The sequence below is a fragment of the Scyliorhinus canicula genome, chromosome 7, assembly GCF_902713615.1.
Source record: "Scyliorhinus canicula chromosome 7, sScyCan1.1, whole genome shotgun sequence".
NCBI classification, from domain to species: Eukaryota; Metazoa; Chordata; class Chondrichthyes; order Carcharhiniformes; family Scyliorhinidae; genus Scyliorhinus; species Scyliorhinus canicula.
In genome coordinates, this window is record NC_052152.1 from 51585756 (window position 1) to 51648325 (window position 62570).

Genomic DNA, 62570 nt, shown 5'->3' on the forward strand with positions numbered 1-62570 from the left:
CTAGCCCGGGGTCCAGCACTGTGTTAAAGTCCCCCCCCATGATCAAGCCCCCTGCCTCCAGTCCCGGAATGAGGCCCAATAGGCGCCTCATAAAACCCGCGTCATCCCAGTTCGGGGCATATACGTTGACCATCACCACTTTCTCCCCCTGCAGCTTACCCTTCACCATCACATACCTACCCTCCTTATCCGCCACCACCTCCTCCGCCACGAACGACACCCTCTTTCCCACCAGAATCGCCACCCCCCCGGTTCTTTGCGTCCAATCCAGAGTGGAACACCTGTCCCACCCACCCCCTTCTCAGGCGAACCTGGTCCACTACCTTCAAATGGGTCTCCTGTAACATTGCTACATCAGCCTTCAGTCCCTTCAGGTGTGAGAATACCCTTGATCTCTTGACCGGCCCATTCAGCCCCCTCACGTTCCAAGTGATCAGCCGGGTCGCGGGACGACCCGCCCCCTTCCCCTGCCGATTAGCCATGTCCTGTTCCCTGCTCGCCCCGGGTCGACCCTCCCCTTCTGACCCGCTCCCCATGGCGATGGCCCCCTCCCCCCACCTCTCCAGTCCTCCACTTCCCGTTTCTGGTCTTTCCAGCAGCAACCCGGTGTCCCTCCCTAACCCCCCCCCCCCCCAGGCTAGGACCCCTCCTAGCCGCGATGTACCCTCCATCGTACTCCTGTAAGTCAGCTGGTTCACGCTGACCCGGCTGCTCCTGCCACACTCCGACTCCCCCCGGCTCGGGGGGGGGGCCTCCCCCCCCTTGCCACTCCTCCCTGGCCCCGCTCCAACGCGGGAAAGTTCGCCATTGCTAGCCACGCCCCGCACTCCTCCCCTCCCCCCTCCTCTGCCCCGCGCGCGGGAAAATAGAGGAAAGCCCGCGCTTTCGCCCTGCCACACCCCACCCCGCCATCTTCAGTTCCACCCCCGTCCCCGTCCATGCCTGTAAAGAACCCCCCCTAGGAGCCCATATCCCCGATCTGCTCTCCCCCCCGTCCCGCCTCCCCAACTTAACATTATAAATAACAGATAGATAACAAATAACAATGTACTTAACAGTCGCCCTCTACCAAACAGCATAAATAACCATAAATAACCATGAATAACCACAATAACAATAACTAAGGGAAGTTGGCAAAGGGGGGAAAAAACATCAGAAGAAAACCCCAAAGCAAGAGTTCAAGATCCAAACAAAGAAAGAAGAAAAAAAAAGGAAACCGTTCCAATAAGAGTTGCACAGTTCCGACCCAGCCGAAAAAAAAACCGCTTGTTCAGCTGAAAGTACCCGAGCGGCTACGGCCGCCAAGGTCTAATTCGAGTCCTGTTTCTCTTCCTGTACAAAGGCCCACGCCTCCTCTGGGGACTCAAAATAGTGGTGTTGGTTCCTGTAGGTGACCCACAAGCGCGCTGGCTGCAGCATTCCGAACCTGATCCGTTTTGCATGTAGCACCGCCTTCGTCCGGTTGTACCGGGCCCGCCGCTTAGCCACCTCCGCACTCCAGTCCTGGTAGACCCTCACCGTCGAATTCTCCCACTTGCTGCTCCTTTCCCTCTTGGCCCACTCCAGCACTCTCTCACGATCGCTGAGTCGCTGGAACCGCACCAGCACCGCCCTCGGGGGCTCATTTGCTCTTGGCTTCCTACCCATGACCCTGTAGGCCTCTTCCAGCTCCAGGGGCGAAGGGACGGCCCCTGCCCCCATCAGGGAGCTCAGCATTTCTGCTACGTATCCCGGGAGGTCTGATCCCTCCAGGCCTTCTGCCAGGCCCAAGATCCTCAGGTTCTTCCGCCTCATTCGGGTATCCAGCTCCTCAAAACGGCTCTGCCATTTCAGGTGGAGTGCCTCGTGCACCTCTACCTTTCCCATGAGGACCGTGGCCTCCTCCTCCCTCACAGTCATCTCCTGCTGCAGCTCCCGAATCGACGCCTCTTGGGTCGCCTGGGCTCCCATCAGCCTGGTGGTCGTCGCATTCATTGACTCCAAGAGCTCCATTTTCAGCTCCGTAAAGAAGCGCAGGAGAGCGGCCTGCTGCTCCTCCGCCCATTTCCTCCATTCCTCGGGTGCGCCACCGGCCACCATTTTGGTCTTCTTCCCCCGCTTTTTTTGGGGAGCTGCTGTTGCTTTCTTTACCACCCCACTCCGGGTACCGACCATAAAGTTGGTCTGGTTCTCCTCAGGGAGCCTTCCCCCACCGGGATTTGTCCTTACAGCGCCGTTGGGGCCCTCCAATCGGCCCGAAAACACCTTTGTAGCAGGAGCCGCCAAACGTGCGACTTAGCTGGTCATAGCCGCAACCGGAAGTCCCTCGACTTCATCCTTACCCATGTAGCCTCCGGATCCCCACATCACCCCAACACCTTCTCGGCATTCACTACCCAGTTATAATAAATCAAACTCAGCAACACCAAGCCCCTGATTGTTGATCCCTAAGAAGGACTGTCCTTCGAATCTTTGCCACTTTGCCCTGCCAAATAAAGGATGAAATAAATTTATGGATTCCCCCAAAAAAGGACTTTGCTAAAGGGAAATTGGCAAACACAGGAACAGGAACAGAATTCTTAATAGAATATTCATCTTGACCAACTGAATTCTGCCTGGCAAGGAAGGACAGAGGGAGACTATCCCACCTCTGCAAGTTGGTCCTGGTCCTTCCCACCAAGCTCATACAGCCCAGTCCCGAGCTACCTAAACCCTCAGCTACCTGAAATGAGAACCCGCAAAGCAGAATGGCAACACCCCCAGATTAGCTCCCCTCCCTGAGGGAGTGACCAGGAAACATTCATTTTTCTCCAGGTTCAGTTTGTACCCTGAATAAGTGCCAGAATGCTTCAACAGCACCATTGTATCACCCAGGGTGGGGATTAGGTCTGTCACCTACAGAAGATCATTAGTGTACAGGGACACCCTGGGCGAGATTCTCCGCTCCGACGGCAGAGTGTCGGCGCCGGCGTCAAAACGGGAGTGTTTCACTCCGCGGTCGGCGCCTGGTCCGGGACCCCATTCTGCGGCGTACACAGGGGTTAGCAGGAGCCCGGCGGAAAGCGCGGCCTCAGAACAGCGCCGGAGATGTGGCGCCACGCAATCAACGCTACGCCATCTCGCTCATAAGGTGACGCGAGCGCACAGGCCGCCGATGGAGCAAGATGGCGCCATACCGAGTAGCGCCCCGGTTCACCGTCCACGACCTGGAGACACTCCTGGACGCCCTCGAGGAGAGGAGGGGGCGTCTGTACCCTGGACCCGGCCAGAGGGTCCCACCGAACGTGGCCCGGCGTCTGTGGAGAGAGGTGGGCGCGGCCATCAGTGCCATCGCGTTGATACCCAGGACTGGCGACCAGTGTCGCAAAAAGCTCAACGACCTACTGAGGGCAGCCAGGGTGAGTACCCAGCAATGTGCCCATGGCACCAATACCCCTACCCCCCACATGTGTGACACCCACCCCCTCCCCAGGGGGACGGTACAACTACAGCCGTGACCCGCTTGGCTGCAGCCACCCATGTAAGCCGTGTTGGCCGTGTGCCCTGTGCACCCTGCCAACATAGATCCAACCGCATGCATCGGACCGCCTAACAATGCTGCTATCTCCCCCCCTCCCCCCCAGAGAAGAGCGTCCATAACCAACGGGGGCATGCCCAAACCAGAGGGAGTGAACATGACTTGCGGCCCCTCACCGTGCACAAGCAGAGGGCACTGGGCATAGCTGGTGCACCCGAGGACTGGGAGATTGCCCATGCCGAGATCAGAGGTGGGCCACCAAGTGAGATCCCCCCTATGCGTGGCCCCTTTCCCCTCAGCCCTTTCCCCTCAGCACTCTCCCCTCAGCCCTTTCCCCTCAGCCCTCTCCCCTCAGCACACTCCCCTCAGCCCTCTCCCCTCAGCCCTTTCCCCTCAGCCCTCTCCCCTCAGCACACTCCCCTCAGCCCTTTCCCCTCAGCCCTCTCCCCTCAGCCCTCTCCCCTCAGCCCTCTCCCCTCAGCCCTCTCCCCTCAGCCCTCTCCCCTCAGCCCTCTCCCCTCAGCCCTCTCCCCTCAGCACTCTCCCCTCAGCCCTCTCCCCTCAGCACTCTCCCCTCAGCACTCTCCCCTCAGCCCCTTCCCCTCAGCACTCTCCCCTCAGCCCTTTCCCCTCAGCCCTCTCCCCTCAGCCCTCTCCCCTCAGCCCTTTCCCCTCAGCCCTTTCCCCTTAGCCCTCTCCCCTCAGCCCTCTCCCCTCAGCCCTCTCCCCTCAGCCCTCTCCCCTCAGCCCTCTCCCCTCAGCCCTCTCCCCTCAGCCCTCTCCCCTCAGCACTCTCCCCTCAGCATACTCCCCTCAGCACACTCCCCTCAACCCTTTCCCCTCAGCCCTCTCCCCTCAGCCCTCTCCCCTCAGCCCTTTCCCCTGAGCCCACTCCCCTCAGCCCTTTCCCCTCAGCCCTCTCCCCTCAGCCCTCTCCCCTCAGCCCTTTCCCCTTAGCCCACTCCCCTCAGCCCTCTCTCCTCAGCCCTCTCCCCTCTCCCCTCAACCCTCTCCCCTCAGCCCGTACCGCGACCCACACCCCTGCACCTGCCTAACCATGATGGTGTATTGTGTGTTGCAGGACCATGCAGTGACCGACCCAGAGCACCTGGCAGACACCACCTGCAGCCAGCGCCAGCCGACACAGATCAACCTGGCGCATCAGGCTTACATGCCCCTGGCCAGCACCTGGGCGGCCAGCCCACAGGGACTCTAGCAGCGATGAGGACGGCAGCTCCAACAACAGCCCCCCGGCCCAGTCCAGTGACGACACGACGACCCAGGACACCAGCACACAGGGGACAGACAGGCACGACGCGACAACACAGGACACAAGCACACAGGGGACAGACAGACATGAAAGAACACAACACAACACCACCACGGAGGGGACAGACATACAGGACATGGCATCCCAGGGGACCCCCGACCGCAGATCCAATGAAGACACTGAGGTTGCTGTGGTGATATGATTTGCATAGCTGTCTGCCATTGGGGCAGAACACCGGCTTACCATTGGCCCTGGTCGGTCATGTGCCTCTTGACCGATTGGTCGAGAGGCTGAGTTAACCACGCCTCCTTGCCGAGGTATAAATAGTCAAACGCCCGGCGGTCGTCCATTTTATTGTAGACAACCGCAGGGCTAAGTTCTAGTTTATTAAAGCCTAACTTTTGTAAAGCAACTCGTCTCTCGTGCAATTGATGGCTCATCAGTTGCGTCACAGCTATCTCCTCTACCCCCCGCCATCACAGATACTCTCACCTCGATCGGCCATTTTAGTGATGAGGATTCTGGGACACTAACTGATGCGCACCACACAGCCGCTCTGGTACAGCAGGTGAAGGTAGGAGCAGCCGAGGGGACAGACAGTGGGAGGGCAGCCCAGCCCGGCAAACACCTGCCGGCCGGACGGATCCTGGGTTTCTGGAGTTCTCCCGTCCACCCATAAACCTGATGCAATCAGGGACCCAGGGGCGTGAGTATGCGACGGAAAGTTTCCAGCACCTGCAGACGTAAGTGCAGGAGAGCATCTGCGTCCAGGAGCAGGAAATGGTTCCGGTCATGAGTACCACACAGGCCAACAGCGCACGGGTGGTGTCCGTGGTGGAGACAATGGTGGCGACGGTGTTGGGTATGGGACTGAGTTTGCAAGGCCTGGGGCTATCTGTGCAAGCGGCCTCCGCGGCCCAGGACAGGGCTGCCGTCTCACAGGCAACTATGAGCCAGGGCTAGCTGAACATCGTAGAGGCGCTCAACAACCTGGCGCAGTCTCAGCAGTCCATGGCCCAGTCCTAGCAGGCCATCGCTGACAGCTTCAGTGTCATTGCCCGAGTGATGTACAGAGCCAGACAGGGATGGCGAACTCCCTGAGATCCATGGATGTGAACGTCCAGACCCTGGTCGATAGCTGTGCGGGCCTCCAGGACTTGGCAGTGCCAGGTGATGGCGGTGCCCCGGGTACTGGATCCGCTCACACCCCCATCCCGGTGGTGGGGGAGGTGCCGAACTCTGCTGTCTGTGCCCATGCCCATCACTACTGACCCACACCGTGGTCGCTGAAACGTGCAACTACCAGCGACACCTGTGCTTTCTGACCCAGCTGGCGGCGGCGGGCAGCATCCCGTTGCCGTCCATCCCCCATGTCCCGTGCATCTGCTTCCCCCTCACCATCTCCCTCATCTGGGGAGGGGTTCCCCTCATCCTGATCGTCCTCCTCCTCCAACACATCGCCCCTCTGCTGGGCTATGTTGTGCAGGACGCAACAGACCACGATGATGCGGCCTCTCCGACGGGTACTGGAGGGTCCCCCAGAGCTGTCCAGGCACCTGAAGCGCATCTTCAGCAGCCCAAAGCATCTCTTGACCACACTCCTGGTCGCTGCATGGGCATCATTGTAGTGGCGCTCTGCTTCATTCTGTGGCCTCCGTATGGGCGTCATCAGCCACAACCACAACAGATAATCCCTGTCGCCCAGCAACCAGCCCCGCAGCCAGGTGGGGGGGGGGAGGGTGTCCCTCCTACATGCCAGGGATCAATGATTGGGACATTATAAAGGAGTCATGCACACTGCCAGGGTACCTGGCGCAGACGCGCAGGATTGTCATCCTGTGGTCACAGACCACCTGCCTGTTCATTGAGTACGTACCCTTCCTGTTCAGGCACATGGCCCTTTCCTCCGAGGTGGGCCTCATGGCGATGTGCACTCCATCGGTCGCCCCCTGCACCATGGATATCCGGGCAACGAATCCAGCCGCGTGGACATCCTGGTGGGCGGGGTCGACAGGGAACTGTATGTACCGGTCCGCCATGTCGTACAGTGTGTCGGTGACAGCCCGGATGCACCTGTGCACCGATGGCTGGGAGATGCCGGACAGGTCCCCACTCGGCTGGAACGACCCCGTCGCGAAGAAGTTGAAGCCAACTGTCACCTTGATGGCCAGCAGGAGGGCAAGTCCACCCCCGGTCCCACGTGGTGCCAGCTGTGCCATCAGGTGACAGATATGAGCGACGGTCTCTCGGCTCATCTGGAGTCTCCTCCTGCACGCCCTGTCCGGGAGATCCTCGAAGGACATGTCGGGCCGATACACACGTTGTCGCATCGGATGCCACCGTGACTGTGGAACACCCTCCTCCTCATTATCCTCGTGTTGTGGCTACCGTACGGCATGGTGCTCCTCCTGCGCCTCTCTGGCGTGTGGCCCTGCGGCCTGTGCAGCTTGCACGTGCCTCACTGCAGCCCGCTGTTCTACTGCAGGCTCCGCCACATCACTGTCACACCCCTGCTCCAGCTCCCACTGGGCCTCATGCAGGGCAGCAGCCCTCACCACGGCAGCCAACAACGCTGGAAGATGGCTAAACATTGTGCGATCTGTAGGGGATGGGTGTAAACAGGGTTTGAGCATTGGTATACACCCCTCCACAGCCAGGTGCCATGGGCTACATGGCCAGCCCGGTTGCCAGCATGCGTCCCACCCCTGCCCCTTCGATGCCCTGAGACCTGTCAGCCGTCCCCCCTGCCAGGGCCACCGTCTGGTGGCAGTGCCCGCACCGGGAGGCTACTGTGTCTGCCGCCCTGGACCTACCGACTGCTGGGTGTCGCCAGTTTGGTGGGGGGGGGGGGGGGGGGGGGGGGAAGTGGGGGGTCTGGCACACGTCAGGACGGCTGGGCCGTCTGCGCCGCGACAGCGAACGGGCTGGGTGAACAGCCGCATGTCCACCGTCATGGGGTCTGGCCGTTGGATCCACCCTGCCATGGCGGGCCATGGCCGCCCACAGCCTTGGTCGGCCCCACCGCTCCTCCACCACCCCCACCCCCGGCAGCGGATGTGTGGCTCCCCTGCCCCCACACCCGGCAGCCTCCCCCACACAGCCCGCAGACATGGCTGTGCCGCTCCCCCTCCCAGGTGCCCCACCCCCAACGCCGTCAACCCCCCACCCCCCCCCGCCCGAGGGCTGCTCCACGCCGTCACCCACCTCCTCCCGTAGCAGCAGCCAGCACAACTGGCTGACGCTGTTTGATAGCATGTTAGAATGGCACTGGCGTGACATCCGGTCACGCTGGTGGGACTTCGGCCCATCCGGCCCGGAGAATCCCTGCTCCAGTGGAGAATCGCCGCTACGGCCATTTTCGGCGATTCTCCGTTTGGCCAGGCGTCATGCCGTGTGCCCGTTTTGCAATTCATGCGGCGACGTGGTAATTCTCCGACCCGGCGGAGGTCAGAGAATCCCGCCCCCTATGTTTCATAACTGCCTACCCCCCAACATGTTTCATCACTGCTCCACCATCCCCGCTGCCCTCCCCTCCCCCCCACGCCCGCCATTATTTCCCCCTCCACCTATTGAAACCCTCAGGGCAGTGGCCAACTGTCCTGTCACCAAAGGAAACAAGAGGGAGGTACAGGACACCCCTGTATCGTTCCCCTGTTGAACTGAAAATACCCAAACTCACATAGTGTTTGTGCGGACACTGGCATTCTGTACTTTAAACAACAAACATACACACAATACATTTTAGGCCCTATCCCAAGCGTTTCCAGTACCGCAAACAAATGCCCCCATTCTACCCTGTCAAAGGCCTTCTCGACATTCAGTGCAACAATTACCTCCTCTCCCTCCGATGTGGACAAACGCCACATATAACTGTCATATATTAGATGACAATCGCCAGCCCTTAATAAAACCCGTCTTATCCTCCTCAATAACACTGCTCTAACCTTAGTGCTAGTACCTTAACCAATATCTTAGCATCCACATTTCATAGAGAAACCAGGCAGTACGGCCCACACTCCACCAGGTCTTTATCCATTTTTAATAAAAGCAATATGGATGCTTGCATCAATGTCTTCGGCAGGGAACCCTGTTTACTGAGTCCTCAAACTTCTCCACCACTAACGGTGCCAACCATCCTTCTCTAGAGCTGTCAGGAACTCCGCTGCACACAGAACCATAAATTTCAATTGACTATATCTATGTACAAAAAGGAAAAATGCATCATCCCCAAACAGTCCCGTCCCAACCATCATCAACGTCCCATTCCAACCCCATCAGTTCAGTCCAATTCCTTGTGCTTTAATGAAGGCTTCCGCTTCCTCCGCCCTCTCGAAGAAATGATCCTTGGAATTGTGCATGACTCTCAGCCTCGCTGGGTACACCACATCAAAATGCACACTGCTCTTATACAGTGCTGACATCGCCCTGTTGAAGGCTGCGTGCCTCTTTGTCAACTCTGCCGTGACATCTTGGTTATTCGAATACTGCTGCCTTCCCACCGCACCTCTCGATTGTCTTTGGCCTATTTCAGGACCCTGTCCGTTGTCTGATAGTCATCAATAACCAGGGGCTAGAAATGTAAGGTAAGAAGTAGAAGGCTAGAGGCGGGTTGAGAAGAAACTTTTTCACCCAGAGGGTGTTGGGACTATGGAACTCACTGCCTTTCCTCGTAAGATCTTCCCTCCATGGCATCCTTCTGTACTCTAGACATTTACAAATATGGCAGCAGTGGCAAAATTGGAACTTGTGGCAGAGATGGTGATTACTGGTGACAATATACTTATTAAGAGGTTGCAATATCTTTCACATAATCAACAGCGAGCTGCTTTGGGAAGCCTCAGCATCAGAGAGGCTTCTTCTCTCCAAGATCAGTTCTCATCATCTTTTCTCATCCACAAATGCTGGTGTCCACACAAGGAGGCCTTTCCCCTCTCTATCACAGGGTCAAGATGATCAGCAAATACATGATCATGCACGTTCTGACCTTAGAAATGCATTGTCCACCAATGCGGACACAGTCACCTCAGAGTCAAACGGTGAGTATTTAAACTAGCTGCTTAAACAGCAGCCACAGGGTCTTTGGGGATAAATTTAAGAGTGGCATCACAGCAAAGCAGTGACCTGATTGGCTGGTAAGGAAAGTGCTCCAATTAGCAGTAGCTGGGAGAAATTTAACTCTTCGTGTGTTGGTAAGTATTGTGATTGGCAAGTAAAATCTTTATTCCCTTCACTTATTCATTATTTTGATATTATATTTGTAATCAGTGAAGGTAAAGTGTAAAAATGGCAGGAAATCCCAGACCGTGTTATGCTCCACGTGCTCAATGTGGGAGTTCAGGGACGCGGCCGATGCCCCTGACTCCTTCATGTGCGGGAAGTGTGTCCAGCTACAGCTCCTCTTAGACCGCATGAAAGCTCTGGAGCTGCGGATGGACACATTTTGGAGCATCCGCGATGCTGAGGAGGTCGTGGATAGCACATTCAGTGAGTTGGTTACACCACAGATTAGGATTGGTGAGGGAGACAGGGAATGGGTGACCAAAAGGCAGAGAAAGAGCAGGAAGGCAGTGCAGGTGTCCCCTGCAGTCATCTCCCTCCAAAACAGGTATACCGTTTTGAATACTGTTGGGGGAGATGACTCACCAGGGGAAGGCAGTTGTAGCCAGTCTCATGGCATTGTGGCTGGCTCTGCTGCACAGAGGGGCAGGAAAAAGACTGGCAGGGCTATAGTCATAGGGGATTCTATCGTAAGGGGAATAGACAGGTGTTTCTGTGGTCGAAAACGAGCCTCCCGAATGGTATGTTGCCTCCCGGGTGCACGGGTCAGGGATGTCTCAGATCGGCTGCAGGACATACTGAAGGGGGAGGGTGAACAGCCAGTTGTCATGGTGCATATAGGCACCAATGATATAGGTACAAAATGGGATGAGGTCCTACAATCAGAATTGAGGGAGTTAGGAGATAAGTTAAAACGTAGGACCTCTGAGGTAGTAATCTCAGGATTACTACCACTGCCATGAGACAGTCAGAGTAGAAATTCAAGAATATTCAGAATGAATACATGGCTTGAGAGATGGTGCAGGAGGGAGGTGTTCAGATTTTTGGGACATTGGAACCGGTTCTGGGGCGGTGGGACCATTACACATCAGATGACCTACACCTGGGCAGGACTGGAACCAATGACCTAGTGGGTGCTTTTGCTAACACTGTTGGGGTGGTTTTAAACTAATGTGGTAGGGGGATGGGAACCAGATTAGGAAGTTAGAGGTCAGTAAAGAGGCAGCAACTAAAGCCAGTAAGGTACTTGATAATAAACTCATTGTGACTAAGGGGAAGAGTAGACAGGGAAGAGATGATGAACGCAAAGGGACAGGTGGTCTGAGGTGCATTCGTTTTAATGCGAGAAGTGTAGCAGTTAAGGCAGATGAAATTAGGGCTTGGATTAGTACCTAGGAATATGATGTTATTGGTTTTACTGAGACTTGGTTGAGGGAAGGGCAAGATTGGCAACTAAATATCCCAGGGTACAAATGCTTCAAGAGGGATAGAGAGGGAGGTAAAAGGGGTGGAGGAGTTGCATTACTGGTCAGAGATGATTTCACAGCTGTGATTAAGGAGGGCACTATGGAGGATTCGCGCACTGAGGCAATATGAGTAGAGTTAAGAAATAGGAAGGGTGCAGTAACATTGTTGGGACCTTACTACAGGCCTCCCAAAAGTGAGCATGAAGTAGAGGTACAAATATGTAGACAGATTATAGAAAAATGTAGGAGCAATAGGGTGGTCGTAATGGGAGATTTTAATGTCCCCAACATTGAATGGGACTCATGTAGCGTTGGAGGCGTAAATGGAGCAGAGTTTGTAAGGAGCATCCAGGAGGGTTTTCTAGAGCAGTATGTAAATAGTCCAACTCAGGAGGGGGCCATACTGGACCTGGTATTGGGGAATGATCCCGGCCAGGTGGTTGAAATTTCAGCCAGTGATTACTTTGGGACTAGCGATCACAATTCCGTAAGTTTTAGAATACTCATGGACAAAGACGAGAGTGGTCCTAAAGGAAGAGTGCTAAATCGGGGAAAGGCCAAGTATAACAAAATTCGGCAGGAGCTGGGGAATGTGGATTTGGAGCAGTTATTTAAGGGTAAATCCACATTTGAAATGTGGGAGTCTTTTAAGGAAAGGTTAATTAGAGTGCAGGACAGACATGTCCCTGTGAAAATGAAGAATAGAAATGGCAAGATTAGGGAACCATGGATGACGGGTGGAATTGTGAGACTAGCTAAGATGAAAAAGGAAGCATACATAAGATCTAGGCGACTTAAAACTGATGAAGCTTTGGAGAAATATCAGGAAAGTAGGACAAATCTCAAACGCACAATAAAGAGGGCTAAAAGGGGTCATGAAATATCTTTGGCTCACAGGGTTAAGGAAAATCCCAAAGCCTTTTATTCGTACATAAGGAGCAAGGGGGTACCTAGAGAAAGGATTGACTCACTCAAAGACAAAAGAGGGAATTTATGCATGGAGTCAGAGGAAATGGGTGAAATACTTAATGAGTACTTTGCATCGGTATTCACCAAGGAGAGGGACATGACGGATGTTGAGGTTCGGGATGGATGTTTAAATACTCTTGGTCAAGTCGGCATAAGGAAGGAGGAAGTTTTGATTATTTGAAAAGGAATTAAGGTGGACAAGTCCCCAGGTCCGGATCGGATCCGGAAGCGAGGGTTGAAATAGCTGGGGCCTTAACAGATAACTTTGCAGCATCCTTGAGCACGTGTGAGGTCCCGGAGGACTGGAGAATTGCTACATTGTCCCTTTGTTTAAGAAGGGTAGCAGGGATAATCCAGGGAATTATAGACCTGTGAGCTTGATGTCAGTGGTAGGCACACTGTTGGAGACGATACTGAGGGATAGGCTCTATTCATTTGGAAGAAAATAGACATATCAGTGATAGGCAGCATGGTTTTGTGCAGGGAAGGTCATGTCTTACAAATCTAATAGAATTCTTTGAGGAAGTGACAAAGTTAATTGATGAGGGAAGGGCTGTAGATGTCATATACATGGACTTCAGTAAGGCGTTTGATAAAATTTCCCATGGCATGTTGATGGAAAAAGTGAAGTCACATGGGGTTCAGGGTGTACAAGCTAGATGGATAAAGGACTGGCTAGGCAACAGGAGACAGAGAGTAGTGGTGGAAGGGAGTGTCTCAAAATGGAGAAAGGTGACTAGTGGTGTTCCACAGGGATCCGTGCTCGAACCACTGTTGTTTGTGATATACATAAATGATCTGGACGAAGCTATAGGTGGTCTGACTGGCAAATTTGCAGATGATACTAAGATTGGTGGAGTTGCAGATAGCGAGGGGGACTGTCAGAGAATACAGCAAAATATAGATAGATTGGAGAGTTGGGCAGAGAAATGGCAGATGGAGTTCAATCCAGGCAAATGCGAGGTGATGCATTTTGGAAGATCCAATTCAAGAGTGGACTATAAGGTCAATGGAAGAGTCCTGGGGAAAATTGATGTACAGAGAGATCTGGGAGTTCAGGTCCATTGTACCCTGAAGGTGGCAATGCAGGTCGATAGAGTGGTCAAGAAGGCATACAGAATGCTTGCCTTCATTGGACGGGGTATTGAGTACAAGAGTCGGCATGTCATGTTACAGTTGTATAGGACTTTGGTTAGGTCACATTTGGAATACTGTGTGCAGTTCTGGTCGCCACATTACCAGAAGGATGTGGATGCTTTAGAGAGGGTGCAGAGGAGGTTCACCAGGATGTTGCCTGGTATGGAGGGTGCTAGCTGTGAAGAAAGGTTGAGTAGATTAGGATTGTTTTTGTTGGAAAGACGGAGGTTGAGGGGAGACCTGATTGAGGTCTACAAAATTATGAGAGGTATGGACAGGGTGGATAGCAACAAGCTTTTTCCAAGAGTGGGGGTGTCAATTACAAGTGGTCACGATTTCAAGGTGAGAGGGGGAAAGTTTAAGGGAGATGTGCATGGAAAGTTTTTTACGCAGAGGGTGGTGGGTGCCTGGAATGCTTTACCAGCGGAGGTGGTAGAGGCGGGCATGATAGCATCATTTAAGATGCATTTAGACAGATATATGAACGGCCGGGGAACAGAGGGAAGTAGATCCTTGGAAAATAGGCGACAGGTTTAGATAAAGGATCTGGATCGGCGCAGGCTGGGAGAGCCGAAGGGCTTGTTCCTGTGCTGTAATTTTCTTTGTTCAGTGGATTCTCATATGTAGTTGGTCCTCATATGTAGTTGGACAACTGGCACTGGGGTGCTCCCATTGCTAGTTGCAGCCTTCCTTGTACTCAGGTTCCTACCTGTCCAATTATACTTGGCAGGAATTCCCCTGCTCTTATGCCCCTACAATTCCAGGCAGGTGACCATCTATTGCACAGACTCCTATCTGTGCCACAGGAAAGACACGTGCTTTCCAAAGGGTGAGACTGCTTAATGCCATTCACTGTTTTATGGGGTCCAGATAACTCCCTGGGTGGAAATGACTGGCCCCATTGTGTACCTGTCTCCCTTTACCAGGCCTGCTGGCATATGCAGTTCATTTATCCTCAGAAAAATCTCCCCATTAATGAAATCTTAATTAGCTTAAATATTCTGATGACGCAATCAGGTCAATGAAGGTAATGCAGTTGATGTGAAGTACATGAACTTCCAAAGGACATTTCATAGAGTGCCATATAGCAGGCTTGTCTGCAACATTCCAGCCAATGGAATAAACAGGGGGCATGGAGATGAAATTTGCTGGGTGACAGGACACTGTAGTGTTTCATCGTTTGAAAGAGACAATATGAAATAAAGAATTTTGAAAGAGCAGGAGTAGAGCAAATTGAGTGAATGTGCACACAAATCATTGAAATTTGCAGAGCTGGTTCAGGAAGTGGTTCGACAACAGTTGGGATCCTAGATGTTATAAATAGTAGGTGTGTGTCAGGCAAAAAGAAGATTATGACATCACCTTTATAAGACACTGGTTCAACCTTAACTGGTATATTGGCCGAGGTTTTCTGCTCGCGTTCTTTATGGGCACATTTGGAGACAGAAGGGGAAAATCTCACGAGGCCCAAGTTTCTTCTTACATTGGCAGGAAATCCCACCGCGACCGCACCCCCCCCCCCCCCCCCCCCCCCCAACCCCCGCGCCCATCCGCCAGTCAGGTAACAGGAATCCTGATGTTCAACATCAGGGACACCATTATAACAAATCTGAATATCATTTTCAGGCCTCTACACCTGAACCATCCCCCCACCCCGTAATATAATCCATTGACATCGGCATGAGGGCAGACTGGTGTGACTTACAACTGGTCTCTCATGGTGTGCACCTGGTGGGAAGACACTCCAGAAGAGCTCAGGTGAATGCATCACTGGGATGGGGTGGGGGGAACAGAGTGGCCAGGGCCTGTGTTTTCGGGGGGGGGGGGGGGGGGGGGGGGGGGGGTCATTTTAACGTTTACGCACCAGGGTGCCTTTATAAATCATGCTCTGATCTTTAAATTCTAATTTGCTGGCAGGGTGGTCTCTGTAAGCATGAAGTTGTGGGGCCCACCCCTTGGGTATATTTGTTTCCATGTTCCTCACAATATGGCGGAAGTGGTTTCATACACTACTTTTCCCATCCACTGTTGCACTGTGCCAAAATGCAGGTAAAATTCCACCCAATAAGCGCGATTCTCCGGAAAACTATCCACGTTTTGTAACAAGCGGGAATTGCCGCATTTACCCGGCGTTCTGCCCGGCGAGCTGGCACCACTATTCAACATTAATTGGTCCACTTGACGAGGCCTCATGGGCTTCCCGCCCCGAATGCTGGCTCGGCAGCTGATTCGCCGTGACCGTGCTCGCCAGCACCCACTAACAACGTCAAGCAGCACTTAAATAGCACTTGCTCAGCCAACCCCAGCCAGCTCACAACAATGGCATCGAGGAGACTTACCCCAAGATTCACTGATGCTGACATGGAGAGGCTCCTGGACGCGGCGAAGGCCAGGAGGAATGTCCTGTTCCCCCGAGGGTCCCGGAGGATGAGCCACAAGGCAGTCAGTGCTGCCTGGGACGAGGTGGACGCAGCAGTCAGCTTGGATAGTGTGACCAGGAGGACAGGCCTCCAGTGTCGGAATGTCAACGACCTACACCGGGAAGCACGGGTGAGTAGACACCAATGTCCCACCTCCCAACACCCCCAAGGGAGCATCCCCCCAGGCGACCCCCAATCCTCCCTCCATCCCCCTCCCTCTTCAGCACTCCCTCCACCCACCCCTTCAACCCTCCCTCCACCCCAACCCTCCCTACAGCCCCCCCCCCCCCCCCACAACTGTGAACCACGTGTGTGGCTAATGATTGCTCTCTGTCTCCTCAGGAAAAGCTCTCCCATAATCAGCAGGAGAGGGCCCAGAATGCGGTGAGGTGCCGGACTGGAGAATCCTCACCTCCTTCGAGGAGTGGGCCCTGGAGGTGACTGGTGTGGCTGAAGACAGGGCGGTCACCCCTGCGGAGGCTGGCGGACGCCGCAGAGGTGAGGAACCACCATGCCCCACCGGAGGACCTGTCAAACGTGAGTTGTTCTAGCCTTACTGACCCATCCCTCCCACTGACCACATGTCCATTGTCCTGCATGTCTTCCAGCAAACGGCGCGGCCCATCCTGGGCGGCACCCTCTCCTGAGTCCGAGAACACCTCAGCGGAGAGCTCCGAGGATGCAACTGTTATAGTCGCAGCACAGCTGTCATTCCCACCCTCCAACAGCGCAGATACACACACCTCGGAGGGAAATGTTAGTGGTCAGGCTCTTCGGGCACAATCTGGTGAGCATCACACTTCTGATGATGTAGATCTGGTGGAGGGAGGAACCCCCAGGCAAGACAGCATTCGGAGGTCTGCTGGATCCCTGCTCCCAATTGGGTCCCAGCCTGATGCTGCGCCTCTGGAAGAGTTTTCCGGAGCTGGCATGGTAGCAAAGTGGTGAGCACTGTTGTTTCATAGCGCCAGGGTCCCAGGTTCGATTCCCGGCTTAGGTCACTGTCTGAGCGGAGTCTGCACATTCTTCCCATGTCTGTATGGGTTGCCTCCGGGTGCTCCGGTTCCTCCCACAAGTCCCGAAAGACATGCTGTTAGGTGAATTAGTCATTCTGAATTTTCCCTTAGTGTACCCGAACAGGCGCGGGAGAGAAGCGACTAGGTGATTTGCACAGTAACGTCATTGCAGTGTTAATGTAAGCCTACTTGTGACAATACTAAAGATTATTATTATTGTAGACATTGCATCCCAGGCCATTCGTAAGTGAAAATTGCAATCGTGGTCCGACAACATGCATCTCCCCAATGGCTAATTTAATGCCTAACTCAAACAACAGAATTTCATCGAGGTATTTTCCCTTACCTTTAACAATTAGGTGAGTCCCAGCGCCTGTGGTCTTACTTGAAAGCGAACCTTCATGAGTAACAATATTACAATAATACACCCCTGTGTCAGAAACGAGAAGATCTTTAATTCTCAGAACACTGTGGAAATGAGTTGTGTTGACACTGGACACAGTGATACGATCATCTTCCAGCTCGGTACTGATATTTCTCACATGCGTTTCACCAAAGATCATTTTGACGGAATGCCAATAGAAACTGCCTTCATTCTCTAAAATGCAGTTGAAATGGGCAGCCTGGCCTTCCTGCAGCCTGAGTATGGGGGGAGATTGCAGCACCTCCGATCCAGTAGCAGCAGCACCTATTACAATACAACCTCATTAATGTGTTGAAGATAGTTAAACATTTCAGTGTAAATTGTAGTAATTGCCTCCATATTATTTATTTTTAAAAAATAAATTTAGAGTACCCAATTAATTTTTTCCAATTAAGGGGCAATTTAGCATGGCCAATCCACCTACTCTGCACATCTTTGGGTTGTGTGGGCGAAACCCGCAAACACGGGGAGAATGTGCAAACTCCTCACAGACAGTGACCCAGAGCCGGGATCGAACCTGGAACCTCGGCGCCGTGAGGCAACAGGGCCACCGTGCTGCCCAACATGCCTCCATATTAAGAATGAATAATTATATACATTACCTATATCTAGAATCAGTATACTTACAGACTGAAAACAAGAGCAATGCAGCAATCATCATGCGTGATCAGTGACAAAGGCACTGAGTAGATCTTTTTTGCGACAACCGAAGCAGTAATTTCACTTCCTTTTTCTTAAAAGAGACAACTTCCTCAGAGATGTTGCTCACTTTTCTGAAACCAACAACTTGTTTGTATAATCTATTGCAAAATCAATTTTGCCTGTGAATTTCTGAGAGTTGGAAGAACATTTCCAAGTATCCTGAACTATGTTGCTGATAAGAGAGTGAAATCGTTAATTTGTTCTGACAAACTGGCATTCTTACCCTTTCTGGAATTCCAAGATATTAGTTATTAACGAGGAGCTCTTTATCTGACTTGATCCACGGGATGTTACTGGGATTGTTTCCATCGGTTTGAGGTATTTTTCATCTATGTGATTAAGGTGTCAGTGCAGCAAATAGGAAAAGACTGTCACCTCTACTTTGGGGAGTTAATTAATCGAAAATGCCACTAAAATAATGAGGAGAGATTAGGACAGATTAAATAGAGCTACCTTTTATATAGTGGGTTATTAAGAGTAAGGAATGTCTCGTCACGTCTTTTAAAGAAACATTGGATATATTTTTGCAATATAGGACGATGCAAGCTGCAAGAACACTGGAGGAGTGCGATTCATTTTGCAATATAAATAGAAAATGCTGGAAATGCTCAACAGATCAAGCAGCATCTGACGGAGAGAAACACCGGGTATCAAATTTCCTGAATTCATAGAATTTTGCTTTGTCTTAGTTTTGTAATGCTTTTGTTTTGGAATGTGTTAGCCAAGAGATAGCACAGACACTATTGACTGAATGGCTGACTTCTGTGCGAGCAAACCTGTATATGTGGTACTGTACTCCATGAAGGGAGATTGATCTCAGTACAGGCAAGGCAAACCTTTGCATGGACTTAGTCAAAACACTTTCACCTCTAAATCAGAAGATTGTGAGTTAATGTTCTACTCCAGAAACGTTTGCATAAATGAGACTGACAACTGCAGTATTGAACGGGTGCTGCACTGCCAAATATGCTGTCTTTCAGCTGAAAGGTTTATTTTTTAAAAAATAATTTTTATTAAAGTTTTCACAAAATATCAACAACAAAAATATAAAGTACAAAATGCAAAAAATGTAAAGGAAACTCAGTAACAAAAATAATAATTAACACCCGCCCAAACACATAGCAAATATATACACCCAGACAAAACCTCCAATATATAGAAACAAAACAGAAATAAACCCCCCCCCCCCCCCCCCCACCCCGGGTTGCTGCTGCCACTGATCATTGTCTACCGTTCTGCCAGAAAGTCTAGGAATGGTTGCCACCGCTTGAAAAACCCCTGTACCGACCCCTTCAAAGCAAATTTGTACCCAGAGGAAAAGCAGGATAAAATGCATTTAACGCAGGGTCGGAACGGTGGCGCACTGGTTAGCACTGCTGCCTCGCGGCGCAGAGGGCCCGGGTTCAATCCCAGCCCCAGGTCACTGTCCGTGTGGAGTTTGCACGTTCTCCCAGTGTCTGTGTGGGTTTCACCCCCACAATGCAAACAAGTGCAGGGTAGGTGAATAGGCCACGCTAAATTGCCCCTTAATTGGAAAACAAAAGTTGGGTATTCTAAATTTATAACAAAAAAAAAAGTGCATTTAATGCTCTAAATGACTAATGCTTAGAGACATTGGGCAGAATTGTACAGCCCCTCCTGCCAGTGGGATTTTTCAGTCCTGCTGAAGTCAACTGAGTTTTGAACAAGTCTCTCCATTTTACACCCTCAGCCCCTCATGACAGGACCATAAAATCCTACCATTACCATGATTGGTAACATTCAAAATATTTTCCTAAATCCTAAATGAAATGAAATGAAAATTGCTTATTGTCACGAGTAGGCTTCAATGAAGTTACTGTGAAAAGCCCCTAGTCGCCACATTCCGGCGCCTGTCCGGGGAGGCTAGTACCGGAATCGAACCGTGCTGCCGGCCTGCTTGATCTGCTTTAAAAGCCAGCGATTTAGCCCAGTGAGCTAAATCAGCCTCTAAATGAACTAAGCCCTTAAAAAATCTGGATGAATTTGACACATGTAAATTTGTATTTTTTTTTCCTATTTTAGCAATTGAAAAATGTTAATAAAAATACTTTAAAAAAAATTCTGGATGAGTTTGTATATGACTGTTATCAACACTGAAACGTCTGATTGAATGGTGACAGTTCATCGGCTCTCCCAGAGCATGCAAACATCATCATGGGTTATCAGAACATAACTTATCACAATACAATAATGTGGATTGCAATGTTCAATTAATACTTGGCAGTTTCACTAGTTACTGAAATTGAATTCTGTTAAAAGTTTTACTATGCATATATTATATATATGTTAGTTCCCCACCTCTGCAACAGAGTCTCATTGAATAATGTGAAGCACAAATACAACTGATTCATCAAACTCAAATAATTTAACAAGTGGGGATGATTATGGTTTCATGGCTGCCAAATTGATCTGTTATACATTTTTCACACATGGAAAATAAGTATGTCAGGTGTAAGCACAACACAGAAATCAGAAGGATGAAGTTGAATACTTTGAAATAAGTTTTATTAATTCAGCCTTTTAAACATCTGATGAATAGTGTAGGATGAAAGAATCACAAACATGCTTCTAGAGAACAACCCAACAGTCCAACGCTTCTTCAATGTGACACATGAAGTTGCTTCAGGCTTGAAACAGATAATTCTAGGTATTAGCCTATAGCTTTAATTAATCAAAATACTTTGCAGATTTAGAAGATAAACCATTTTAAAATGCACATACCTAAGCAGCATGTTGTATTAATAAGAAAGGCTGACTTAAAAGAAGTGCAGAAGCCAGAGCTCAAGGAAAGGAGGAAGGCTGATATTGTGGCCTTCGCCTCTCTGATTGCATGGCGGCGAATTGTGCAGGAGTGGCGGTCGGCATCGCCACCGGGAGTAGCAGCTTGGTTGGGTGACCTGTACGACTTCCTGCGATTAGGGAAGATAAAGTATGAGTGAAGGGTCTCTACAGGGGAGTTTGAGGAAAGGTGGGGGATGTTTGTGACCGTGTTTGAGGGCCTGCTCATCGCCGGGGGGTGGGGGGGGGGGGGGGGTGAAAAAGGGGATAAATCTGTACAGACTGCACAGGTAGTTGATGGTTGGGAAGTATGTTTCCCAGTGTGTTTATTCGCTATAACCTGTTTTGATATAATAAAATGCATTTAAAAGTGTAAACAATTTCGAGGGTACCTTTCACACAAAAAGGCAGGATTTAATGTGGGAAATGGGAGCTCGATATTACAACACAAAACCTGGTAGAATTCCTGTCGGCCCCATCTCTAGCAGCCCCAAATGTAGAGTTCTGAATTGACAGGGGAAACCCTGCCGCCTGGGTTCCTGGTCTCCACCCGGGGGTCATTTAATTGCTGAGTGCCTGTATCGAGAGAGACAGGCAAGTGAGGCAGATGGGGCATTCAGACATGGGCGGTCTATGTCAAGGGGAAGTCTTCAATACCTGGATTTAATTGGAGGGAGTCAGGAAGGCATCAGGATCTTCAGTTCGCACCCTCCGGCACAAAACCCCGGTTACTCTCTGGCCTTGGAACACACCTCTGGGTGGGGGAGGGGTGAGAAGGCACTGAATTAATTCCAAACAATACTTTTGGTAGTACAAGCAAAAAGTTACTTAATGTAAATAGCATTCCTCATTATTCAATGTCTCATTTAAACTAGTAACATTTACCCTAAAATTACATTAAATCTATAGAGTGAGAGAAAAACCACACAGGAGTTGCAAAGGGGCTCCACAACTTCTTGGCTCAGATGTCAACAACTAAAAAGACAGTAAATTAGATTTGAATTTGAATGAAGGTGACATTTTTAAGAGTTTAAAAATGTGAACATTCAAATGTGAATGCATCACCATACTCTTTTTTTCTTTTTCATTCATGGCGCAGCATTTATTGTTCGTCCTTAATTGCCCCCGAAGTGACTTGTGAGGCCATTTAATGGTCAACCACATTGCTGTGGATCTAGAGTCACATGTAGCCAGACCAGGTAAGGATGGCTAATTCTTTGCTGCAAGGACATTGCTGATGGGTTTCAATGCAATCAACAATGATTTTATGGTCATCATTAGGCTTTTAATTCCAGGTTTTTATTGAATTCAAATTTCACAATTTGCCATGGTGGGATTCAAATCTAGGTCCCCAGAACATTACCCTGGGTCTCTGGATTACTAATCCAGTGACAATACCACTATTCCATAGCCTCCCCTTAAAATCTGCTGCTTAAAACATTCTGTTTCAGATGAAATGCATCAAAATAAGTTTTAATTAATATTTTGAAATTAGCACAAAACTAGTATTTCAAAAACATATTAGGTGAGATTCTCCTGAGTCGGCGCGATGGCCTGACATTGGCGTACGGTGCGAACCACTCCGGCGTTGGGCCGACCAGAAGTAGCTGAATTCTCTGCACTTCCGGGGTCTAGGCCGGCGCGGAGGGGTTGGCGCCATGCTACCCGGCGCCGAAGGGACTGCGCGAGTTAGCGCATGCACAGAACTGCCGGTGTGGTTCTGCACATGCACAGACCGGCTGGCGTATTCTGGCGCATGCGCAGGGGGGTGTCTCCTCCACGCTGGCCATGGCGAAGCCCTACAGGGGCCAGCGCAGAAGGAATAAGTGCCGCCTCGGCACAGGCCCGCCCGCAGATCAGTGGGCCCCGATCGAGGGCCAGGCCACCGTGCCCCCCCCCCCCCCCCCCCCGAAGACCACACCAGCCAACGTACCTGCCAGGTCCCGCCATGTGGGATCTTGTCCAATCCACTCTGGCGGGACTGGCCAAAAATGGGCGGCCGCTCGGCCTACTGGGGCCCGGAGAATTGCTGGGGTGCCCGCTGCCAACGGCCCCCGATCGGCATGGCGTGGTCCCCGCCCCAAAACCGGTGCCGGAGAATATGGCAGCCGGCATCGGAGCGGCGGGGCGGATTCACGCCGCCCCCCCCCCCCCCCCCCCCCCCGGGGATTCTCCGACCCGGCAGAGGGGTCGGAGAATCCCGCCAACTGTATTTTGCACATCATTATTTGAAATTTATAAATTGCTTTCATTTTAATTCTGACTTCAGTGTTGAAGTTGGTCTAAACATCCATTCAATATATTTAATCAAATTGTGAATATATACATTAGACAAGTCTGAAATAAGTTCATATGTAAGATATATGCCAAGAGCTTTGTATATATTCCACAAATAGCATATACAATGTCAACTCTATTTCAAATTATGCTATTCCATATCTTTAGCATCAAGGGCCAAGCACCATTTTAGTAGGAAAATAATCTGAATGGAACTAAGGGAATTATTGATCAATTGGGTCTGCTGTTTGCTTTTACCAAGGTATATTTAGTTCACACATGGTAGGCCACACTAATTTCTCTCATTCTGCAAGATCTTGATCATTCCACCTCCATTAGTTTGGAAATTATTTTTCTATATTGTAAAACTAAAATGCATCATTGCCTCTCGTACAATTTAATGCCACTACACTAGATTCTTTACCATTAGTTTATTACTCTCCATGCCGTAAGAGTGTTCATTTTTGAAAGCTGCAACAAAAATACATTACTATTTCCTTTGCTTTCCTTCCACTGGAGTCGTTTATAGTTGGTTAAGTGAACTTTTATGTTTCTTTTTTTTGATGAGTTTTAACCGGGAAGTTAGTCATTTTGACAAGATCCCCAAAGTAATCGATACTGACCAGATCAGAACATCTCAATTTTTGTCCTCACCCCTGGAATAAGAAAGATTATACCAGTCATTAAACTGGCAAAACATTGAAGTAACCTTGAAGTTTTCCAATTCGGCTGAAAGGTCATTACTTCACTGCAAAAATTTCCATTCATCGATCTTATATATGTGGTTAACTTGCCTTGACTTTTTACAAAGCAACAGTTCTAATCAGGCTCTGATAAGTGTTGCCATTTAGTGTTCCAGAGCATTCTGAATTTTCTGTCAACTTTCCACAACAGGACCAGTGCAGCTGGCCAGGGTGACCTTTATGCCCATGTCCGCAGCCTTGGTACCCACCTGCCAATCAAAGGGCAAAAAGCAAATTTTCACGATACTATACACTCAGTAATATCAGTAAATTTAATGTAATCTCATGTCAGAAACGCATATCACACTAACTGCGTTTTTTAAAACCTTCTTTAAGGTGGCAAACATTAAGATAATCCTGCCCTATATTCTGAGCCCAGTCCTATTTCTGAACTGTATCATTTCCAAGGGTTCTAATTCAGACTGTCAAGAATACATTTAAAAATTAATGACAACTGTAAAGTAAGATACAAACAAAAATGTCTCTGGGACTTTTATTCATCAATGATTAATTGAGTGCATTGTTGCATTTAGATAATATGTATTAACTGGGGCGCCTCTGAATTTGAAGACACTGAAAGTGTGGTTGTTGAATTTGGAGGCGTGTGCTTGTAATTTGTGTCTCTGCAAATAAAGTTTAAAAGTGTGCAAAGCTTAGGCTCCAGTTCCATCCCCCACTTGCTGGCTATCTTAAGTGGAACGGTACATGCAAAAGTTTTTATATTAAACTCACCAGGCATTGTGCCTCTGCAGCCACAACGAACATCTTTTTGTCCGCCACTGGAACAGAATGTGCAGCAATGGAATATACCAGGGTGCTTACGGAATTTACTCGTGACCGCTATAGTGAATGGAGATCCCTGATAAAACAACAGCAGGTTATTAAAGTTACATTGCAGTTAACCTCTGTTGAAATAACAATCTTTCTTTTAAAATTAAATGCAAATGCACAATAGCAAAGTAAATAAAATATTGACTTTTACTAAAAAATGATTGAGCCCCTCTTCGATACACAGAAGTGACCAAATGTACAGCTGCTCTACTGAAGAGCAAGTTTCAATCGCAATAATATTGTGATCTCTCCGAAACATATTTATAATACCTGTGTTATACTGTTAACGTTTTTTGGGTCACCTTACTCATAACCTAGAAAAATAGACTAATCCAGAGAATGAGAGCTCAACTCCCACCTCAGCTATTTAAGAACTTGATCTTTTTGATTTGCTTTTGGGGCCAGGAAGCTGCCAGACTGCTGGAAAAACCCAACTGATGTGTCTGAGGGAACAAAACCCACCTGCATGTACCCAGTTTAGCCTATGTGTGACTCCAGTTGCACGCCAATATGGCTGACTTTTAGCTGAAGTGGCCAAACAAATCAATGTATCAAACCACTTCAAGAAGGCAGTGCCTGAGTAGATTAAAACTAATAGGTTTATTTAGGAGCAATATAACACAATGCTGTAAAGACAAAGAGAATACAGAGAAAAGAATAGAATCCATCCACATGGTGGGAAATTACCTCCTTTCTAGAATCCAATCCGTTTTTCAATGGTTTGTTCATAGTTTGTTCATAAATAACATTAGCTAGGACACAGCCAGATTAATGAACACATTTCTGATTACTGCATTCCAGGAAGGATGCGATCAAATTTAGAAAGGGTACAAAAGAGATTTCGGAAGGTGTTGCCAGGAATTTTATCATAGGCTGGGATTGTTTACTCTGGAACAGAGGAGAATGAGGTAAGATTTAATTGGGATGTCTCGATGTCTAGATAGGGTGAATAGGAAGGACCTGTTTCCCAAGTTGCGGGGGGTAGCTTTAACTTAATTAGTTAAAGGATAAGGGGGGAAACGGAGGAGAAATCTTTCTCCCAGAGGGTGAAGAACTCATTGCCTGAAAGATAGTAGAGGCAAAGATCCTTATCCTATTTTATAAAGTACTTGGATATGTACTTGAAGTGTCGTAACATACAAGAGCTTGAATAAGATTAGGTTGGTTAGCTGTTTTACAGTCAGCACAGGTGGACTGGATGACCTGTGCAGTAAATTTTCCAGGACTCTATGAACCCTCTATTCGATTCTCACCCATTTGCTTATCTATGTTCCTCTTAAAAGGCATCTATTCTATTCACCTAAATCACTTTCTTTGGTAGCGAGTTCCACATTTTCACCATCTTTGGGTAAGAAAAATAAATACAATGCATGGACTGTTAGCAGAAGATAAGGGAACTAAATGTCTCTCACAAACTTAAACTAGCTGCAGTGAAAGACCAAAATGGACAGATAATTAGAGGCAAACAGGAGAGTAACAAGCGGTGGAAAGAATATTTAGGATTGATACAGAGTATAGTGAAAAAATTGTCCTGCAGAGTTAGCCTGAGAACGGGATCAATACTGGAGACAGGAGGTCAAGGCAATGATGTTCCAAATAACAGGCGCGATCTACCAGCTGCTTTGTGCCTTCGCCAGATTGAAAGGCCACCCCTGGCAGCTACCAGCCTCACTGAGGAGATTGCAGTCAGGCGCAGTTCAGTACTGGTCCCCACAAACGGGTACTTGGTGGACGGTATCTGCGGGGGAGGGGGGGGGGGGGGGGGCTCCCAGGTGATAGGAATCCCATGGGTGAGCGGCCTCCAGGCAGAGTGGCACCCTGGCACTACTGGTGACACCTGGGCACCGTGGCACTGCCAGCCTGGCATCCGCCAGTGGCACCTGAACACCCTGGCAGTGTTATCCAGGATCCAGCCCGGCACTGCCAGGGCCCTAGGCGGCACCGCCAGGCTGAGTCACTGCCAGACCGACAGTGCCAAGGTGCCAAGCTGACATTGTACCTGCGCCATGGATCAGGCCATGGGGTGCCCTGCCCAAGAGCCCCCGATATGTGAGTCGGGGGAGTCTGTCCTTCCTGACTGAGGAGCTCCTCTCGTCGTAAATGTGGTTAACTGTGGCCTCGGTGGGGCCATCCCTGCTGGGGCACGAAAACAAGACACAGTGCCAGAGTTCTAATCCCGCCCAGAATGGCACTCTGTTTCATTTTGGTTAGATTGTGCACAACATCTCACAGCATGAATTCATTTTTAGAGCCCTATCTCATTTGTACGCATTAATTCATACAATGTAGACATTGCTGCAATCAGCAGCTCTGGTCAATCTCTAATTGCCTTTGAGATGGTGGGGGTGAGCCACCACCCTGTACACACCCCTGTCTGTACGGTAATGTACACATCCCTGTCTGCATCAACGGAGCCGAGGTGGAGATGGTTGACAGCTTCAAATTCCGAGTTGTGCACATCACCAAAAATCTGTCCTGGTCCACCCAGGTCGACGCTATAACTAAGAAAGCACAACACCGCCTAGACTTCCTCAGGAAACTAAGGATATTCAGCATGTCCACACTGACTCTTACCAACTTTTACAGATGCACCATAGAAAGCAGCCTATCACAGCCTGATATGGCAATTGCTCGGCCCAAGACCGTAAGAAACTTTGGAAAGTCGTGAACACAGCCCAGTACATCACACAAACTTGCCTCCCATCCTTTGACTCTATCTACACCTCCTGCTGCCTTGGGAAAGCGGGCAGCATAATCAAAGACCCCTCCCATTCGGCTTACTCACTCTTCCAACTTCTTCCATCAGGCAGGAGATACAAAAGTCTGAGAACACATGGAACAAATTCACAAACAGCTTCTTCCCCGCTGATACCAGACTCCTAAACGACCCTCTTATGGACTGACCTGATTAATACTACACTCCTGTATGCTTCACCCAATGCCGGTGTCTATATATTTACATTGTGTACATTGTGTTGCCCCATTATGTATTTTATTTTCATGTACTAAATGATCTGTTTGAGCTGCTCGCAGAAAAATACTTTTCACTGTACCTCGGTACACATGACATTAAAAAAATCCAATCCAATCCAATCCATGACCCGCTGCAGTTCATATGGTGTAGGTACACACACAGCGCTGTAAAGGAATAAGTCCCAGGATTTGGACACAGTATCAATGGAAGAATCATGAAGGAGGTCATTCAGCCCATTGAGTCTGTACCAGCCCTCCGAAAGATCATTCTACCTAGGCCCAATCTCCTGCCCTAACCTCGTAACTCCACCTAACCGTTGGACACAAAGGGGTAATATATCATGGCTAATTCACCCAACCTGCACATCTTTGGACTGTGGGAGGAAACCGGAGCACCCGGAGGAAACCCATGCAGACATGGGAAGAATGTGCAAACTCCATACTGACAGTAACCCGAGGTCGGAATTGAACCCGGTCTCTAGCGCTGTGAGGCAGCAGTGCTAACCACTGTGCCAGTGATATAGCTCCAAGTCAGGATGTTGTGTGACTTGGAGTGACACAGTGCTTTGTTCTTGAAAATCAAAGGGGAATAGGGAGGGACGGACTTTAAAAAACCCACAATCAACAGGAAACTATTAGAACTATAGACTGACAGGTCCCCAGGACCTTGTGGTCTGCATCCCAAGAGGAAGTAGCTACATTGGTTATATTCTTCCAAAATTCCCCAGATTCTTAAAAGGTCCAAGCACGTTGGAAAACCAAAGATGGAACACCTCTTATCAAGAAAGGAGGGAGATAGCAAAACCAAAAGCCGGTTAGCCCAACACCAGTTATAATAAAAAATGCTAGATCCATTATTTAGGCAGTAATTGAAGAATTCTGGCAGATGGAAATTAATTATGAATAATTATAGTTAGTTTTGACTATTGATTAAAAATTGTAAGATTGGAGAACAAGTCAGTAAGTATTTGGGTTAACGTGGAGCATCAGTCCACAAAGTAAAGGAACCACTGAGGTCAAGGAACTCAGTTGATATCATCACTGACTGTGTGTTAGGCTCTGATTCAAAGAATTCCAAGAACTAAATCAAGTCTAGTTGGGTTCAGAGTATGTTCTCTATTCTTGGTATTGTAGGAGCCTCATTTAATTTCTTGGAGGAAATAGTCAACTCATAAACAGTGCAGAGACAATAAAGAGAAGTTAAACAGAAGTGTGAGATACAGCAATGGAAGGACATGATTGGAAGGGCCAGTTAGCTCAGTTGGCTAGATTACGAGCATGTTCAATCCCCACTCCAGCTGAGGAAAGCTTGGGGCTCGCATCCTCACCCTGTCTCCATAGCAAAATCATGGAATAAATCACAACCCAGGGCCGGGTTCTCTGGCCCTGCGCCGGGTCGGACAATCCCTGGGGGTAGATGCGAATCCCGCCCCGCTGCTGGCTTCCCTATTCACCGGCGCCGTTTTTCAGGCGGCGGTGGGATTCACCCCCCCTCGGCGATTTTCCAGGACCTGATGGGCCGAGTGGCCGACAGGTTTAGCCCAGTCCCGTCGGTGTGAATTACTCACCTCACACACGGTGGGACCTGGCAGGTAAGTGTGCGGGGGCCAACCTGGGGGCGGGGGGGGGGGGGGGGGGGGGGGGGGGACCGACCCAGGATCGGGGCCGACCGATCGGTGGGTGGGCTGGTTCCGTGGGGGCCTTCTTTCCTCTGCGCCGGGCCTCTGTAGGGCTCCGCCATATTCCCCGGGGGCCGCCGCGGAGAAGGGAACCCCCGCGCATGCGCAAACACGCTGCCCAGTCCGCGCAAGCACGAACTCGTGCTAGCCCTACGGCATCGGTTGGAGCTGCGGGAACCACTCCGGCGTCAACCTAGCCCCCTAGAAAGTGGACAATTCCTCATTTTCGGGGGCCATTGACGCCGGAGTGGGTGACGGCGGAGTGGGTGACGGCGGAGTGGGTGACGGCGGAGTGGGTGACGGCGGAGTGGGTGACGGCGGAGTGGGTGACGCCGGAGTGGGTGACGCCGGAGTGGTTGGCACCGGAGTGGGTGACGCCAGAGTGGTAGGCGGCGGAGTGGGTGACGGCGGAGTGGGTGACGGCGGAGTGGGTGACGGCGGAGTGGGTGACGGCGGAGTGGGTGACGGCGGAGTGGGTGACGGCGGAGTGGGTGACGGCGGAGTGGGTGACGGCGGAGTGGGTGACGGCGGAGTGGGTGACGGCGGAGTGGGTGACGGCGGAGTGGGTGACGGCGGAGTGGGTGACGGCGGAGTGGGTGACGCCGGAGTGGGTGACGGCGGAGTGGGTGACGGCGGAGTGGGTGACGCCGGAGTGGGTGACGCCGGAGTGGGTGACGCCGGAGTGGGTGACGCCGGAGTGGGTGACGCCGGAGTGGTTGGCACCGGAGTGGGTGACGCCAGAGTGGTTGGCGCCAGAGTGGTTGGCACCGGAGTGGGTGACGGCGGAGTGGGTGACGCCGGAGTGGGTGACGCCGGAGTGGGTGACGCCGGAGTGGGTGACGCCGGAGTGGGTGACGCCGGAGTGGGTGACGCCGGAGTGGGTGACGCCGGAGTGGGTGACGCCGGAGTGGTTGGCACCGGAGTGGTTGGCACCGGAGTGGGTGACGCCGGAGTGGATGACGCCGGAGTGGATGACGCCGGAGTGGTTGGCACCGGAGTGGGTGACGCCAGAGTAGTTGGCACCGGAGTGGTTGGCACTGGAGTGGGTGACGCCGGAGTGGGTGACGCCGGAGCGGGTGGCGCCGGAGCGGGTGACGCCGGAGCGGGTGACGCCGGAGCGGGTGGCGCCGGAGCGGGTGACGCCGGAGTGGGTGACGCCGGAGTGGGTGACGCCGGAGTGGGTGACGCCGGAGTGGTTGGCGCCGGAGTGGTTGGTGCCGGTTTTCATTCCGGTTTGGGAACATTGCCCCATTATTGGAGAATCCCGCCCCAGTAACCTTCGAATCATTGCGGATTCTACCTGAAGACAAAGTACATGATTGTAGGAAGGGAGCAATTCCAAACGTGGTGCGAGATATTGAAAAATCGATGAACAGAGAGTACACCGTGACACGCTCTAATCAGTGACCAGCCAGAGAACGAACGCAAGGTTCTTAAAAAGTAATTTAGCATGGCAGTGCAGTGGTTAGCACTTCCACCTCATGGCGCCGAGCACCCGGGTTTGGTCCATGTGGAGTTTGCATATTCTCCCCGGGTCTGCGTGGGTCTCAGCCCCACAACCTAAAGATGTGCAGGATAGATGAATTGGCCACGCTAAATTGCCTCTTAATTGGAAAACAAAGAATTGGGTACTCAAAATTTATAAAAGTAAATTAAAATAATAATTTAGAGGAATTGGGAATGAAACTGGCAGAGCTCAAATATTTTTAATCAAACTCCAACTACGTCACAGGCTATGGGGAGAGCAGACAGGGAGGCAGTTGTATTGATTCTGGGGAGTGCATTGAGAAAGGGACTGGTTGTCCCCACTGGTCCTCCAGCAGCCCCTTCCCGCTTCCCTTCTACACCCACCATCCTCCCCCCATCCTCCAATATATTCTGTGATATTAGAACCGGAAAACCTAACTGCATTCCGGAAGGTTCCGTTGCCTAGTGAAATGCCTGATAATTTTACCCATTGAAAGGACGCTACAGCAAGAGACTTCTGGTGAAGAAATAAATAACATCTAGGCAATGCCTTTCATAGCTTCAAGATATGCTGACGTGCTTCAGTAATTATTTTTCTGGTGTGCCATTTCATTGGAAAAAATGTTGAGCTTTATTGTGTAGCCAATAATACGTTAAAAAGGGCAGCACGGTGGCGCACTGGGTAGCACCGCAGCCTCACGGCGCCGAGGACTCAGGTTCGATCCCGGCTCTGGGTCACTGTCCGTGTGGAGTTTGCACATTTTCCCAGCGTTTGCGTGTGTTTTGCCACCACAGACTGTGCGGAGTCTGCACATCCTCCCCGTGTGTGCGTGGGTTTCCTCCGGGTGCTCCGGTTTCCTCCCACAGTCCAAAGATGTGCAGGTTAGGTGGATTGGCCATACTAAACTGCCCCTAGTGTCCAAAATTGCCCTTAGTGTTGGGTGGGGTTACTGGGTTATGGGGATAGGGTGAAGGTGTTAACCTTGGGTAGGGTGCTCTTTCCAGGAGCCGGTGCAGACTCGGTGGGTCGAATGGCCTCCTTCTGCACTGTAAATTCTATGTAAAACCCAAAGATGTGCAGGTTAGGTGAATTGGCCACGCTAAATTGCCCCTTAATTGGAAAAATAAATTGGATACTCTAAAAAATATTTTAAAATAATATGTTAAAAAAAAAACCACGGCATTTACTTTTTTAATAAATTTAGAGTGGCCAATCTACCTAACCTGCACATCTTTGGGTTGTGGGGGTGAAACCCACACAGACATGAGAATGTGCAAACTCCACACGGACAGTGACCCAAGGCCGGGATATGAACCCGGCTCCTCAGCGTCGCAGTCCCAGTGCTATCCACTGCGCCACATGCCGCCCTAACCACAGCATTTATAAATAGACAAAGTTTTAATTCCATTAATGTTCAGCTGGTGTCAGATCACTGGAACAGTAAAACAAATGTGACAGTGAAATAAGCCAAATGACTCCAAGGGTGAGGAGGGTCTTTTTGGAGCGGGGCAGGGATAGAGGGGGGCTGGCACTGCCCAAACTCTCTGGGTACTGAAGTAGGACATTTTTTAAGGCTATATTGGATTCGTATTAATATTTACATCATCAAAGCATTCTTCATTTATTGGACTGATTGGCACCATTTATGATATAAAGGGATGGGCATTCGTTTGAATCCCATTTTTGCACAGCTGAGAAACCTTTTTCGAACGAAATGGAGAATCTATAATCTGCCTAGCAACAGCACAAAGCTGCATTTTAAAATGGCACCATGGCCAGAAGATCGGGATATCTGCGATTCAAGACCCTGACAGTGGGGATATATATCAATATATATATATATTTTGATTAAAGCTAAGACTTATAAAATGAAATGTTGTAAAACCAAAATGACCCAGGCAGGCAAAAGAAACCTAAGGATTAAATATATTGATTAGATTAGTTTTACACACAGACACAAATCCTATCAAACAGGAGGCTGACACAATAGATTCCCAGGTTAACCCAGGAACCACACTCAACACCTAATCAAGGTACAGCATAGAGATAATGGGACCCCATTGTAAATCAAGGGAACACCTATTAAAACCAAGCAGATAACGAGACATTGGCGTCAGAGTCAGGAAGCCCGGGAAATCATGTATCTGTACTATTTATTTGTACTATTCAAATGTAAAACGGCAAAAGCCCGCCAAAACCTTGCAAATGCTTGTACTCTCTATAAATATTGAACCTCGTCTGCATATCAGCGAGATCACCGTGGCCAAGCCATTGTTAGGAGCTGGCTGCGTGGGTCTCCCTGAAGGACTTCAGAATGTGTACAATACAGTAAAAATGCTTTGAACCTTGCCTTGAGACTCGACTTCTTAAATGCACTGGCACAAGGGATTTTTCCCTTCAACAGTACTATTGGGCGGCTAATGTCTCGATGGTATGCAAGTGGGTAATGGATGGGGAGGGGGCAGCATGGAAACGGATGGAGATGGCGTCCTGTGGAGGCACGAGCCTGAAGGCACTGATAATGGCGCTGTTGCCACTCCCTCCACGAGGTACACTACAAGCCCGGTGGTGGCAGCTACCCTCAAGATTTGGGGGCAGTGGAGGCGACACAGGGGGGAAGTGGGGGGCGCGGTGGAGGCCCCGCTGCGGGGGAACCACCGGTTTGTTCCAGGGAACATTGATGGCGGGTTCCTGGGGTGGCACAGGGAAGTTGGGAGACCTGTTCATTGACGGGAGGTTTGCGAGCCTGGGTGAGCTGGAGGAGAAGTTTGAGCTCCCCCCGGGGAATATGTTCAGGTACCTTCAGGTCAAGGCGTTTGCTAGGCGGCAGGTGGAGGGGTTCCCTTCGCTGCCTTCCCGGGGGGGTAAGGGATAGGGTGCTTTCGGGGGTGTGGGTCGGGGATGGGAAGGTGTCTGACATCTACCAGGTGATGCAGGAGGTGGAGGAGGCGTCGGTAGAGGAGCTGAAGGCTAAGTGGGAAGTGGAGCTGGGGGAGCAGATTGAGGAGGGGACATGGGCGGATGCCCTGGAGAGGGTGAACTCCTCCTCTTCATGTGCGAGGCTTAGCCTCATCCAGTTCAAGATACTGCACAGGGCTCATATGTCCGGGACGAGGATGAGCAGGTTTTTTGGGGGTGAGGACAGGTGCATTAGGTGTTCGGGGAGCCCAGTGAACCATGCCCATATGTTTTGGGCATGCCCGGCACTGGAGAAATTCTGGCAGGGGGTGGCGAGGACGGTGTCGAGGGTGGTAGGGTCCAGGGTCAAGCCAGGCTGGGGACTCACGATATTTGGGGTTGGGGTGGAGCCGGCAGTGCAGGAGGTGAAAGAAGCCGGTGTTTTGACCTTTGCGTCCCTAGTAGCCCGGCGGAGGATCTTCTTGCAATGGAAAGATGCGAGACCCCCAAGCGTGGAGACCTGGATCAATGACATGGCGGGATTCATTAAGCTGGAGAAGGTCAAATTTGCCCTGAGGGGGTCGGTACAAGGGTTCTTTAGGCGGTGGCAGCCTTTCCTCGACCTTCTGGCGCAACGATAGGGAACTAGGTCAGCAGCAGCAGCAACCCGGGGGGAAGGGGGGGGGGGGGGCGTTTTAGGGGGGTATTGTTTATGTTAATTTAATTTATTTTAAATTTATTTTGTTGTCCATCGGGTTTGGTAGGGGTGGGGGGGGGTTTGTTATATGCGTTGTTACGGGTCCGGGTGGTGTTTATTATTGTTATTATTATTGTTCTGTTGTTATACATTTTTCAAAAATTTCAATAAAAATTATTTTTTAAAAAAAGTAATAAGCCAAATGCAGCTCTCTGTGACATCATGAGTTGGATGCATCAGATTGGATAAATAGCTGCTGGGGAACACGGCTATCTCCTGGTGTCCTGCCCAAAAGCCCACTGAAAAAACACCAAACTGAGCTAGAAGGTAAAATATAACACATTTCATGCCTCCACCCAAACCCCTTTGGCAAAAACAATCTTCTACCTTGATTAGAGAAATTTTGCTGTGGTTGTGTCCAGTATATCCTGCATCATTCTGGAACTTTTAGTAAGTCTTGGTGCAGGAGAAGGTTCAGGAAGTAGAAATAAGCATAGCCAGTAGAACTAGAACATTGTCTATGAATTAACGAACTTTCACTTCAGGTTGTTGACACTTGATAGAATATATAATCTGGTATTTTATGGATAAAGACATTTTAGAAACCAGAGATTGAACTACTCTAAACATTATTTATTGATCACTGGTTGTTGTTTTTGCATTAATTTACTGGCTACTTTCGTGCAGGTATTAACCATTTGATATAAATAGATTATTGACTGCATTAAACAGCAGGGAAGTGTGCAATGTTAAAATGTTAACAAATCAACTAGAGGGGCAATTAAATCTCTGTGTGGATTAAAATTCATATCTTTATCAATTTTAATGAGTAAAAAAGCATAGGAATAACACTTTATTCCCATCTACTTTCTCAGTAAATTAACTAAGGTGGAAATGTCTGACTAAGGAGAGTCTGATCAATTTCTGGAGCAACCAGCAACAGTTCAGAGCGTTAATGATTAGAAAGGTCAAGAACAAGGGCAGCACAGCGGCGCAGTGGTTAGCACTGCTGCCTCACAGCGGCAAGAACCGGGTTCGATCCTGGCCCCCAATTACTGTCCGTGTGGAGTTTGCACATTCTCCCAGTGTCTGCGTGGGTTTTGCCCCCACAACCCAAATAGATGTGCAGGGTAGGTGAATTGGCCACACTAAATTTCCCCTTAATTGGTAAAAAAATTGGGTACTCTAAATTTATAAAAAAGAAAGAAAGATCAAGAACGGAATATTCCAGGATGCTGCAAGGTATTGAGTCGCATAGATACAAAAAATATTTATATTCTGCTGACTTTTTTCTTATACAGTTATGGACAATTGAATAGCTAATTAGAGGCGGAGGCTCGACAAATATCCCCATCCTCAATGATAGGAGAATCCAGCACATTAGTGCAGAATGCAAGTATTTGCAACCGTCTTCAGCCAGAAGTGTCAAGTGGATGATCCATTTCGGCCTCCAGCATCACAAATACAAATCTTCAAAAATTCGATTTGCTCCACATGCAAGGTGGGATTTACCACACACCGCTCCCCTCACCACACTGGTACCAGTGGTGGCCCTCCATTAACTGGCGGCGGGATCTTACAATCCCATAGCTGACAACAGGTTTCCCATTGTTTCTACCCTCTGGGAACCTACAGCGCAGGGGGGTTACCTGCAGGAGGGCAGGAAGATCCCACCGGCGGGAATGACTGTCAAATCCATCCCATTATCAAGGAACTACTGAAGGCACTGGATACTGCAAAGACTATGGGCACTGACAACATTCCAGAAATAGAACTCCAAAATTAGATGCGCCCTTAGCCAAGCTGCCAGTACAGCTCCAACAATGGCATTGGAAACTTGCCCAGATATGTGCTGTATACAAAAAGCAGTACAAATCCAACCCAGCCAATGAACGCCCCATTTGTCTACTCTCAATCATCAGCAAAGTGATGAAAGGGGTCGTCGACAGTGCCATCAAGCTGCACTTGATCACTGATGTTCAGTTAGGGTTCTGGAAGGTCCATTCAGCTACTGAGCTCTTTACAGCTTTAGTCCAATAATGAACAGAAGAGCTGAACTCCAGAGGTGAGGTGAGAGTGACCTCCAGGCAGCATTTGACCAAGTATGGCATCAAGGAGACCTAACAAAACTGGGATTAATGAGAATCTGGGGAGGTAACTCCCCGCTGGTTGAGGGTCATGGAAGATAGTTGTGGCTGTTGGAGGTCAACCATCTCAGTCCAAGAACACTGAGGCAGGTGTTCCTTAGGGTAATGTCCAAAATATCTTCAGCAACTGCATCAATGACCTTCCCTCCATCATAACTGGGGATGTTTGCTGCTGATTGCACAAGGTATTGATGACTCCTCAGATACTGAAGCAGTCCATGTCCAAATACAGCAAGATCTAGTCAGTGTTCATGATTGCTCTGGTAAATTGGAAATAATATTCACAAATCAGGTGCGAACTTCTCTGACCCCCAGCAGGGTCGGAGAATCGCTTGGGGGCGCCTAAAATCCCGCCCCGGCCGTGGCAGAGATTCTCCGCCACCCGGGAAGTGGCGGGGGCAGGAATCTCGCCCCGCCGATCGGAGAGGCCCCTGCGGTGATTCTCCGGCCTGGATGGGCCGAGGTCCGGCCACTGGGAGGCCTCTCCCGCCGCCGAGGTTTGAACCACCTCTGGAACGGCGGGCTCAGCGGCGCGAGCAGGCCCCCGGGGTCCTGGGGGGGGCGGGGGCGATCAAACCCCGGGGGGTGCCCCCACGGTGGCCTGGTCCGCGATCAGGGCCCCCCGATCAGGGGCCGGGCCAGTGCCCTGGGTGCACTATGTTCCTCCGTGACCGCCACGGCCTCCACCATGGCGGAGGTGGAAGGGAACACCACATCGCGCATGCGCCGGCAGTGACGTCAGCGGCCAGCTGGCCGCTGACGTCACTGCCGGCGCATGCGCCGACTGGCAAAAGCCTTTCGGCCAGCCCCGCAACGGGGGCGCTGGTTTTTTGCGCCAGTCTTCTGGTGCAAACCGCTCCGGCGCGGGGCTGGCCCCCAAAGGTGGGGAGAATTCCCCACCTTTGGGGAGGCGCGACCCCTGAGTGGTTGGCGCCACTCCCCTACTCCGGCACCCTCCGTCACGCCGGGTAGGGGAGAATGCCGCCCCAGAAGTGCCAGTCAATCACTATTTCCTGTGACAGAGAATGCAACCATCGCCCCTTGACATTCAATGACATTACCATGATTACCATGATTACCATCTCTGAATCTCCCACTATTACCATCCTGTGAGTTACCATTGACCAGGAATTGAACTGGGCTAGCCATATAAATACTGTGGCTACAAGAACAGGTCAGAGGCTGGGAATCCTGCGGCGAGTAACTCACCTCTTGACTCACCAAAGCCTGTCCACCATCTCCAAATTACAAGTCAGAAGTGTGATGAAATACTCTCCACTTGGATGAGTGCAGTTCTAACAACACTTGAGAAGCTCAACACCTTTCAAGACAAAGCACGTCGCTTGAATGCCACACTATCCACTACCTTAAACATGCAATCCTTCCAACACTGATGCACAGCAGCAGCAGTGTGCACCATTTACAAGACACACTGCAGCAATCACCAAGACTCCTTTGGCAGCACCTTCCAAATTTGCAACCTCCACCACCCAGAAGGAAAAGGACAGCAGATACATGGGAAAACCACCACCTGCAAGTTCCCCATTCTCCTCCAATTCACTCACCACCCTGACGTGGAAATATAGCATTATTCCTTCACTGTTACTAGGTCAAATTCCAGGAACTCCTTTCCTAACAGCACTCTGGGTTTATCTACACCACATAGACTGCAGTAGTTCAATAAGACAGCTCACCATCACCTTCTCAAGGGTAATTAGGGATGTGCAAACAAACTCTGGCCTTTAGAAATACCAACATCCTGTGAAAGAACTTTTAAAACGTAACAGTGAGATTGCTGCAAACGTTGCAATACTGTGAAATAACCCAGCTACGGTCAAAGAAATAGCATATACTATACTCCCAGTTGTGATGAATGTAGGAATTTCAGATATATTGTATGTACTTGGTGCAGCAAGGGTCAAAAGTGGGTTAGTGTGTGTATGACTGCTGCAGTAGTATTTTTTAAAAAGCTTGTTTTGCAAGACAGGCTTTCTTTGGAGAGCCAGAGGTGAAATTAAAGCATCATAAAAGCTTGAGCTACCAGACTTTTGATTGGATTAAGAGGGTTTCCTGTGGAATATTTAATCAAGAGACCTCTGTGTTCAGTTCGTAATGAATGGGAAGAACGAGAGTACTAGACATTTTAGCAGAGAGGCAGAGATTGTTGAGTTAGTTCTTGGAAGTCAAATCATGGAGACAGTTTCGACTTCTGCTAGACATCCTGCACGGTTCTGACAGAATTAAGCTTTATCTCTTAAAACAGTCTCAAAGAACATCTGTTGAACAAATATGTCTGGGTCTGCTAACTGTATTTGAAAGTGGATTGAGATCTGAGATGGCTCTGTTTTTTGAGCAGAACTAAAAATAAAGTGCTAATTAGCATTAAGTTAATTGTAAGTAATTTTCTTTGGTGATGTTAAAGATATTTTTGTATTGTGTTAGTAATATAATAACATTTGTTTCTTTTTAAAAATACATTTAGAGTACCCAATTATTTTTTTTCCAAGGGGCAATTTAGCTTGGCCAATCCACCTCCCCATCTTTGGGTTGTGGAGGTGAGACCCATGCAGACACGGGGAGACCCACGCAGACACGGGGAGAATGCGCAAACTCCACACAGGCAGTGACCCGGGGCCAGGATCGAACCCAGGTCCTTGGCGCCAAGAGGCAATAGGTAATAATGTTTGTTTCAATATGCCATATTCTTATTTTGTATGAAATCACTCCTGAAGCGAGATATTTTTTCCTCACATTCTTACAAATTAAAAGAAAATATTGGGGTTTCTGCCCAGTATCCTAGCTACTACTGGGTTCTGGTCCAGGATCATAATAGAGAACCATAATCAACCCCAAAACAACACTGGTTCAGATTGAATCCCTGGAGCATTTTGTCAGCAAAGAGTATCAGAAATGTACATTTTACAGCGATCACTTGCATGCATTCTAACACATATATTTTGGTGGTCAGATACAAACAGGAAACTCATTTCAAGATTCAGGGGAAAGGTTGTTAACTATTCTATTTATAGGTGTTGGTGGTGTAGCGATAATGTCACTGGCCTAGTATACCAGAGGTCCAGGCTAAAGCTCTGGGGACATAGGTTCAAATCTCACCATGGAGGCTGGTGGAATTTAAATTCAATTCATAGATCTAGAATTGAAAGCTGTTCTCAGTAATGGCAAACACAAAACCTGGTTGTCATGAAAACCGATCAGGTTCAGTTAAGTCCTTTAGGGAAGGCAATCTGCCACCCTTACCTGTTTTGTTCTACGTATGACTCCAGATCCACAGCAATGTGGTTGACTGTTAACTGTCCTCTGAAATTGCCAAGCAAGCCACTCAGTTCAAGGGCAATAAGGGCAGGCAACAAATAATGGCCTTGCCAATGGCACCCACACCCCAGGAACTTTTTTTTTTAAAGCATGTATTCAAGCCGAAAGTCATAATGTGATATGCCAACAGAATCTCCACCCTTTCGACCTCCATCCTTTGTCAACTCACCTGTACATGCTGGCCCTTTACACACACGCATCCCACATATGAGCCTGACACAAGGGGAGTGTATGTAAAACAATAAGTCCCATCATGATTGTCCTGCAGTTTTGTCTTGAGGCTGCTGCATGAAAGAGGATCAAAATATTCACCATAAATACTTTCATTCAGTTAAACAATGAGTTACTGTCAAGGTATGCACACCACACGTTCCTGAGCCTCTGTGACTGAAAATGTAATGGAAGCAACTGGTCTATTTGCCATATGTAACATGCAAGGCTCCTTAAACATTCTGAAATGTCGTCCAATGTTTCTATCTGTGACCCCCAACATAAATGTTAGGGTGAAATAAATTAAACACACTAGTGTTTAACTAGTTTAACTCCCACATAATACGAGTAACATGACAGGTGGCAAGTTCACCTACTTGGGAGAAAAGGGTGAACTTTGACCGATGATTTTTGAAGCTTGCCATTACTGGCTATTTTTTGTGCCCTCGGGTCTGGGTCTGTTTTTGACAGAAGCTAATTGCCATGATTGCTGTCACCTCCATCACTAGTGTATCATGTGACTACCAGTGTAATGGAACACAAGTTGGTTAGATCCTGATCTTTTCTTTTTTTTTAAATAATTTTTATTAAAGTTTTCACAAAATATCAACAACAAAAATATAAAGTACAATATGCAGAAAATGTAAAGGAAACTCAGTAACAAAAATAATAAATTAACACCCGCCCAAACACACAGCAAATATATACACCCAGACAAAACCTCCAATATATAGAAACAAAACAGAAATTAACCCCCCCCCCCCCCCGGGTTGCTGCTGCCACTGATCATTGTCTACCATTCTGCCAGGAAGTCTAGGAACGGTTGCCACCGCTTGAAAAATCCCTGTACCGACCCCCTCAAAGCAAATTTCACCCTTTCCAATTTGATAAACCCCGCCATGTCATTGATCCAGGCCTCAACGTTTGGGCCTCGCATCCCTCCACTGAAGAAGAATCCTCCGCCGGGATACTAGGGACGCAAAGGCCAGAATACCGGCCTCTTTCGCCTCCTGCACTCCCGGCTCCTCTGCAACCCCAAATATTGCGAACCTCCAGCTCGGTTTGCCCCTGGACCCTACCGTCCTCGACACAGTCCTCGCTACGCCCTTCCAAAATTCCTCCACTGCTGGGCATGCCCAGAACATATGGGTGTAGTTTGCTGGGCTCCCTGAGCACCTAACACACCTGTCCTCACCCCCAAAAAACCGGCTCATCCTTGTCCCGGTCAACACTTTGAACTGTAGGAGGCTGAGCCTCGCACACGAACAGGAAGAGTAAACTCTCCCTAGGGCATCTGCCCAAGTCCCCTGCTCGATCACCTCCCCTAGCTCCTCCTTCCACTTACCTTTCAGCTCCTTCACCGAGGCCTCCTCCTCCTCCTGCATCACCTGGTATATTGCCGAAATCTTCCCCTCTCCAACCCACACCCCCGAGAGCACCCTATCCTGTACCATGCGTGGTGGCAGCAGCAGAAATCCCACCACTTGCCGCCTAACAAACGCCCTTACCTGCAGGTACCTAAAGGCATTTCCCGGGGGGGGAGCCCGTACCTCTCCTCCAGCTCACCCAGGCTCACAAACATCCCATCCACAAATAGGTCCCCCAACCTCCTCATCCCTGCCCTGTGCCACCTCGCACACCCTCCGTCTATCCCCCCGGGACAAAACGATGGTTTCCCCATATCGGGGTCCACACCGAGGCCCCCAACTCCCTCCTGTGCCGCCTCCACTGCCCCCAGATTTTGAGGGTAGCCGCCACCACCGGGCTCATGGCAAAGCCCCACCCTCCCCTGTCTCATTGAAGGTCTAAACCAACAACGGGCCCAGCAAATCCACATACTTTTTGTAAAATTCGGCCGGGAAACCATCCGACCCCGGTGCCTTCCCCCCCCCCCCCCCCCGCATGCTCCCTATCCTTTTGGCCAGCTCCTCCAGCCCAATCGGAGCCCCCAAACCCACCACCAGTCCCTCCTCCATCTTCGGGAATATCAGTTGGTCCAGAAAGCGGCCCATTCCTCCCTCCTCCAGTGGGGGCTTGGACCGATACAGTTCCTCATAGAAGTTCCTGAAGACCCCATTGATGTCAACCCCACTTGGCGCCACACTCCCCCTCCTGTCCTTAACTCCCCCGATCTCCCTAGGTGCAACCCGCTTCCGAAGCTGATGCGCCAGCATCCGGCTTGCCTTTTCCCTGTATTCATAAATCGCCCCCGGGCCTTCCTCCACTGCGCCTCTGCCTTCCTGGTGGTCAACAGGTCGAATTCGGCCTGGAGGCTGCGCCTCTCCCTCAACAGTCCCTCCTCCGGCACCTCCGCGTACCTCCTGTCCACCCTCACCATCTCCCCACCAGCCTCTCCCTCTGCTCTGTCCTCTCCTTATGGGCCCTAATGGAGGTTAGCTCTCCCCTGACCACCACCTTCAGCGCCTCCCAGACCGTCCCCATTCGAACCTCCCCATTGTCGTTAGCCTCCAGGTATCTCTCTATGCTGCTGCGAGCCCGCTCGCTCACCTCTTGATCTGCCAACAGTCCCACATCCAAGTGCCACAGCGGGCGCTGGTCTCTCTCCTCCCCAGCTCCAAGTCTACCCAATGCGGGGCATGATCTGAAATGGCTATCGCCGAGTACTCGGTATCTCCTACCCTCGTGATCAGCGCCCGACTCATAACGAAGAAATCGATCCGGGAAAGGCCTTATGAACATGTGAGAAGAATGAGAATTCCCTAGCCCTCGGCCTTGCAAATCTCCAAGGATCCACCCTTCCCATCTGGTCCATAAGCCCCCTCAGTACTCTAGACGTCGCCGGTCTCCTGCCCGTCCTGGATCTGGAACGATCCAGTGTCAGATCCAACATCTTGTTGAAGTCTCCCCCCATTATTAGGCCCCCCACTTCCAGGTCCGGGATTCGGCCTCGCGTGCGCCGCATAAAGCTAGCATCGTCCCAGTTCGGGGCGTAAACATTAACCAGCACCACCCTCTTCTCCCCTTGCAACTTACCACTTACTATTACGTACCTGCCGCCATTATCTGCCACAATGCTCGGCGACTCGAATGAAACCCTCTTTCCCACCAGAATCGCACCCCCCCAATTTTTGCATCTAGCCCTGAATGAAACACCTGGCCTACCCACCTCTTCCTCAATCTTACTTGGTCCGCCACCTTCAGGTGCGTCTCCTGGAGCATGACCACATCCGCCTTCAGCCCCTTCAGGTGCGCAAACACCCGGGTCCACTTAATCGGCCCGTTCAGTCCCCTTATGTTCCAGGTTATCAGCCGGACCAGGGGGCTGCCCACCCCCCTCCCCCGCCGACTAGCCATAACCCCTCCGCGGCCAGCCACGCGCCCACACCCCACACTTGGCCCGTTCCCCACGGGGGCAGACCCCAGTCCCAACCCCCTCTACTCGCTCCACCTCCCCCTTGACCATACCAGCAGCAACACGGTCCCCCCCCCCCCCCCCCCCCCCCCCCCACCCCCCAGCTAGGACCTCTCCTAGCTGCGTTGCTCCCCCCATTGCACTCCCACAAGTCAGCCGACTCCTGCTGACCCCGGCTGCTCCCGGCCCTCCTTCGACTCCTCCCCTTGTGAGACGTGTCCTCCCCCTCCGTTGCCCACCCACAGGGTCCCCGCCTCCCCCTTCATCGAAGGACGGGAAAAAGCGCGCGCTTCCCCGCTCTGGTCCCACCCCTTCCAGCCTTCACCCCGGGAAAAGAGCGCGCGCTTTCCACCTGCCCGGCCCCGCCTCCTCTGGCACAGATCCTATTCACAGGCCCAGTCCTCTCACCCCCACCCCGGGCCTTCCCCTCCCCCGCGGGGGCCCCGTCCCCCCTACCGACCCTCCACCCCCCACTCCATTTATTTGCCTCCCTTCACTAACCCACCCGACGGACATAACCAAATCAGTGCCCCACTCCCCCCACCATCCACCCTAAATCGCGAAAAAACAAGAAAAAACAAGAACAGAGAGCAAACAAAAAGAACCCCCACTCGAAGTGTAACACAACCTCAGAACCCCGACCATCCCAATGCACGGCCCCTACCCCGACCCTCAGTTTGTGTTCAACTTCTCGGCCTGAACAAAGGCCCACGTCTCCTCCGGGGACTCAAAATAATGATGCCGGTCCTTGTAGGTGACACACACACACGCCGGCTGCAGCATGCCAAACTTCACCCCCTTCCTGTGCAGCACTGCCTTCGCCCGCTTGTACCTGGCCCGCTTCTTCACCACCTCCGCACTCCAGTCCTGATAAATTCGAACCTCCGCGTTCTCCCACCTGCTGCTCCGCTCTCTCTTGGCCCACCTGAGGACACACTCCCGATCAGCGAATTGGTGAAACCGCACCAGCACCGCCCGCGGCGGCTCATTAGCCTTGGGCCTCCTCGCCAGCGCTTTATGGGCCCCTTCCAGCTCCAGAGGCCCCTGAAAGGCCCCCGCTCCCATCAGCGAGTTTAACATAGTGAGCACATAGACACCCCCACGTCTGACCCCTCCAGACCCTCCGGGAGGCCCAGGTTCCGCAGATTCTTCCACCTCGACCGATTCTCCATCTCCTCGAACCGCTCCTGCCATTTCTTGTGGACCGCCTCGGCGCCTCCACCTTTACCGCTAGGCCCAAGATCTCGTCTTCGTGCTCCGAGACCTTCTGTCGGACCTCGCGGATCGCCACCCCCTGGGCCGCCTGTGTCTCCAGCAACTTATCAATGGAAGCCTTCATCGGCAGGCCCGCTTTAAGCTCCCTGAAGCAACGATGGAGAGCCTCCTGTTGCTCCTCCGCCCACTGCATCCACGCTGCCTGGTCTCCGCTCGCCGCCATCTTGCTTTTCTTCCCTCGCACTTTCTTTGGCTTCACCACGACTTTTTTAGTCGCCCTGCTCCTGGTCCAAGCCATACACTGTCGGGGGAATGCTGTAAACTCCTTCCCACACCGGGAAATGTCGAAAAATTGCCCTTGGGGGCCCTGAAAAGAGCCCAAAAGTCTGTTCTAAGTGGGAGCTGCCGAACGTGCGACTTAGCTCTGTATAGCCACAACCGGAAGTCAGATCTTGATCTTTTCTGATGTAGCAATGTTTTAGTCTGCTTTGAAATGAAATGAAAATCACTTATTGTCACAAGTAGGCTTCAAATGAAGTTACTGTGAAAAGCCCCTAGTCGCCACATTCCTGCACCTGTTCGGGGAGGCCAGTACAGGAATTGAACCCGCGCTGCTGGCCTTTAGCTTTTTGAATAGTCACAACTTTGACTGTTTATGCCATCTGACTGTTTTCAAAGGATTCAGGAGCAGACGCTTCATGAGGGATTATCCGTGGCCTGCATCTATAATAGCCAAACTAAATTGTGTAAAGGTGTGTGGTTTTTAATTGTTACTTGAAGATCTTAAAAGACAGATGCAGAAACTGTAAAGTTCCTCTCTAAATAGTTAGACTGATCACCTATGCCATATATAAATGGTGTCTCATGTTTGCTCAAAGTGTGATCATGAAGCAGTATCAGGACGAAGCTGACTAATTGTTGATCCTGGCACATTCAACAACAGATAGCAAACACATCCATAAGAAATCACAAATATTTTAATGATATAATGATGAGCCAAATGGTAGCCTTCTATACTTAACTGTCTAGAGTTTCAGAAGATCAGATGGAACACAAACATATTCAAAGCAGCAAAAATTCCCCTGCTTCAGAAAAATATTTGATACCATTTACTTTTTTTTAAAATTAATTTTTACAGGATGTGGGATTCACTGGCTAGGCTAACATTTATTGCCCATCCCTAATTGCCTTTGAGAAGGTGGTGGTGAGCAGCCTTCTTGAACCGCTACAGTCCATGTGATGTAGGTACACCCACTGTGCTGGAAGGGAGAAAGTTTCAGTATTTTGACCCAGCAACAGTTAAGGAATGGCGATGTATTTCCAAGTCAGGATAATAAATGACTTGGAGGGGAATTTCCAGGTGCTGGTGTTCCCAGGTATCTGCTGTGCTTGGTCTTCTGGATGGTAGTGGTCGTGGGTTTGAAAGGTGCTGCCTAAGGAGCATTGGTGAGTTCCTGCAGTGCATCTTGTAGATGGTACACACGGCTGCCACTGTGCAACGGTGGTGTAGGGAATGAGTGTTTCTGGAAAGGCTGCCAATCAAGCGGGCTGCTTTATCCTTGATGTTGTTGAGCTAATTGAGTGTTGTTTGAGCTGCACTCATCTAGTCAAGTGCAGAGCATTCTTTCACACTCCTGACATGTGCCTTGTAGATGGTGGACAGGCTTTGGGAAGTCAGGAGGTGAGTTACTCTCTGCAAGATCCCTCTCCTCTGACCTGCTCTTGTAGCCACGGTATTTATATGGATAGACCAATTCAGTTTCTGGACAATGGTAACTCCAGGATATTGATAGTGAGGTATTCAGTGTAGGTAATGCCATTGAATGTCATGGGGCAATGGTTTGATTCTCTCTTACTGGAGATGGTCATTGCCTGGCACTTGTGTGGCACGACTGTTACTTGCCACCTGCCCGCTCAAGCCTGGATATTGTTCAGGTCTTGCTGCATTTGAAATGGACAGCTTCAGTGTCTGGGGAGTCACGAATTGTGTTAAATATTGCACAATCATGCGCGAACATCCCCACATCTGTTGGAAGGTCATTGATGAAGCAGCTAAAGATGGCTGGGCCTAGGACACCACCCTGAGGAACTCCTGCAGTGATGTCCCAGAATTGTTTGGGTGCACTGAGGCAAACATGGGGAGAATGTGCAAACTCCATACAGACAGTGACCCCGGGCCAGGATGACACCTGGGACCTCAGTGCCGTGAGGCAGCAGTGCTAACTACTGTGTCACCGTGCCTCCTCCATAGAGTTTTAAACTTAATTTATGGAGCATATACTTTGAATAGAAAATCGGATGCTGAATAATTGAATCAAATTTACTTAATCAGATACAAGGGGCAGAATTTAATATAGATGACAGGGGTCTCTCTCGCACATCATCCAAAGAGGTAAGAGCCCCTCATGTTTCATTCTGGGAAGACCCACAAATCAGGCACTAAACTGGGGAGTGGGGGTGCTTGGCTTTTCCTGGATTCAAGAACCCCCGGGTCACTGGTCCCATTCCCCCGCCTCCTCAAGAGCTGTTGGCCAATCAAAGGCTGGAACCACTTTATTGCTCAGCAGAGCCACCAGGGAGATATTCATTTGCACTGAAGGGGTTGATTAGCTGACCAATAATCCAAGCTCAACTTAAGCCTTAAGCAAAGCATTTTGGCAGACATTAGTTTATGACCCAGTTAATTTGCCCAAAATACTCACCATTCTTTATTCTTCTTGTTGAAGATGCTAACCCGAATGGATTCACCGCCTCTCCCCATCTGCTTCCCAGATTGGTCATTACAGATTAGTACAAATTCACTTGATTGGTCTTGTCGAGCCACATGGAGGCCTGAATGTGAGCAGATTGGAACAATGTTATGCGGAACTCACTAATCTTTTGTCTCCCCAAGAATAGCTCTCACAGGAAATAACACTTATAAACCACCTATATCTAATGCCCCCCCCCCCCCCACATAACCTCGATATGTATATTACGTAGAAGTCATGAATTCACGAATGTAACTCAGAGCACAGAGTAAAGCTCTGACTGGCGCTGTCTGCTGCTGGCTTTGTTTGTCACTTCTGTTGACTGACAATTGTTCTTCTTTTGCTGATCCCACCCTGTCCTCCCGGATCCCTCTTCCACTCCTCCATGTTCCAGACCCATCCCAAGTCTCCCACAAACCTTCCCCCCACTCACCTGTCTTACCCTTGCCAGTCCCTTGCCTCCACACAAGCTGCCATTCTCCTACTTTCCTAGCCTCCACACAAGCTGCCATTCTCCTACTTTCCTCTATGTGCTACAGTGCTCAACAAATAAAACAACAGACCTCAGCCACAAATGCAAAAAGACTGGTGCCACCTTTAAACAAACATAAAATAGTTGCCACAACGTCTGTGTGCTTCTGACTTGATTATGAAGACAGGGTTTAATTGCAAAAAGTTTTAATATGAGTATTCATGGAATGCAAATGCAGGGTGGAACACACCATGAGACAGTGTGAAACGCAACCCAGTGCCAGGCCACTGCCTTCATCTCTGCATCTGTGTAATTATGTAATTTCAAGAAGGAATTAAGGTATAGCTCTTGGAGCTAAAGGGATCAAGGGATATGGGGGACTAGGGTATTCATTGGCCATGATCATAATGAATGGCGGACCAATCTCGGAAGGGCCGGATTGCCTCCTCCTGATTCTACTTTCCATGTTTCAAGCCAACATAAGGAAATCAACATTTTGGGTCCTCCTAATTAAGTCGCCTTGCCCGCCTCCTTTCCGGCTCTCACAGACCCTATAAAATATCGCCTGCTTTCCCAATCCTCCCACAGCCAGCTCACATTCTCAAACAGCATCATTTATTTTATTCCCTTCCCCAATGTACCAACATCCCACTCAAAGGGCAGCACTAATAGTTCTCAGAATTCTACCATTGGCTGGCTGCAATTGTACAAATGGAATTATGCAGGACAAGGGATCTTCACAGATCTTGTGGACAAGTACCCTACTTCCACTCAGTTCTGGTAATCACCAGTAAACCCAAAATCAAAATGACAGCTTACAAAATGTAAGATCTCAATCCAGCAATTAAAAGGCTTTCAAGTCCCTCAGGTCTAACACTTGTTAAACAATTTTCAGACATGAATAGAATTTACAATGTGGAAACAATAATAATTATGTGAAGCAACTATGGTAACCAGACATCTCACATCACTATCTTACATTACTATCTCCAACAGGAACATGCTCAATTTTGCCTTTGTGCCTCACTTGCAACCACTGGTGAGATTCACACAAGCAAAGTTTACAGCTAAAAAAAACTCAGCACTTCTCGTTCTTTAGAGCTGTGGCATACAAAGTATGTATTCCGCCCATACACGTTCCTGATGTGAATCTCCTGTCAACGTTGAATCCCTTAGTGCCTCTAAATCTATCAATCTCAGACTTAATATATTCAATGACTGATGAACATCCACAGCCTTCTGAGGCACAGAATTCCAAAAATTCACAATGCACTTTAGTGAAAGAAATTTGCCTCGGCCGGAATTAGATGTGGGTGTACATATACACGGTGGGCTGCAGTGGTTCAAGATGGCGGCAGCTTACCACTACTTTCTCAAGGGCAATAAGGATGGGAAATGAATGCTGGCCTAGCCAGCGACTGCATCCTTCTTGTGACCTCCTCACAACTTACCTTTCCCTTAATTAATTTTGTATCATCAGCAAACATTGCACTTCCTTCTCATGCAATTCAGTGATATGGGGCGGGATTCCCCCGTACCCGGCGGGGCGGGGGTTCCCGGCGGGACGGTGTGGCGTGAACCACTCCGCCGTCGGGCTGCCCCAAAGGTGCAGAATCCTCCGCACCTTCAGGGGCTAGGCTGGCGCTGGAGTGGTTTGCGCCCCACCAGCCGCCGTGGAAGGCCTTGGGCGCCGCACTAGCCGGGCCAAAGGGACCCTGCCGGCCAGCGCAGGTCCACGCATGCGCGGAGCGTCAGTAGCTGCTGACGTTATCCCCGTGCATGCATGGGGGGGGGTTTCACCTACACGTTGGCCATTGCAGAGGCTGACACGGCCGGCGCGTAGGGCAAGAGTGCCCCTACAGCACAGGCCTGCCCGCGGATCGGTGGGCCCCTATCGCCCCGCGCACCCCCCCCAGGACATCGGAGCCCGCCCGCGCCGCCGGGTCTTGCCGGTAAGGGACCTAGTCTGATCTACGCCGGCGGGACTGGCAAAGAACGGGCGGGACTTTGGCCCATCGCGGGTCGGAGAATCGCCGGGGGGGCCGCTGCGAACAGCCGCCGACCGGCGCGGCGCGATTCCCGCCCCCGCGAATCTCCGGTGCCGGAGAATTCGGTAGCCGGCAGGGGCGGGATTCACGCTGCCCCCCGGCGATTCTCCGACCCGGCGGGGGGGGGGGTCGGAGAATCCCACCCACGGACTGTAAAGAGCTGAGGCCCAAGTACTGATCCTTGTGCTGTCCAACTGGTTACAGCAAAAAATGACCCATTTGACTTCCAGTGGCGGCGATGTGCTGGGCGGACGCACATCAAGTGGTTCTCCTCCCAAATGAACCCAACGGGCAATTTATTGGGAATTTCGGCTTAAAAAGCCCAGCGAAAGATGAAAGACGTAAGAAAGGAACATGCCTGGCAATAACAAACAGAGGGGTCGGCGAGATATTAGGAGCAGTAGCGAAGGAAAGGGGCAGGAACAGCGGGCATGCAGAAAGGCGGCCACACGAGGCGACACTGAGGTTCAGGCGAACCAGGAGGGGGAAAAGCCAGCGAACCAATCAGCGGAGCAGGAGGAGGATGCGGCGACCACCCCCCCCTACCCCTCAACTCCACTCCCACCCCCACACAGGGAGACAAATGGAGAAGCGTGCTGAAAAAGGAGCTAAACGCCATGAAGTAGGCGATCATGACGGAGCTCCACACGATGATGAAGGAGGTGACGTCCGAGGCGACAAACACAATGCAGCGAACCATAGAAGGTCTGGGAAGGAAGCTAGAGGCACAGGAGAAAACAATCCTGGAGTTGGAGAATTCTGCTTTGCACCAGAGTGACAGGATTGTAGCTCTGGAAGCCGAACTGAGAAGGTTGGTGATGGCCCAGGGGAGCCTAAGAGGGAAAGTGGAGGACCAGGAAGACAGGTCCAGAATGTCAGAATAGTGGTAGTGGGCCTACCAGAGGTGATAGAGAGTAGAGACCCAATGGGCTACATCACCCAAATGCTGGGCAAGCTAGTGGGGAGGAAGGACTTTCCAAATCTCCCAGAAATGGACAGGGCACACAGGTCGCTTTGGCCCAGGCCCAAAGCCGAGGAGCAACCCAGAGAGCTGCACCCGGTTACAGTACCGAGGCAACGGTGAAAGCTGCAGGGGCTGGAAAAAGGATCGTAACAGAGAGCGGAGGGCAGACTGCAAACCGATACAATAATGACATGAACTTCATGCATATGTCTTTTTACGCAGGACTGTGCTGCCTCATTTTCAAGCTCGTCTCTTCCCTCAATGTGATGAGGAGGGACAGGGCAAGGGGAGCGAGAGTGAGAAAAGCAGGCAGGAGGGTGAGATAAGGGGTGGAAGGAGGAGGGTGAAGGAGGGCCAGAGCTAGACAAGCACTGGGAGGGCACCGTACTAGAGAGGCCAACAGGGGAGGGCAGAAAGCAAGGGTGGGCCACGGCGCACCTCTCAGGGGAGAGGGAACGCCTAGCACAAATTGGAGGGGGAGGAGGTAGAAGTGGGGAAGAAATCAGAGGGGGCTCAGAAGGACAGGGGCTGGGAGGGTGAGAGGAGTTGGGGGGAGGGAGCGCAGGACAGACAAGAAGCAAAAGGAAAGTTGGAGGAAGAGAAACGAAACGGGCGCAGGCCTCGGTAGGGCGAGGAACCAGGATGGCACTGCAAGTAGCCACTCGGGAGGGCCCCAGGGCGAAGTGAGACCCTGGAGTGCAGGGGTGCATCCACGTGGTGTACAGATAGTTGGTGGCCATGTTGGGTGCTCCCTGGACAAAGGGAAACCCCGGAGCGCTGGGGCCCGACCACATGGTGAGAGCGGCAACCGTGGCCATTTTGGATGGCCCCCTAACAAAGGGGCACCCCGGAGGGCAGGGGCGCATCCATCAGGTAAGTATGGGTGATCCCGCAGGACTGGGGGGGGGGGGTCGGAAACCCCCCATCAGAACTGTTACCTGGAACGTAAGGGGACTCAATGGCCCGGTGAAAAGATCCAGAGTCTTCGCCCACTTCAGAAGCCTAAAAGCCGACATAATTTACCTGCAAGAGACGCACCTGAGGGAGAAGGACCGACTGCTGATAAGGAAGGGCTGAGTGGGACAGACGTACCATTCATGCTACGGGACGAGGGCTAGGGGGTGGCAATACTAATTAACAAGAGGACAAAGTTTACAGAAACCAAGACAGTTACGGAACCAGGGGGACGGTATGTCATGGTCAGCTGTGTCCTGGAAGGGGCACCGGTGGTACTGGCAAATGTGTACGCCAGAGCTACACATGGGGGAGGGGGCCAACGCCCTTGCTTTCGCTTCCCTATTCGCACGCCGGAGAATCCTGCTCGGCTGGCGAGCAGCAGCACCACCCAAAGCTGCAGACTGGCTCGCTGACCTCTCTGAATTTCACCACCTGGAGAAGATTAAGTTAGCCATCCGAGGGTCACAGTAAGGCTTCTTCGATACATAGTGGCAGTTCGTCAGGCTGTTCTAAAAACTGTTCGAGGCCAGCAACGAGGAGTAAGTTAAAAATACAGGAGAGGAAGACAGGGGGGAAAAAACAAGATAGATGAGGAACCAAAGAACTGCGCAACCCAGGGGGAGAAGAAGATGGAAGGAAGGTGGAAAAGCCACAAAAAAGGAGAAGGGGGAGGGGGGTAACCATCCCTCCCTGAACACAAAAGCAAAGCATTGCTGAAGCCAACAGTGGGGGGGGGGGGGGGTTACACAAGGTGGGAGAGGGCGGGGGTGCGTGGAGACAGAAGAGACCATAGACCGAACCAGAAGTTGGAGAAATGTATATAGGGTCAATTAAAGGAAGGGCAGGATAAACCTTTCTGTACAATAAAGTAATTTAACGCAGGGAAGTCAAATGTGATGTATATATACATCAATTGTTTATAAATATGAAAACTGTCAATAAAAAGATTTTTTTTTTAAATGACCCACTTATTTCTGCTCATTAACCAATCCTTCATCGGAGCTTGCTGCCAGCTTCATCATCGCCCTTGTGCAGTACCGGCCGTGAACACTGCTCGCACTAGCACTACTGGTGCATTGAGAGGTACTGGTCTCTGATTGGCCAGCAGCTCTCTCAGTCAGTCTTTCTGTCTCCAAAAGACATAAATGTCACCTTCAAGCACTGGTTTTGAACTGACTGCGAGGCAGGTTTTCTTCCCCTGTAGGCTCCCCCACCGCACGGCTCCCCCCCCCCCCCCCCCCCCCAACCCCCATCCCCACCCACAAAATCTGAAGGAGACCAAGGACACCAACTAGTGATGATTTGCCATTCCTACTGTAAAAACATTGATATTCCATCGTTCTGCAGTCATCATAGAGCACAGCAAACATGGAAAACAGAGGTGATATTGACTTACCTTCATAAAACTGCCCGCCCATGAGACCACCAGCATGGTCTCATTTCCTTAACACAGGCTTTCCCGTTACTCATTGACTAGGCTGCCCAGTTAACAGTTCTCACCTCATATTCGGCATTCCCCTTCCACACTACCATGACCTCACACTGCCACTTGTACCATGACCTTCAATCCTCACATTGCCACCAAATCCATGGAAAATGCACAGTAATTCAAAACTTCAAAATAAATGCAACACTCGAAAAGTTGTGTCAATCTTTCTTGCTTACCTTCACCCTGAAGAACACACTTGCTGGGATCAACTGCCTTTGTGACAATGATTCCGAATACTTCAAATCCATCACATTGTCCCGCTCTCTCCTGTGGCTGGAACTGCATTCCATCATCCTCTCCAGGGTGAGTACTGTAACCAATTTTATTCAGCTGTTTCAACCGGTTGACTACCACACATTTGGTTAGAAGGATTTCCACATGAGAGCCACTCGTCAGCAAGTGCTCTGTGAAATCCACTCCAGTCCTCATATCTGCCAGGATCTGGTCCAATTGTATCTGCTGCAGATTCAGGGAGTTCTCCCTCTGGGCTCTCAGCTCCTCCAGTTCTTTCAAAAGTTGATTCCGATGGTTTTCCAATGCTCTGATATAACCGTCTGTAAAGTTATTAATTTCTTTGGCCATCATTCCCAGTCGTTCTTGTACCAGCTGCCGAGCATTAGCAATCTTTTGCAAAGTCTCCTGCAGAGCACCGATATGTGGCTGTGTTTGCTTCAGTAGCTCCCTGATGAAACTGCCATGCTTGCTAATGACACTAGCAATAAAGTCACAGTTATGTCCTCTGTGGTCCACCATACAACAATCGCGGCAGACCAGACGATCACATGTCTCACAAAACATCCTCAGCTCCTCCGCAGGATGAGCAGAGCATATGATGGGCTGAACGAGTCTCTCATTTCCACCTTGCAGGTCCCTCAGCGCCACTGTGTTGTGAGAAGCAGTCATCTTCTGCCTCCTGCAGGAAGGATTTGTTTCACAGCTTAACTATCATGACCACCAAGATTAATTTCTGATTTTGATGAGGTAAATTTAACTGCAATGTGGTCAATCTCATATCATTTATTAATTCTCAACAAAGACATCTTCCATTGAAAAAAGCTCAATGAAAAGAATGAAACAACCCTGGCTAGCTAAGGAAGTGATGCATGGTGTCAAATTGAGAACAATCCATACAATGCTGAGAAGATTAGTGATAGGCCAGAAAAGGATGACTATGAAAAAGAAAAATAAGTCAAAAAGGAGGAGTGAATCAGCAAGAAATATAAAAATAGACAGTAAGAGTTTCAACATTTAAATTTAAAAATTAGAGTACCTAAATTAAATGTGAATCAGTTAGAGGATGAGATGGAAAATTGGTCATGGAAAACAAGGAAATGGTTGACTTGTACCAAATATTTTATATTTGCCTTCCTAGTAGAAGAAAATTAAAAGCATCTCAAAATAGTAGAAAACCAGGAGGAAATTTATGGAGAAAAAATGCTTGGCGAACGAAAGGGACTAAAGATGGATAAACCCACTGTCCGTGTGGAGTTTGCACGTTCTCCCCGTGTCTGCGTGGGTTTCGCCCCCACAACCCAAAAATGTGCAAAGTAGGTGGATTGGCCACGCTAAATTGCCCCTTAATTGGAAAAAAATAATTGGCTAATCCAAATTTATTTTTAAAAAAATAAATAAATAAAGATGGATAAACCTCCTCCACCCGAGGGCTTGAATCCTAGGTTCTTGTCGGATGTGGCTGCAGAATAATGGACACATTGGTTGTAATTTTCCAAAATGCTCTAGATTCTGGAACGGTCCCAGGGAATTCGAAACTGCAAATGTAAAGTCCCTATTCAGAAGAGGAGGCAGACAGAAAGCCAGTTAGCCTATTTTATGTCAGTGGGGAAATGCAGGAATTTATTTGTGGAAATAACGTAGGACATTTACATAGAAACATAGTAAATAGGAGCAGGAGGAGGACATTCAGCATTTCCAGCCTGCTCCGCCATTCATTCTGATCATGGCTGATCATCCAACTCAGTAACCTGTTCCCATTTTCTCCCCATATCCTTTGGTCCTTTTAGCCCCAAGAGCTATATCTAACTCATTCTTGAAAACGTACAAAGTTTTCGCCTCAACTGCTTTCTGTGGTAGAGAATTTCACAGGCTTACCACTCTCTGGGTGAATAAATTTCTCCTCAGCTCAGTCCTAAATGGTTTATCCCATGTCCTTAGACTGTGAATATTGGTTTTGAACACCCCGCCCTCCCTGCATCTACCAGAATTTCATAGGTTTCTAGGAGACTCTTCCCCCCCATTGTCCTAACTTCCAGTGGATATAATCCTAACCAACTCAATCTCTCCTCATACGTCAGTCCCACCATCCCAGGAATCAATCTGGTAAACCTTTGCTGCACTCCCTTTAGAGCAAGAAAATCCTTCCTCAGATAAGACCACCAAAACTATATTCCTGCCATGGTCTCACTGAGGCCCTCTATAATTGCAACAAGACATCCCTGCTTCTGTACTCAAATCCTGTTGCTACGAAGGCCAACATACCATTTGTCTTATTTACTGCCTGCTGTATCTGCATGCTTACTTTTAGTGACTGGTGTACGAGGACACCCAGGTCTCGTTGCACATTCCCCTCTCTAAATTTATAGCCATTCAGATAATAATCTGCCTTCCTGTTTTTGCGATCTAAGTGAATAACCATTCTCACATCTCATTCTTATTTGGCCATCTCATGGCATGATGATGGCAGAGGATGAACAGCAGCACCCGCTCGCTACCACACTTAGAAATTTTTCTGGAGAATCATGCTCATTGTTTCTTGTCTGTCAACCAGTTTTCTATCCATCTGAATACACTACCCCCAAAACTATGCACTTTAATTTTATACATTAATCTCTTATTTGGAAGGCACATGTCAAAAGAATAGAATCCCTACAGTGCAGAACGAGGGTATTTGGCCCATCAAGTCTATGCTGACCCTCTGAAAGAGCACCCTACCTAAACCCATTCCCCTGCAACCCCATAATCCCACCTAATCTTTGGACACTAAGGGGTAATTATCATGGCCAATCCACCTCCCCTGTACAATGTTGGCCTGTGGAAGGAAACCAGAGCACCCGGGGACAAAGTGCAAACTCCACAGTTACCCAAGATTGGAATTGAACCCGGGTCACTGGTGCTCTGAGGCAGCAGTGCTAACTACTGTGCCTCCATGCTGCCCTGAAAACCTTCTGAAAGTTTAAATAAACCACATCCGCTGTGGAGGACACAAGAATTACAGAAATACACAGTATAGAAGTTTCCCTTCAGCCCATTGAGTTCTGCACCGACACATGAAAAACACCTGACCTGCCTACTTAATCCCATTTGCCAGAACCTGTTTTATAGCCTTAAATATTATGACATGCCAAGAATTCATCCAGGTACTTCTTAAAAGGATGTGAGGCAACCCATCTCTACCACCCTCCCAGACAGTGCATTTCAGATCGTCACCACTCTCTGGGTAAATGGGTTTTCCTCACATCCCCCCTAAACCTCCTGCCCTCACCTTGAGCTGGTGTCCTTTTGTAACTGACTCTTCAACTAAGGGGAACAGCTGCTCCCTATCCACCATGTCTATGCCCCTCATGATTTTATACTTGTCAATCAGGTCACCCCTCAGTCTTCCCTCCTCCAACGAAAACAACCCAAGTCTATTCAACCTCTTAAATGATTCATAGAATCATAGAATTTACAGTGCAGGAAGCCATTCAGCCCATTGAGTTTGCACCAGCCTTTGGAAAGAGGACCCTACTTAAGCCCACACCTTCACGCTAAACCCGTAACCCAGTAATCTCTCCTTCAGAATTTTCTCCAATAGTTTCCCTACCACTGACGTGAGACTCACTGGTCTGCAGGTTCCTGGCTTACCTCTACAACTCTTCTTAAATAGTGCAACTACATTAGCTGCTCTCCAGTCCTCTGGCACCTTCCCCGTGGCCTAAGAGGAATTAAAAATTTGGGTCAGAGTCCCTCCAATCTCCTCCTTCACGTCCCACAGCAGCCTGGCATACAATTCATCCAGACCTGGAGATTTCCCCACTTTTAAGCTTGCTAACACCTCCAATACCTCATCACTCCCTCTGTCAATTTGCTCAAGAACCTTGCAGTCTCTCTCCCCGAGTTCCATACCTAAATCCTCAATTTCCTGGGTGAAGATGGATGTGACGTATCGGTTCAACACCCTGCCAATGTCCTCTTGCTTCACCCACACATTTCCCCCGTGGTCCTTGATGAGTCCTATTCTTTCCCTGGTTGTCCTCTTCCCATTGATATACTTACAGAATATCTTGGGATTTTCCCAACTTTTACCAGTTAGAGCTTTCTCATATGCCCTTTTTGCTCTCCTAATTGCTTTCTTCAGCTCCATCCTGCACTTTCTCAACTCCATTAATGCCTCTGTGGATTTGCTCCCTTTGTACCTGCTAAAAGTTTCTCTTTTCCTTCTCTGGAAAGGAAGAAAAATAGATTACTATGTGGACAAAACTTTGGCAAATGCAATGTCATATGGGAGTCTCCCATGTTCTACGCTGCTTAAACATGAGCTCATCTAACTCTGCTGTCAACCAAGTCCCCTTTACCGATCACCCTTCTGCTTGCTGACCTATACTGGTTCAGGTGAAGAAACTCCCCTTTTAACATACACATTCTTTGTTTTCAAACATGGTTTAGCTTAGTTGGCTGGACAACTAGTTTGGGATGTTGAGCAAAACCTGGAGCGCCAGTTTAATTCCCATACCGCCTTCTCAACTTTGTGGTGACCCTCAGGTTAAATCACCAGCCGGCATTCCCTCAAAAGGGAAAGCAGCTGATGGTCATCTGGGACTATGACAACTTTACTTATATATGTATATACACACACACACACACACGCACACACACACAAGTTCATCTTGGGATAAATGGGATGCCGGTATAGTTCACTAGAATAATTTTCTGTGCATGTGATAAACAAAGCTTTAAGAATGCTGTCAAACCCCAGTGACCCTTACCTGTGTGCTTTTGAACAGAAATCACAGAGATTTGTCGAGCAGATGTGACATCTTCTTTCAGCATTTCCATCGTTACAAAGATCACAGACTATCCTGCAGTTGGATCTCTTCAGGCTCTCCAATAAAACTTCATTCAGAATCAGATGGTTACTGGTCAGCCCTCGAAGACCAGCAGCGGGTACGTGCACCTCATAATCACAGACTGGGCACAGGATACAGGCCGCAGACTCGGTGCAGTCCAGAGATCCTCCTGATCCAGACTCACCTTCCCCTCGAGTCCTGGGAACGGAGAACTGCTGCAAGCTTCGAACACAGTCTAGGCAGAACGTGTGAAGACAAGGCAAGATCTTCGGATCGGTGTAAACGTTTTTACAAATCAAACACTGTATTCTGCAGCTCCTTGGACGTTCTGAACTCGTCGAACATGTTGTAAAAGCATTTTCCTGACACTCCGACATTTTTGGATAACGCACACACGCCTAAATCAAATTAAATTTCCTAAATTCAAAGTATATTTTAAAAATCTCAAAATCCTCAAGAGTTCTGATTGGTTGATAACAATTGTTAAACAAGATTATAAATCTGAATTTTAAATACTTTTCTTCATTTGATTTTTTTTCCACAGTAGCTTACTGACCTACAGGGTCGAAAATATGTTTTTCATCCTTTAAAACTCTCCACCCTTTTTCTCTGCAATATCAAGGCAAATTCCTAATAAAGATGATTTTAGAAATCAAGTCATGTCGCCAGCCCCAGAATGTTAAATCACTATTTTAAATCCTTAATGCATATTGCAGATGTTGTCAAGCGATCAAAGATGTTAAATTTCCAACCATGTTGTAACTAATCGCCTAATTTGCAGACAGTGATCATTATTATAATGTAGGCCACCAACTATGGTCATCTGGTGTATCAAACAGCACCAGGTTAATTAATGTCTTCCTACTGAATATAAATCAAACTTTCTCTAGTCTCAAGTCCCCGTTCTTTGCTCAAACAGAAGAATCAACTCCGACAACTTTCCATTACTTTGTTTCTTTAGACATTCCCCGTTGTTTAAATCCTCATTGTGCAAAATCAGATTATGCTAAAAACGTGCAACATCGAACTATTAGTCCAGGTTGAAGTTTCCAAAGCGAAGGAGTTTCCAACAAAACTTTTCTCCCAAATTCGTCACTTTTAAACATTCCCCAACTTCTCTTGTGATTGACAGCCAGGCAGACCAACCAGCAGTCCGCACACCCAGCTCAATCCACCAATCTAAAACAGGAACGTTAGATTAAACAATACTCCGCAGTTTTTCCTGAGCCGAGAGTTTCCTCCAAGCTTCAAGTGGTCGTGGCTGGGCGCTGCTGCCAGTGCAGGTCTGGAGGGCTCGTAGCAAGACATCCAGCCCGTCCCAAGTCGTTTCATGTGTGTTCACAAAAGTCAATTACACCTGTCAAATTTGCATCAAAGCAAAACACTCAAAATGCTGGAAATATACAGTAACATCTGTGGACTGAACAGAAAAGTCAACATTTCCTTGAAGGGAGCCTTCGTTCAGTTGGTAACATGTTGATCTCGGAGTCAGAAGGTTGTAGGTTGAAGCCCCACTATCTCCAGTGCAGTGCTGAGGGTATATTCCTCTGTCAGAGGGACCCATCTTTCAGATCAGATCAAACCAAGGCATCATCTGCTCTGTAGAAGAGTCAAAAGGACTAACTCTGTTCTTCTTTCTCCAGACATTATTTATTAAATAATAGAGCCCACGTTTGAAATATGAGCTGTTGTTTCAAATGGGCAAAAACAAAAAGCATGACACACCATAAGGCCACTTTAAGAAAATTATTCAGTACATTTCCCTTCTCTTCAATAAACCTAGAATAAAATCCGAACTCTTGCTGGACTCTTTCCATCCACTTGCATTTTAGCACAGATATCCCGCAGAGTAGTAGAGCTGGAGGAGATTACAGCTTTAGGGAGGGGCATGGTCAGGGATGGATTTGAAAACAAGGATAAGGATGTTAAAATCGTCTGCTTGGAGCTAATGTAGGTCAGCGAGCAGAATGGAACTTGGCAAGATTTAGGATATGGACAGAGTTTTGGATGAGTTCAAGCTTATGAAAGGTCCATGGGGGGGGGGGGGGGGGTTAATTGGGTGAGGGTGGAGCCAACCAGGAGATAGTCAAGTGCGGAGGTAACAAAGGCATGGATATATATGATTGTTTCCTTGAGAATAACATGACTAACCCACCTCCTGACTCATAAAACCTGTCCACTATCTACAAGGTATGAGCACGGAGTGGGATGGAACATTTCCCACTTGCCTGGATATATGCACCTCCAATAAAACATGAGAAGCTCAGCACCATCTAGGGAAAATCAGCTATGTTATACTGAGAGGATGGTGGTGCTGTAGTGGCATCCTAGCACTAGTAATTGGCTGGGGGACACGAGTTTAAATTGTAGCTGATAAAACTTAAATTCAATTCATTAATAAATCTGGAATAGAAAGCAAGTGTCAATGATGATGATCATTAAATCATCATCAACAGAGGGCAGCACGGTGGCCTAGTGGTTAGCACAACCGCCTCACGGCGCTGAGGTCCCAGGTTCGATCCCGGCTCTGGGTCACTGTCCGTGTGGAGTTTGCACATTCTCCCCGTGTTTGCGTGGGTTTCGCCCCCACAACCCAAAAATGTGCAGAGTAGGTGGATTGGCCACGCTAAATTGCCCCTTAATTAGAAAAAATAATTGGCTAATCTAAATTTAAAAAAAAAAAAAAAAATCATCATCAACATTTGGAAAAACCCCTCTGGTTCACTCATGTCTTTTGAGGAAGAAAATCTGCTATCCTTACCTGGTCTGGCCGAAATGTGACTCCAGATCATACACTATGGTTGACCCTTATGACCACCCCAATCAATTCAACGACAATTAGGGTTTGGAAACAAATGTTGGCTTTGCCAATTATGCCCAAATGCCATAAAAGAATAACAGAAAATCTTGATCAGCGCCCCATCACTACCATAAACACTCACTCTCTCCACCACCGCTGTGTAGTGGCAGGAGTGTGCACCATTTACAAGATGCGCTGCAGCAACTTGCTAAAGCTCCAACAACAGCAATTTCCAAATCTGCAACCTCTACCACTTAGAAAATCATCGGCAACAGATGCATCGCAACACCATCATCTGCGTGTTCCTCATCACACAAAGTCACACAACATCCTGTTTTGGAAATATATTGCCACTCCTTCACTGTCATTAGGCCTAAGTTTATACAAAACGTGGAGGAGACAGAAAGCAGGAAACTACAGGCCAGCTAAATTAACACCTGCCATAGGGAAAATGTTAGAAGATATAATTAAAAACGTTAGAGCAGGGCATTTGGAAAAATTCATGGTAATCAGGCAGAGTCAACATGGTTTTGTGAAAGGGAAATCATGTTTCACCAATTTATTGAAGTTGTTTGAAGAGGGGGGTCTTAAAAGCTCTAGTTAATGAGGTAGTAAATGCATTGGCGTTAATTTTCCAAAATTCCCTAGATTTTGAAAGGTTCCATCAGACTGTAAAGTAACAAATATAACCGCTCTATTCAAGAAGGGGGAGAGGCAGAAAGTAAGAAACTATGGGCCAGTTATCTTGACATCTGTCATGGGAAAGATGTTCGAATGGATCATTAAATAGGTTATAGTGTGGCACTTAGAAAAACTCACGGTATCGAGAAGAGTCAACATGGTTTTATAAAAGGGTAAATTATGTTTAACCAATTTATTAGATTCATTGAAGGAATAACATGTGCCAGTATCCCGAATGACAGAACCATGTGTGGTCCATGCCGTCGGGACTTCGGCCAGTCGGGGGCGGAGAATGGCGGGGTGGGCCTCCAGCAATGGCCGCAGGTAGGGGATACGCGGGGGTACATCGCTTTTCAGGGGCCGGAGAATCGGGGAACCGGCGTCGGTCCCGATTCCATGCACGAAAGTGGATTCTCTGCCCCGGCGCCGGGCGTGATTTCGGTGTCAGGGTGACGAGAATCCAGCCCATGGTTGCTAAATTTGCTGATGCTACAAAGATAGGTAGGAAAGTAAGATGTGAAATGGACACAAGACGTCTTTAAAGAGATATAGATAGGTTGAGTGAGTGGGCAAAAATCTGGCAACTGGAGTATAATGTGAGGAAATGTGTCCCATTTTGGCAAGGAAAACAAAAAAAGAAACATATTATCTAAATGGGGAGAGATTGCAGAGCTCTGAGGTGCAGAGGGATCAGGGTGTCATAGTGTATAAATCACAAAGGTTAGTGTGCAGCTACAGCAAGTAA

At 49.4% G+C, this 62570-nt stretch overlaps 1 protein-coding gene across 2 annotated transcripts; it reads right to left on the minus strand.

Moving 5' to 3' along the window:
- Nucleotides 1–21011: 21011 nt before the first annotated feature.
- trim45 (tripartite motif containing 45) lies at nucleotides 21012–59457 on the minus strand. Of its 2 annotated transcripts, XM_038802014.1 has the most exons (7): nucleotides 58264–59457; nucleotides 53458–54194; nucleotides 47304–47433; nucleotides 39973–40087; nucleotides 24510–24636; nucleotides 23829–23986; nucleotides 21012–21511 (listed from the first exon to the last, which is right to left on the minus strand). In XM_038802014.1, the coding sequence occupies exons 1-6, from the start codon at nucleotides 58719–58721 to the stop codon at nucleotides 23838–23840; spliced, it is 1716 nt and encodes a 571-aa protein (XP_038657942.1). In that variant the 5' UTR covers nucleotides 58722–59457; the 3' UTR covers nucleotides 21012–21511; nucleotides 23829–23837. The 2 variants fall into 2 exon arrangements, with proteins under 2 accessions (XP_038657942.1, XP_038657941.1); XM_038802013.1 differs by lacking the exon at nucleotides 21012–21511 and having other exon boundaries at nucleotides 23000–23986.
- Nucleotides 59458–62570: the final 3113 nt, after the last annotated feature.

Coding starts and splice junctions, on each gene's coding strand:
- trim45 (XM_038802014.1), bottom strand. CDS start 58,721: ATGTCGGAGTGTCAGGAAAATGCTTTTACAACATGTTCGACGAGTTCA. Junction 54,195..58,263: donor TTCTGTTCAAAAGCACACAG/GTAAGGGTCACT, acceptor TCCTTCCTGCAG/GAGGCAGAAGATGACTGCTT. Junction 47,434..53,457: donor GTGTGTTCTTCAGGGTGAAG/GTAAGCAAGAAA, acceptor GCTCACATTCAG/GCCTCCATGTGGCTCGACAA.